Source organism: Drosophila virilis, chromosome 2 (assembly GCF_030788295.1).
Source record: "Drosophila virilis strain 15010-1051.87 chromosome 2, Dvir_AGI_RSII-ME, whole genome shotgun sequence".
Lineage (NCBI taxonomy): Eukaryota > Metazoa > Arthropoda > Insecta > Diptera > Drosophilidae > Drosophila > Drosophila virilis.
In genome coordinates, this window is record NC_091544.1 from 10,571,030 (window position 1) to 10,629,645 (window position 58,616).

Genomic DNA, 58,616 nt, shown 5'->3' on the forward strand with positions numbered 1-58,616 from the left:
CTCTTTCCTGTGAAAGCCGTCCAAAATATAATTTGTGACCCGATGTAGTTGCTCAGGGGTACCGTGTTTGAGTCGAAACCCAAACTGGAACTTCGGGATCAAGCGTTTTATTTCCGGGGTATCCAGGACCCTTCTGAGGATGCACCTTTCCAGAATCTTACCAAAGGCAGGCAGGAGGCTGATGGGGCGATAGGATCCCAGTTGATTAGGGGGCTTTCCGCTCTTGTGCAACATGATTATATGTGCCTTCTTCCAAGCCACTGGAAAGTAACCTAGCCGAAGAGCTGCATTAAAAATGGCGACGAGAAAAAGCACCGCCTTGTATGGCAGTAGCTTGATTGTCTGGTTGTCCAACCGATCTTCCCCAGGGGCTTTGCTGCTTTTTAATCTCTTCATCTCCTGCTCTACTTCTTGGAAGGTGATTGGCGATACAGGGAGTGACATTTGGAGTGGCGCCTCCAGGATTTGCGCGACTCGCTGTATCCTTGCATGCGATGCGGTCTCAAACGGCTTGAAGCGCTCCTCCAAGTTGCAGGCAAAGGCTTCGGCTCTGTCCATTGGTGATCTGGCCCAGGTGTCATCGGGAAGTCGAACGGGGAACTTTGGCGCAGCTTGCCGCTTGTATCGACTGCTAAGTTTCCACAGCGCGAATTTGGAGCTCTCGTCTGCCGTTGCTTCCTCCAGCATGGTGTCTGTGGCATTTCTTTTCGAGATAATCAGCTCCTTCCTGACCCTGTTAGCAATACGACGATAGATCCTGTCAATCGTGGGGTCCTGGGTACGGACATACTCCCTCCTCAGTCGCTTTTTTAGGGCGAGAAGACCTTCCAATATGGGGGAAAACGTCCTTGGCCGCTGGCTTGTAGGGGCTGAGTAGATATGTGCGGGCGCAGCGTTGGCGGCTGCGGCATGTACTTGGTCCAACAGGGTTTGTACTGCAGCGTCGACGTCCTCAACTGACAGAATCTGCGTGTTTAGGTTGATCAAGCTATTTAGTTCGGCCTTAAATCGTTGGATGTTCGACCCAGGGAGGACAAGCCTGCGCTTTTTTGGGATCCTTTGTGCAGCCGTGTTGATCGTTGTGAGGAGTGGCAGATGGTCGGAAGATAGATCATACTCTTCGCGAACCGATAGTACGCTGTTGGGGATGCCCTTGAATATAAAAAAGTCGATACAGGAAGGCGTACTTTGCCGGTTGTACGGAAAGTGGGTAGGTCTACCGGTGGCCAGTACCTGGGCTGAGCAGGGAGTGAGCGCCTCATGGAGCGCAGTGCCTCTGCTGTCAGCTCTGTAGTTTCCCCACAGTCTGTGCTTAGCGTTGAAGTCGCCTCCAACGATGAATTTGGGGCCAAGCTGGCCAAACAGGGAATCAAATTCCGCTCGGTTCCAGGGGATGTTTGGTGGTAGGTATGCTGCCGCAACGAGGATTTCGCCCAAGGGAGTCTCCACCATGATAGCAGCCAGCTGTGTGTCGCTGGAGGTCACTGTGTGTAGATGGTAGTGTGCTAAATCCTGCTTTGCCAGCACTACAGCACCACCTCTGGCTCGTCCTGTAGGGTGATCCGCACGGTAGCAGACGTACCCCTCCATTGTTAGGTACAAGTTTGTGTGCAGATGTGTTTCTGAGATGAGCATGATGTCTACATCATGCTTTTTCAGAAAAAGCTTGAGCTCGTTAGCATTTTGGAGGATGCCACGAGCGTTCCACGATCCGAGACGTAACTGGGTAGCCATTATTTGCGGCTTTTTGGGAATCTAAGCTGCGGGGAACCTTGCGCATCCTTTAGCTCTTTAATGCTAGCCAGAATGGTTGCAACTGCGGCATTCAGTGCTGCAATGGACTGCTGGAGGTTTTGAAGGATGCCTCCAAGGGAAGCGTCTTGCTCCTGAGGCCCTTGCAGTGGTTGTTGGAGCTGCATTGGATTGACGGTGGGCTGAAGAGTGCGCGCTGGGGGTTGGCGGACTTGTACATGATGGCCTGGCCGTAGCGCATCAGCATACGACAGGCCCTGTTGCACAATTCGGGAAGGTACGAACTGCTGAGTGGTTCTTCGTGTATTTTGAGGATGGCTATATCGTGTAGGAGGGGAGACATTGATGGCCGGCTGCCTGGCATTTAGTCTCACCTGATAGCTTTTGCATCCTTTATAGGAAGCAGCATGGTTTCCCTCGCAGTTGGAGCATCGCAGGTCTGCCACTGTTTTGGCCTGGCACTGCTCGGAGTTTGTCCAATGGGACTGACCGCACCTACCACACTTGGGCTGTTTGAGACAGTAGTTTTTGGTGTGGTCGAACTCGAAGCAGCGGAAACACTGCCTTATACTATTGTTCTTCCTCGGAAGCTCAATAGTGACCCGTTGGCGGCCAACCTTGTTGAGCCGCAGCGCTTCCCTGTTGTTAAGAGACTGCTTGAGATCGACAAACCAGAAGTTGCGACTTGGAAAGTCGTTGGTGGAGTCTGCATCACTTGTTGGCTGTCTGGCGCCCGGGTTGTAAAGGTTCGTCACAATATGGCCGTGCGATGTAAAGGCAGCTTCAATCTGGCTTCTGGGAGTGGAAGCGGCCAGATTTTTAACCACAACGCGGTATGGTCTGTCTTCCTTTAGGCAGAAGTGGGTAAATTGCACTCTCACTTCAGTGAGCTTGCGGACAATTGCTCTGTGGGTGTCGGCATCTTTGGCGTAAATTCTTAGATAGCCAGAGGGAGAGACCTTGAATTCATAGGCGTCTGCGCCCACTGCCTGATCTATGGTTCGCTCCATTGCGACAATATCGCTGACTCCAGGGACTGTTATCGGCCTGGGTTTGGAGATCTTTTTCGCTGATTGTTGTTGGTCTGTGACTGGAGGCGCTTCGTCGGCAGTGTCCATCTCGCCGTCATCGATTACAGAGGCGTCTTCCTGAGGCTCAAGGGAGGCATATCTGTTGCTAATTGCCGAAGCGGTACTGGGAGTTGCGGGCTTAGCTCCAGCGCGGCTGGTGTTGCGGTTATTTAGTTGCTTCCCTTTTTTTACGCCTTCGGATAATAATGTAGTCCCACGCCGTTTTTTTGCGGAAACCGTTTGCCAATCTACCAGTGGCTCTTCGAAGGCTGGCGTAGCACCTGCGTTCTTTATGGGAGGCAGAGGGGGGTTTGTGACACAAGAACCAGCTGCCTGGGTGCCATAAGGGGTGGACTGCAAGGTCGGATTGGCGGCTTTGGGGCGGGTCCCGATGGGCTCTAAAGCGGCGCGGCTTGTGCCTGTTGAGGCAGATGTCCTGCAGCCGCTGCTGGATGACGCTGTGGTTGTGGTGGTTGTTGCTGTCGTTGTGCTGACAGTGCCGTGCTGTTGCGGTTGCCAAGTCGAGCATTGCTGGGTACCGGCTGACAGCGAGGTGGAGGCGCCGTTCCGGTTTGCACTACTGGCGAGCACGTTGTTGTAATATTGGTAAAAATCTTCCAGTGGCCTGCTTCCGTCGAGGCGAACGACATTAGCGGCTATATTTGTAGGGGATATAATTGAGCTGTTCGGCAGCGGGTAGATTGGCGAATGAATTTCTTCGTTGTTTTGGGGTCGGTTGTTTGTAGCCATTGTTCTTTACTTTGTTATAATTTTTTCCCCACAGGGAGAAAAAAGAATAAAAAATAAAAACAAAACAAGTTTTTTACACTTAATTACAAAAATAACCCGTATTTTTGTAACAAGTGATTGATCACAAATTGTGACTTTAGTGTCAGCACTGTCACTGCAGTGACTGTTTTGCCAGCACTATCAGTGCAGCTGCAAGCTGAAAGCTCTCTCGCGAAAGCTTTGCTGCACTCGCGCACACACACACGCACTTGAGTTGCGATCAGCTGAGCGCAGCTTAAGTTTTGCAAGAACTTGTTCTCACGCACTGCACGCGGTAATTTTTTTGTTAAAATATTGTTAATTTGTATAACACTCCGGCTGCCAGAGGCAGCAGTTGCGTATAGTTTACCCACTATAAGCGGGATTTGTATGGATTGCCCTGGGGCGGGCTTTATACAGTGTCACTGTCACTTTCTTGGTTTATGCCTGCTGCCAGCGGTGCACTAACGCGCACACACACACGAGACTGCAATTTTCACGTCCGATCTCCAGAGAAACACAAACGTAAGTGGTGGGTCATTGTAGGCCAAAGCAATTTGAGCTGCTGCCGTTTCGCATAAGTTTTATGATTATTTGCATAGATCTTGACAGGCAGGTCGCGTGGAGAGCGTCAACTTTGTGCGTGAACTGGAATTTCAGGCAGCTGCGAGGAGAAACACTCTTAACCTGCTGAAAGCCCCGGGTCGAAAGCTGTATAGTAAATGACATTGCAGGGTGTTAATGATACTCTTCGATACTCTTGACTCTTCACCTGTGGTTCGTGCCACATAATTCACTAAACTGTGGACTATTATCGTCTATTAGCGGTTTCACTTTTAACAAAAGACTTGAATTGAACGTATTTGTATTCGTATTCGTATTTGTGAATTGATGGAATTCTTATCCATTTTCTAAACTTTCTGTGACTCTGTACAGCCATTGGTAATATTATACATTTTAATATAGTCGATGGAATTCGATATGTTTGACCAATATCATCGAATTTATTGCAAATGATGCATTGTCGATTCTGACAAGATTCATCTTTCATCTCTTGGCTTTCTGGTCAAAATCGTGACTTGAATGTGTAAAATCGGAACATTGGAGCCGAGCTGCCGAATGCCTAGGATGTTGCCACTGTCTCTCCTAGAAGAGATAGACCTTGAAGACCGGCTAAATGTGTTTTGATATGGGGATTTGATTTACTTGAGAGCCCCGTCTGTTTGACATTCGACATGAGTGAAATGTTTACTCGGATGGCACGCAGAATTGCCAAGTAACCATAAAGACTCCGACAGCGAGCAAGTTGAGAGATTCTACTTACATTCTCCACTTCGATTGTCATTATTTCATTAAATTCATGTGATTAGAATCACTTTCAAGTTTGCTGCGAAGTGAAAACGCACTCTCGATGGCACGTGAGACAGCGAAAGAAGCAGCGAGAGTCGGGCAGGAGGTGAGCAGATCAGACGAGATGACCAGATGACCGGAGTCACATGAGTTGCTCACTGCCCACTGAGAGAATCACTGGCGATGGCATGTGGAACATTTCATTGCCGAACAATGAAATAATATGGGAAAGGCACTCAGACAAGGGGTCGAGCTGTTGCCGGTTGGCAGTTGGCGGGCAGCAAAGTAGACAACGCAAATAAATAAAATGAAAATTGCAATAAATTTCACTCTTGTGTGAAGACGAGCGGCTCTAATCAGAGACTCTGGCCATGGTAAGGGCAACTGGCACTGGCAGAAGACAACTGGCAATAGGTAACTGCAACTGAAAACGTTGCCAAAATGCAACGTGAGCCACATGCAACATGAAAGCGAAGTGGAAACAGAAACCGACCGAGTGTGGGGCAGAGCCAAAGTGGCAACGGCCTGGGAATTGGGCTAATTGATGTTTAGTTGCACTCTTACCCAAAACCGTTTACACAATTGCCAACTGCAGCAAATGAGACTTCTGTAGATCCATATCCTATGTTTCGACGGAAACAACAACAATACGCTAATGGATATAACATGTCTTTAAGTTGAATCGAACCAGTTGTTGCGACCTCTCGTTGGCAGTCAGCGACACGGATGCATCTTAATTAACCCAGCAATCGGATCAGGATCAGGGGCGGGCAACGTGCTTTAATTGAATACAATTAATTATTGACACATTTTGTTGGGAGGAATTCTGAGCTCCTTATTCGAAGATAAGTGAAAACGTGAGGAACGTTTGGAGCAGAGCAAATTTGGTGTGCAGCTATTCCCAATGCATATGGAAATGCACTTTCTAAGGCAGCAGCTGCTCCTACAACTTTGCTAATTTTATGGAAATTGAAATTTTAACCCAATTTGTGGAATATATTCACCCACTGACACACAGAGAAAATCGAAAAACTCTTCCACTGATTTACACACGAGCTGCATTCTAGTTGGATATGAGTTGCATGAGCTAAGAGTTTTACCAGCCTCTTTGGATAGCTAATTGTGTGGGGAGATTAATCTGCTTAGTAGCTATAGTGGATCCCTCTGTTTTCTATGCAACGGTACCAGAAGTGTTTGCCTTCCCCATTCAAGCACGCATTCGCATCTGCTGACAGGTGCCATGGACATTTTTCACTCTATTCAATTGGAAACGATTGAGAAGCCGCGGAGGGGAGCTGGAGCTGGAGCGTTGACAAAGTCGCGCAAACATTTCAAACATCTGCTGCCTGGTAGCGTTGAAAGGAGAAGGAATAGATTGAGGCAGCAACAGCTCCAACTCAGACAACAGCTCAAACGGTTTACTTTTCTCACCCAACCACGACAAGAGTCGACCACAGGCATCCCGCAACATGGCCAACAATCGATTGGAATGCCAGTTGCGGGTGTCGTTCGGATCGGGCTGTAGCTACTCTTAACTTTGGCTTTGGCCAAAGCTGTGACAAAAGTGCAACAAGTGGCGGCCGCCCACTTTCCACTCCCCACCGCCCACTGCCCGCATCCTCCGCCCCCAACGGTGTCATTTGAATATCAACATTTGTCATCGTGTGTCGTGTCGCATTCCGCGAGCCGTCGCCAGTTGCGGGCCCCGAATTGTGCCCAAAAATAAACAAAATCCAATTAAAGTCAAGTGAAACATGGCTACAGAACAGCAGCAACAGTTGCTGTTGTTGTCATTGTTGTTGCTGTTGTTGTTGTCGCTGGTCTTTTAATTGAACCTCTCTCATGTACGTGAAAATGCAAATGTGTGCCAGTCAGACAGCTACTTAGAAGGATTACATAGGATCGTTCCCGTCTTGCAATTGCAATTTGTGGAGCAATTTCCAACACTTTCTCTGCCACAGACAAAGAAAACCACAAAGCTCCCATTGCGATCGCATTTTTTCTTTATCTCGTGAAGATCAGAGCGGCCCAATGAAATTCGGGCTTGTAATTGAAACGCATTACCGTCTGTTGGCTTTAATGGGCGTTGGCGGAAGATCTGCAATAGGACAACAGCTCAACATCTCAGCAGCAGCAACACGACGACAATGTAGGCGATGACAGCGCCACGAAATTGGAAACCACAGACGGAGGAGGCAGTACGCACTGGGGCATGGTGGGAGCTCTGAGCCATGGCTCCAGCGAAAAGTAGGTGAGGCAGCCGCTAACGAACTAGAGACTATCCTAGTGCAGGACGGTATCAATGAAAGCCAATCGGACAAGCGCGTCGCATTGGCAGCCAAGAAAATACAAGGCAGTCAGTGGGAGGCGGTCAGTTCACGCACTTGCCAGGGGAGGAACGAGGGAGATCTAGAGCTGGAGTCGACTTCAGCTTGGATACCTGCCTACAACTCAAGGCTTATAAGGTAGCGTGCCTCGATTTGTTTGCGATTTGGTTAACGCAAATTCACATCAGCATGTGGAGTACTGGGATGGTTTGAATTTACGCAGTCCCCTCATAATCCAACCAGGTGGTCCAGGAGACACATGGCTCGAATCGGAATGCGTTCCACACAAAGTTGACCGGTCTTTTAGCTCCTCAATGGGGTGCTTAAAGTAACTAGCTAGCTTCCCAGTAACCCCTCCTTTATAGCAAGGCAGATGAGCGAGCTATTAAGCGAAGCTGATGAAGCATTTGCAGCCTTCGCGTCCTCCTCCTTTACAGTTCTCTCGGGTCGTCCATTTGTCATCAGTATGATCATTATAATGCCCTGCCTAACGGTTTCTCTGTCATATGATATATGTACTATGGGAATAATCGCCATTAGAGAGACGGACCTCACTTATAATGGTCACGCGCATTAGAAGTGAACGACTTAACCTTGCGTGGCATTTGACAGCCAAAGCAGGAGACAAACAGATAAAAACGTGGATACATCAACGACGAACGATGAGCGATCTGTGATCATTGATCAAAGATCAGCACGGTCCCAAGGGACAGCAAAAGTCCAGAAGTGGGACATAAGCAGAAATCTTAGCTCAAAACATAAAATCAGCAGGTTGCCAAAGACGAAAAGCACACGAACAATTAGCTGACAAGGATGAGGCAGAAAATCTAACAAGAGGAGGAGCTGCAATCTGGTTAAGAGCGTGACACCCTGACTGTGGTGGTGATGGTGATGAGCACGACGGTGCCGTATTGGTAAAATAGTCAACAGAAGAAGAGTGCCACCGAATTCCTTCGATCGTGATGAGTGTCATGTTCGTCACTTGTTACCCATTTCTGGAGCGACAACAACAAATTCCTGTAATTTTCTTAAATGCCGTTAAAATTAAACGACTCTTAGGCAGTCCCACAGTTTGAAATCAGAATACGAAAAAGAATCATAAATGAAATCAGAATTTAATTCGCATTACTCTTACCCCTCTGCATCTGGTTCGCTTTGTCTTTGCTGAGAAACTAAAAACACAAAAACAAAGATCTCATCGCAGTTTTAACTAAACCGCAGAAACATAAACGTATTTCCCATCTGAGATGCTCGAGAGATGACCCAAATTCTGCATAATTGTTTCTCCGTTGGCAGCTGCTGCAGTTTTCTTAGTCCACTTCGCCTTGTTTGCCTCTTTCCCAGCAGATCCAATAGACCAACAAGACCAAACATATTGCACTGCAACTTAAAGCCACTGCAAATTCTCCCCAAAAGCGAGAAAGTTCATTAAGTCCGCCGATCATTTCATGCGGATCATTTGCGTGGCGTCGGTGGATGCCCGGCCATGGCTGCAAATTATCCTGACACCCGGCCCGGTCCAGTCCGGTCCGACCCGGTTCGGTTTCGTTGTTTGGTTCGCAGTAGACGCACAAGTGGCACTTGACCATCCGACAATGCGCTTGCGTGTGTTTCATATTTCTCGGCTCATTTCGGTTTCGTGCTGGGGCTTCCACAGGTCTCCATTTGTATCTACTGGCCGCTAACGGCCTCTACTTGAGACGATGAAGGCGAGTCGAGGCGTTATGTCGACTTTGATATTATAACCGCAATTAGTCGACATGGTCTTGAGTGCTATCACTGGCATCTGCACTCGTCAGTCCACAGTCCCAGTTCGCAAGCCCCACTCCGCCCCCGCCTAATGCAAAGACGAGTGTAGTGAGAGTTTGACTTGATTTGATTTTCTTGGATTCTGCACACTCTCGAATGTCTCTAGTGTCAGATGATTGGACACAAAATATTTGCACGTGGCAGAGTGACTCAGGCCTGCATTGAGACAAGGAAACTTTCGATTGCACTGGAGATATGTGCCGGGTTTCAAATCAACAGCCTGAAAAGTCATTGAACCCATCCAATAACCACGTAGACGAACTTTGTTGTCAAATTGCGAGCTCTTAATCGAAGCTAGCTAAAAATATCTCAAAAGAACTAAAAAGACTCTGCAAACAGTTAGATGCCGATTGGTTGGCCCCATAACAATTTCCCGTCAATCAGAGCAATAACTGAGACGACGGCCAAGCCCAATCTGAGACCCTGCCCAGGGGCCAGCCTCCACCGCGACTGGCGGCGGGACGCTTGGAGTGTGACCGAGTCAAAGCACGCAATTAATTAGTGGCCCTGGCCGACGGGCAGTCTGTGGGCTGCTGAAGCGAGGAGAAGCCACCAACTGACCCAACGAGCGGTCCACCAAACGGCAGCAGAGCTCATCAAGCCACCTACGCTTACGGTACTTCTACGGCTAAGACGAACGCTGCAAATTAATCGGCCTGTGCAGCGTTTCGGAATAATGACAGACCCGAGCCAACTACAACTGCGACTGCGACAGCGACTCAGCTGGTTGGTAGTCCCGCCGCGGGGCTGCCACACTTTTGAAGTCTCTTTCCAAATGTTTCACAATTTATCATCGCGTTCTGTTCGAGCAATTTTTCTGCTCGTCAACTAGGAGAGTAGGAAAAGTAGAAATTCAGATACAGATGTCAATGGATAGTCCTGAAAGTGGGTCAGTCGAAGCTGGATTTTAATTAATTTGGATTAAAATGTTACAAAAAGGTAAGGGAGTTGCCTGATATGCCAAAGAAGGCGTTGGCGGTTTACCGTTTTGTGGACTCACCTGAGCGCCGTTCGTAAGTTCTGTGGTTTCCGCAGCGGACCAAAGGCTAGGCGAATTTTGATATTGAAATTGCTACCTTGGCACAGCACAGAGCACAGAACACAACAAACACCAAACACCCAACTCCGAGGAAAGCTTCTGCCCGAGGCCAGGCCTTGATAACATCAGCTGAAGTGCTTGAATGACAGGGTGTGAGGGGAATTCCAGCTCCCACAACAACAGAACCAAACAAAACAAAGACAACAATTCCATTTGGTAAGCGTTTGGTTTGAACAGCTCCACAGAAGAGGGCGGGAAAATGCAACGCCAAGAAGTTTTCTGCGGAAGAAAAAATTAAACGGAATGAAAAATAATCTAAAGTTAGCGCTGGGCTTCAGTTGGTTTGTGCTTGTGTTTGGTTTTAGTTTGAGTTTGGCCAAATGTAACTACAATTTAAATGCTAATCTGGCATCTGTTGTCGGTCGGCGGTCGGCGTACAAAGCCGCGGCGCATGCGCAAACAACTCCGCCCTGACTTGACTAGCCAACTGCTCCAAGTGAGGGTGGAGACCGTGCAGCCAAACAGGCAAATGTGCAAAAAGAGAGGAGGAGGATGGAGCAGCACTTAGCGGTTAGCCCATTTGCTCATTAGTTGTACGAATATCTACCGAAAAAAGGCTGCTGAGCCCAAAGAAATGTCCAACTTGAACTGGAACTGCACCAACGTCCCTGGCCCTTCATGGGTTTTATTTATTGTGTAATGTGGCTCCTGTCCAAATTCTGGTGGGGCTCAGGCTGCCTGCCTTCGCTGTTGAGCTGTCTAATTAATGTTCACGCCTATAAAGTGCCGACTTTATTTACGGCGGTTGCCTGCTCTGAATTCCTTACCCAACACCCAGAGATTCGCCGCAAAAATGTCGGAACTGTTTCGTCTGCCAGACGGAGCTCATAAGTTCAACGGAACAAAGTACCGCTATGAACTCCCCTCCCCTTCGGGTTTGGAAAACCGCGACAGTTCAGATACGAGACATTGTAAGTGGAAATGGAAGCAAAATCAAAACCGAAAGAACATTTGTAAGCTGCCAATTATTATGAAATGAGCAGACAGCAGCAGAGACAACAACAGCGACATTCGAACTCAGGCCAGATAAAGTCTTAGTCTTGGGTAGAACCCTGGGTTCCCAGTTCTCAGGTCCCGGCTCTGAGCTCTGTGCTCTGAAATCGAAAAGCGCGTCACGCCGAAATCCATTCGCTCGTTACCATTTGGAGGTTTGAGCGCCGGCAATCCGGAGAATAGTCTCTGTCTCTTGGGCGCTGGTTTGTTAGTTTGTCTATTTGCCAGCTCGCACTTCCCAATCCCCTACTCCCAATCCCTAGTCCAGTTGTTGTGGTGGCCGCCTCGCGTGCTGCCAAACCGCCAATTACCGAACATCAAAAAGCAGTTTCCCTCAGCTACTCTGCCCGGCTTGCCTGCCTAATAATTTGCTCTCTGACTTTGTGTGGCTTTGTTTGTACTTTTGGAGATCTGCCAAGCCCCTCGGTCCCTTTTCTATAACGACCGATCGGCAGAGCCGCTGGACACCCAAAAAGGTGTTCGAAATGTTAAGAATCTTTTGCCGAATCACGCAGTGTCTCAGGTTTGTGCTCTGAGCGAAGGAAATGCAAATGCCAAATGCTCTCCAAGATCTTCGTGGCTCACGCTTCGATACAGTTTTTGGGCAAGTGTCACGCCCACAAGCAAAACTTGTTGGAAAGGTACGTTTTGAACCAAAATTAATTTAATTATATTGAGCATAATAAATAAAGAGAGTTATACAACACGCTCCCCTTTCGGGGCCACTTTGACATTGTAATCACGTCAGTCAGTGGCCTATTTACGAGGTGTTTGGGTTGGCGTCGGGTATTCTTCTTCCCGAATCAGCAGAACAACAAAGCGTGACAGCAAAGTGGTGTCGGTTCACGGAGTGTCCAATTAGAAATGAAGCAATGGAGTCAGAATATTATGTTATATGATACTAAACATTCTTGAAAATAATGTATTCGCATAAAAAATGTCTGCTGGTCATTGATCTAAGCAGAGCCGTTCTATACTAATTAATTATTATTATTATGGCACATTTGTAGTGATAACGATCAGCAAATAAATAGATAATCAATTCTAGTCAATTATCTATGCTGTTAACAATAACCCACTGATCCACAAAAACGCATCTTATGTAAATCGCAGTAGATTTCTCTCGTTAAGTCACAGCGTTTAATACTGACTAATGAGAATTAATACAACATCCTGCTCCTACTGGCGAGCTGACGAAAGTCCTTTTCTGATCACCATCTTTTGAAGTGATCCGCCTCTGCGTAGGCTCTACGCAAATCCACTTCCAATTGCAATGACAAACACGTTCCCCTAGCAACAGCTCTCAGATCTCACCATCATCTCTCACGCCTGTGGTGCATCTGCCGCTACGATCTGCGACCTAGCGAGCGGATTGCTTGCTAATGTGCGAAGCACACTCGAGGATCGCGTGGGCCGTTGAGTGTTGATGCAACAATGTTGCTGCAACAAGTCGCTGATTATCTCGCAGAGTGCTTGATTAGAGGAACCTCGAAAATGATCTTTGGCCAGAACTACTCCAAATTATGCCGCTATCCCCATTGTGCTGCATGACGCTGACGAAATCGCAAGCATTGAAAACTTTTGCAAAACGCAAAGCCAAAGTCAAAGTCGATTTTCCTGGTGCAAATTAATGGCGCTGAATGGGAATGAAATAGTCTCGTATTCGGAGCATCCTGTTTCCATTGAGGTGATCGACGGGGGCTCCGTTTTATTGCTGCCTTGATTTATGCAACATTTTCCGCAATAAAAATGCCATCGTCTTGAAGAATTATTACATCATCACGTAATAGGCCTCGTCTCCAGCCCAGGCCTCAGCTTCGGCGCCACGCCCGTCTTTGGTCAGTTGGCAGTGCCAAATTGCCCTCGGATGCATGCAGAGCTCGAGAGATCCTCAGTGGAATCTTTCGCGCTGTCATAAATCAGTCGCCAGCCTCGAGTTGCCTCAAGTTGCGAGAGGCAGAGGCATTAAATACTGGTACTCTCCTCTTAAATTGCAGGGCACGAACAGCTGGCAGAGCTATGTACAACAGCAATAGCGTCAACAAAAGAACCAACAACAACAACAACAATCCCGACTACAGCAGCAACAACAAAGCGACTATTAAGTGTCGTGTCATCCCCAGTGATCCATCATAGCATAGAAGATATCTTCACTCCACTCTATGGAATGGAAAAATGAACTTGGCACGTGTCCATCATTTTAAATGGGAGTTCTTCCTGTGGGGGAGGTGGTTGAGCGGTGCTAATGTGTGGAGAATTCAACGAATTGTTGTAATAACTTGCCAAATTAGGCTTTCGAAGGCGAGGGAGATTGCATCATACCCCGGCCAGTGACATTCCTGTTTGCCTTCGCTCCAAATGGCCCATTGTCCAGCCCGAACCAAACGCGGAAGTCGAAGCACACTCCCCAAATGCCCATTTCATATAATTTCTATTATTTCTGGCAGCTTTGCCAAGTGCCACCAGGTGACAGTTACAATGCAGAAACAATATACAACAACTGCTAATGCCGGCTCCAGCTACGATCGCACTGATCGCCACCGACTTAGACTCAGAGTCGGAGTTGGAGCTGTAGTCAAGAAATGTTCTTGAAGCATGCACTGAGTAGGCTGTGGGCAGTGGATTGTATGGGGACATTGCCACCGTCCAGAACCTGGCACTGTCGCAGCCATAATCGCTGAAATGATCATCATAATCGTGATCGTTTTCGGGCTTTGCGCTTTGCGCTTTGGTCAGTCGTCCGTCCCAGGTTCTCTTGTCCTCGGGGAGCCATTTTTGGCATGCGTTCGGCAGCGAACACTTCCTGTGGGAACTACTCGAAAACTGGTTCCATTCTAGATGTTTTTTGGCTGAGTTGCAGTCGCCATGTTCCGCGTCATGTTGCTTGACCATTTTATGGTTGCTCTCCATGAAGGCTGCACCCACCGCAAGGAACAGTGGGGACAGCCCATTGAAGTGGCCTCGCCTGAACTATCCAAATTCCATTTCGCTCAGGTTTCCACAAATATCTCATACACCATTTGACCATAAATCAATTAGTTCAGTGTAACAGTTTCCAATAGTTCGTTTATTGAATAGGGACTTGCATTCTTCTTCCTCTTTCCATTTTAGATGCATGCTGAACGCGAGGCGATCATAAATTTAAAAGTTGATACCTTTTTTATGTTGCAGCAAATTGGAGCAGCATCTTGATAAGGCTAAAATTGCTAGAAACAGAAGGGAAAAGCGTGTTAACACCTGAACAACTGATCGTTAACAGGAGCGATTAGCTCGTTGTGATGATTCACCTAGAAACAAGTTTCTTTAAAACGGCTTTGGTTAATATTTGAAAATAATAAAAATAAGATTTATCAATTATCGCACCCGTGAATCAATGCAGTTCTTTCCATCATTTCCATTCAATCTATTGGGACACTCGGACTCAAGGTCGCAGACGTCTTGCAGGGACGGAAGCAGGCGGAGCAACACATGACTAGAAACAGGTGTTGCCGCTATTGACAGTTGCCTTGATTGGTTTGTGTGGCATTCAGCAAACCGTGCGCCAGCTTTCCAAGTAGGCAGACTCTTCCACCTGGTGGCAACGTATAGTGGAGACGCCCCTTTTCTCGAGAAATACAACTGCATTTCGGGATCTAACACTACCTCTGGGACTGGCAAAGGCACCGTCGCATTGTCGATTTAGTCTGCCAACGCCCAAAGCAAACACAGCTTGATTTATCCCTGTCCCTCCCTCTGGAGATCCATTTTGAGCATAAATCGCTGCGACGATATAGTTAATAGCAGGGTATTGGCTTGCAAATTTGAAATTGGAAATACGAAAGAGTGAAAGAGTGGATGATAAAGAGATTGCATCACAATGCAATGGCACCAATTTGCGAATATGTCCGGCACTGAATTGACCAGGATGATGGTCAACTTGTGATGAGTACCAATTTGCCTGCTTGGAGGCAGATATGAATGGAAGGGGCACGTTTGAATTGATGCTCCCTAGAAGGAAAAAAGCTTTCTACTCCACGTTTGAATCAAACGACACAATCCATACACAATTGCATACGACATTTCCACGTCCTCATAACTCATAAGGTTCCTACCGGCTCGAGACGGCGAACCGGACTGAGGCAAGAACAACAAAAACAGTGGCAATTAGATGAAGAAGCTGCCGATGGCCATTGTGTGGTGATAGAGTTACAGCTCAGGTGGCTCCACTCCGCGGTCCCGGTTCTAATTGATGGCGAGACGCTCCTCTGACGCGACCAACGGGCAACAAACAGGAAAATTCATATTACGAAAAAACTGCATCGTTTAAGTGTCATTATTGGGACCAGAATCTCAACAAGTCGCTGCCGTGGTCGTGTCTTCAGATGAAGATGGAGCTGGAGCTGGAGTTGGAGTTGGGGATAACTACTTTCACCGCGCTCAGAATTCCTGCAATTCTGCAAGCGCGGTCCCAGCCAGACATCGGTCAATCTGCCGACTTTTAAGCTTCCCCTTGAACATATTCGATATCCGCTGGCCACATGCAACACCTCCGCACCGCCCACCGTCTCTCTTCCAAGGTGGGGCCATCACTCATCCTCTGCCTCACCGTCAGCTGCTACCCGAGTGCATCTTACTAGCATTGGCTTGTGGCCTTTCTTATCTACTTATTGCTCATGTGTAGCTCGTTCGACTTTTGAGCTGGCTGTGGCTTTTACACCTTGCTCGTATTTTGTTGTTCTTTGGGTTTTAGTTTTCAGCGACGGTGTCGAATAGATCGAGTACTTAAAGTTTTGTATCGAGAACTGCGAAGTGTAGCCGTCTTTGGCTAAGGGCGTTAACTGGGTTAAACGCTCGTTGACAGTTTTATGCTGAGACAAGAGACGTCAACGTGAGTGGGGGCCACAACCATCCACGTCCATGGCAGACCACGAGGCGTTGACGACAGTCAGTCAGTGGCACAAACCAAACGAGAAACTTATTAAGAGTGAAAATTCTTGTTGTCGTGGCTAGAATGAGTTTTTGTTTTGCATGGAAAGCTGAATCAAAGAAATGCCATTGCTGCAATTAGTGATGGCCCTGGGGAAAGGGGTCTCCATCGAAAAGAGAAATAAAACAAATCAAAAGCGGTGCAATCAAGCGAAAGGTTGTTACAGTTCTAGTCATCAAGTTCGTCGCCTCAGTCTTTCGTTGTTTGTTCTTCCCTCGGAAGTGGGTCGAGTCTGCGCTGCACTTTCAACTCAGCTGGCGCCTTTAATGTCAACTTTCATCATGAGTGCGATTCTTATCAGCAATTAGGCCTCGATTGGTGTCGGAGATTCCCTTCGGATGTTCCCTAAATCCAACCACGCATCCATTAAGGAGAAATCTTCTCACTTCTCCCTCACAGTGACTTATGCGAACGCGCTGATGTGGCTGCCAATTTGTTTCCTTTCTCCGAAAACTATATCCATGCATTCCGAGCGAAAGTAAATTGACGTCCGCGTGTCGAGTGTCGTCTGTCGTGTGTCGATCCACTTCTAATGAACATAGCAGCAACAATCCAGAAAAGATCCAAACGAGCCTCAAGCGAGGCAAATAAACAGACAGAGCCGATCAATTTGCAAACAATTGTAACAACGAACCAGAGTTTCAGTTGAGCCGATTGATTGCCGGAAATATAAACAGCGAACAACCTGCACATAACTCCTCCCGTCTCTGTCCTGCTCCCGCTCGACCTTCTCAGGGGCGGCAATCAGCATTAAGCCAACAGAGAATGTATGAAAATCGAAAGGAAATTTGCATGTCACTCAATTGACCAAATCGCCGAACGAGAGAACAGAGCGACACAAATCTATCTGGAGCGTTTTTGGGTCTGTTTGCACTACAAACGAAGTCGAAGATGTTGTTGTTGTCGTCACTTTCAGCACGGCGTTTGGCACAGTTCCCGAGTTTTAGAATGGAAACAAATATTTGAATACCCAAATGACACCAAAAGCTAATATTGGAGTATTGAAATAACTTATTCACTTCCTCATAACGGCCAGGGGCCTTCCATATGATAAGAAAGAGCAATAAACTCGCCACCTAACCCAAGCTACCTGGGAATTCTGTTTTGAAACATGTCCAACATAGTTCAGTAAAGATGTGAGCCGGGACTTAATTAATTCTTGGGAACATGATTATTTTGGCAACGATCGGCGAAGAAGATTACAATTAGAGCATAAATTTTGCAAGCAACAATTACACAATCACGAAAAATATGAAGCAGACACAAGCAGAGACACAGACACAGAGTTTGCCTTGTGTCTGGCTTTATGTTGCTTAATCAATCTAGAGCCATTCATTGCCCAGCCTATAATTCAGAATTCACAAGTCAGAAGTTAGAACCGGGAACCGCAACAGAGCTAGAGGAGTTTTCATTCACACGCCAAACGGATGGCGATTGCAGACTTCCTGCTCCAAAAGCTTTTCCGAAAGACAAAATTTATATAATTTTTTTTATCAGGTTCATCGCTTATTGTTGAACAAATTGTATAATTCTCTTCACAGCGTTGATTGAACGACCTAACACCCAACAGCCAACAGCTAACAGCCTAGGCGTCAATTATCCGTACAATGCGACAAAAGCTGATGACGTCGCCGTCATCTTCATGTTCGTCGTCATCGTCATCATCGATTTATCGCGAGAGAATCGAACCGTCGAATAGGAGTAGCTGAATGCAATTGCAAGTGTAACTGAAATCCATGAAATTGGGGAAGGGGTAAGTGCATCAGGTGCAGTTCGCTGTGCTTTCAGTGAGTCGTCGATAGTATTTAATTGCATCATCAGCCTGTGAGCGTGTATATGTGTGTCTGCTTAGAGTGACGAACAGATTCAGTCATATTTGACATATGCTCAAATGGGCTTTCTTTATGGCGTAAGTTTTCAGTTGCGTAAGTTGCATAAACGAAGACTCCTCCTCATCTAACGCCTCCTCCTTCGTCAATGGCCTCATTCGTAGTTTGCCTCAGATTTGTTATCTCGTATTTAATTAGGCGTGCGTTGGGTTAATGATCATCACAGTTGCTGCTTTTGTTGTTGTTGTTGCTATTGTGGTTACAGCTTTGGTCATTAGAAAGCTGCAGTGTTCTTTTTAGGTGGCTGCGAGAGAAGAGCTTGTCTGCGGCCTCCTCTGATGATCTTGAGCTTGGGCTCTCTTCGATGATCAATGCACCTGCTTGCCTCCAGACTTCAATTGGCGATTATGCAGCGCTGCTCAGTGCCATTCTCAAGCTAAGGTTGCATGCAATCGCATTAGAAAATCTTTTGCCTTATTTAATTGGTTTTTATTGCTTCCGACTTGCAACCAAAGTAATAACCAAAGCCACAGCCAAAGCTGCGTGCAGGCTGTTACAATGTTTTCTGACAGCATTTTCTCGTGTGGAAAATGCTAAGAGAAACAAGCTGCGAATGAAAAGAGCAAATTTTAAGAGTTGTCTGGGGCAATTACAGAGAGTACGATATCGCTGCTGACGCTGACTTCGGCAGCTCGGTTGCGTCGCGGTCTTTATGCCTGGGCAAACGCTGCGCGGCCTTCGCCTTCAAACATTCGGTGGTTGACGACACGAGACGTGGCTGCTTTGCCTTTTGCCACTCGACCATGGAATGGTTATACATTTTCATAAACGAGGAATGTGTAGTTCTAGCTGTATAGCTATAGCTTAAGCCAAACGAAATAGGTATTTGCATTAATAAATGCAACTATGTCACGCCCAAGTCAACGGCACATGTGACAGCGACTTCCGCTTGCCTCAGTTGGCAAGCGGCAGCCGCAATTTAAAAATGGTTCAAATATTTGGAGTCAACAGCGGCTACAGAACCGGCAACAACGTCGCTTACTTTGCCGGCAACAATTTGCGCAAAATCAAACAAACTTCACAGCATGGGGCCAGTAAATCAGAGTATTCCAATGTTTTCCTTGCTAGGCAGTTACCTTTCGGGGGTTGCCCAAGGTATTTGGCTGAGGGCGAAATTACACGAAATGATCTATATACAAAGATGTAAAGTTCTCTTTTTAACGGTATTAAGCCGGTTTTAAGGTATTAAAAGCTTAATTAAATATTCATAAGAGGTTAATAATGTTGACATCACAGGTCATCAGGTCAATTGACTACAGTAAATAAAATAATTTGAAAGAACATGTTATAAATCAGAAAAATTATATGGAACTGTTTTGTAGCCACTATAACTTTTAATCAGAGTATGAATATTAATAAAGAATCTAGAATTCTAATTCGAAAGATTGAATGAAATGATATTATTTAATAGAATATTATTATTACTTTTACTAACAGTATAAACTATTAATCAATTATTATTATTACTTTTACTAACAGTATAAACTATTAACTATTATTCAAGTTGTATCCTTGGATACGAACTCGGATCCTAGTTATTGAGTTGCTTTATTGATTGAGGTTACATACCTATTTTATTTAAGGCGATCATAAAACTCTTTATCAATAAGTAATCTTAATTTGTTATAAGACATTTAGGCGTAAGGTAATTGAATTAAATCAAATAATGTTCTAAACGTATATTTAACAAACGTTGAGTACAACTCTCGCAATAGGCATAAGGAATCGGTTATAGCCGTTCACTTGCCAGCAGCAGCATCACACAGTCACATCGGCATCTTCAACTCCCGCCTAGTTGGTTGTTTGGCTGCAAAATCATAATCATGTCAGCAAATTGGACTGACATGGAGCGTACGTGCGTCAACTAGCCGATGAGTAGGATCTGCGGTGCGGCTGTGTAACAGGCAATAGGCGGGATTGAAGATCAGCCGCTCGTCCATCACACAAAAATGGTCAGTGTTTTGGCTGTTGTTGGTTTTGCTGTTATTGTTGCTGCTGCATAGAGAAAGCTGCAGAATGCATTTAACTTTTGTCTTTGGCTATCGGTGAATGTCTTGTAGTCGAGTCAGAAACGCAATATCATCTTCCAGTTCGACAACGGATGCTAAAACCGTTGCCATTTCGTGCGACAAAACTGCGACACCTGCGAACTGCGTACGGGCAAACAGATGTTCTTAACTTCGGAAAACTGTTGTCATCTAAAAAACATTTTCAAATGCGCAGAATTGTAAGACAATTAACTTTTGCCTGCAGCCGCCGCACACGCTGCGCACAGAATGACAAAATATTTCAACAGCAAATTTATTTCTCATTCCAGAGCTGCGACCAACTCGGCTGAGTTGGCTGACCATTTGGCGGAGCAACGATTTAGGTTATCTCTCTTAGACTTGGGTCAGGCAACGGTTATGAAACAATTGCCGACATTTAGCTGGAAGATAGAGCTTTATAAGTTATCAGCGAGAGTTTTCAGCGCACTCGAAAAGACTTTAATTTAATGAATACCGTTATTTATCATAGCCAGCAGCTAGTTGGGGGAAACAGCTTTTGTTTAGGTGTCATCGCTGTCGCAATCACATGAAAAGGCCTTATAATTGAAGAGCAGGCAATGAAAATATTGCAATTGAATTGGTAAAACATGCGCCGGGGCGCATAGAAACCTTTTGTGTGCATTTTATCAGCCTGCGGTAGTCATTGAAATCCGAACCCCGCTTTGAAAGTTTTTATTTAGAGTTTCCATAATAACCTTTGGCAAAATATTTGCATCTTTTCGCCGTGTCCAAACTTTTTTATGCAATCAATTCGTTGTTTTGTCGATCTCTTTAAAATGAAGCGTATCACATTACTATACAAATTCTTTCTAGATGTTGCATCGGATTGTCTATGTTTGAAACATATATATTTTTGTTGTTGTAAATAAATCAGTAATTGAGATTTGCAGCCTATAATTCGCCATAGAATTGCATTTCCAGTTCGTTGCCTAAGTCTTTTGATTTTTTCTCGTGAACATCATTTACATATTTCAGCTGGGTCAGTGAAAATAACCTTACAATACATTAACCGCTCTGAAAATAATAAGATATGTTCAACTGATATATGGCAGGCAGTTTGGGCTGACAAAATGGGCAGTGAGGCCATAAATATGCCATGGACAGGAGCCGCAACCGCGCCAAAGTGATTTTCTCGCACTCAATTTCAATGGCGCGGCCGCCAACTTGATAAATTAACACTGTGCACATGCCATTTGTTTATTTGCCTAAATAAATCGCCATCGAATTCGAATTCAAATGCCTACAAAAGCGCCCCAAAAGCAACCGCGCTACCAATTGAAAATCGCGCACAATCAAATGGACATTCTGTGCGACCCGCAATTTATGTGGCTGGAATTTGCGACTACAACTGCGACACCCATGCCTGAGATTTAAGCGGGACTTAGTTTATTGGCCCACTAAAGCGACTGACCCACAACATTAAATTGTAATTTGAGTGGGCAAACATTTTAACTGAATTTCTGTGCCTCCAGCGACCAGCTTGTTTCCGTGCATGTAAGTCAGCTCCAAGAGAAGCAGCCAAAGTTGGCCCAAGTAACTGGGATAATTAGAATGCCATTTGCATCTGTAGCTGCGACTTTTGACGCCACAGTGCAGTATCTGACCATATTGTACCGCTATTAGAAGCCTTGGACTTGTCTACATGAAATTGGAACTGCTGTTGGTGGTTGCTCTAGGGGTTGTGGTCGTGGCTGCGGCCGTGTCACTCACCATTGCAATGCATGGAAATCAATTTGCGAGCAAACAATTGCATAATCGTTGATTATGAGCTCACACAGCAGACAGCAGGCAATAGACACTGTGCCTGCCTGGTTTGACCATCAACCATTAGCCACCAAAATGGCGCACAGCTGCTCAGACCAAGCTCGAATGTTGTGCATTTCAATTCGATTAGCGCGGAAATCAATCTGGTCGTCAGCGCATGTGGAAAACTCACTGGCAGCTGCTCTGTGATTTAACGCATATTACACGTAATGCATTTTCCATGCTGCTTTCAAAGCTGCGCCGTTAAGAACCGCAAAGCCACTAAGAATACTAGTTGAAACTACCGATGTTTGGAACACATGAGCGTCGAACCAATCAGTTTTTCTATTTCTGCCGAATGGGCTGGTAATTTGGGGCTTGGCTTTTGTGCGTGCGCTTGCAAAGTGGCGTTATTTGAGCTCTTATCAGTTGTGCCCGGGCTTGCAATTAGACCGTTGCATTGTTGCCACTCTGATTGGATGTTGAGACGTGGCTGCGTGAGAAATGATTTGCAAATGTTCAATAGGAAAGCACTTCCGTCAGTTCGGGGCAAATCAATTGACAGCAGGCGGCTGATCCCAGCCTGGTCAGATGGAACTTCAATAGCAAACAAGACATGCCGCGCCGTGTAATTCATAAAAATTATGAAAAAATACCCACCCAGATTGGTCCCCAAGGGCCCTCGCCAGTGCCGAACGGCAGCCACAGAGCGATGACATTGCCGCGGACATTGTCAAGCCAAGCACTTTATTTGCTGCGCGTTTGACATAAACATTTGCCCAGCGGACATCTGAATGGCCACGGCATCTCTGTGGCTCCATATAAGCGCCGCACGACACGCCAAGGAACAGAGTCGCGCAACAAGATGCCGCCGAGGCTTGTCCTCGTCATTGCGTTAGCAATTTTTGAAATACGCATTGCAGAATTTATGTTATGCGTGCCACAGTCGGAGGCCGTTTCTATGGTCGTGCCAATGTCAAAACTCAAACCCAAACCCGAAGCCAAAGAAAAACAAAAACGGCACCGACCGGCCCGACTCTAGCGTTGAAAGTGTCCAGTGACTTTCGCTGGGGCTCCTTAGAGCTAGTTGGCTACGGGTGGGTTGGTGGGTTGACTGGGGAGCACGCTCCTCTGGAGGCCAGCAATGAGGCTTTGTCTAAATTTGGACGGTCATGTCGCTGACAGCTTTTGACTTGCCAGCTTTTCAACTTGCTGCAAGTGGCGCGGAGTTCAAAGCAAGAGATTAGAGATAATGTTTAACATTTCCTTTCAAATTTGTGACTGAAGTTTGACGTCGTTTAAAGTCAAACGAAGCCACAAATAATTATGAAAAATATAAGTAATTTCCATTTTGATAAAATTTAATACATAGAGTAAAAGTAAAAGTAAGAAACGTTAGAGTAAATCTTTAGGATGTGCAAAGAATACCTATTAATAAAAATTATCACAATGGCTCATCATTTTGGCAAATTAAATCAATCCTTTTTTTTTCAATTCAATTTGTTTTATTTTGCGCTGAGATCGATCGTACCTTCTGATATCTAACGAGCACGTGAAACGGCTGCTGAAAAAGTTTATCTGATCCGCGACATTTGTAAGGCGGGAATCGCGTTCGATAAAAAACTTTTGAAAAAAAAAAAAAATAATAAAAAAAAAAAATATTGTGGAACACAGCAAAAGGGACAAGAAGGAAGAGTAGATTGTGAAGAATTCCTTATTTTTCTATCCGAGCCCACTCAAAAGCTCAACGAAAATAAACACTCCTTAAATTTAAAGTCTGATAGACTTATTATTCTCCGTTTACTTAATGTTGTAGCCTAAAAGCTTGGTTAAATTAATATAATACTTCAATTTTAAGCATCAAATATCCTCTGAAAAAAATCCAGTTTATCACAGATGTATAGCTCTTTTCCTCATGTGTTAGAAATATTTGCTTAAGTGCCAAGCATTCTGCGAAAAGGCCTTCAATTAAGTAAGTAGGTGAAATCAAGTAAATAAAGTTGTTTATCGGCAATTTGCAGCCCCCATTTTAGCTGGCTCAATTAGTTTGTCACTTTTACTTCTAGTCGTTTAGTTAAACCAAGCCTCGGTTCAGTTTCACTAGCTAATTTTCTACCTGGTAAGTGTTGCGCCCTGTCCTAGGCTAAATGCAGCTCTGATTGATTTGTATCAACGTTGATTAAGCCAAAACTAACAATCAGAGCGCCACGGCGGGAATGCCCACTTGAGGTTGGCCTTGTTAGATCGGACAGGCTCGATCAATTGACAGGCAAATTGGCGACCAAATAGTAGAGTAAAAGCCAAACAAAGGAGTAATTTCTAATACGTTTATTTACTTTTTACGTTTACGTTTTCATTTTTTTCGTTTATAGCATCTGAAGTTTGTCTCTTGTTACATTGCGTTATTAGGCCTAGTATTGTTTAAGTATTTAGATTTTAAGTATTTAAGACAGTCAAACCTCTTAAATGAGACAAGCGTCGTCTCAGTTGCGTAAGCTCAGTTAAGAGGTTTGAATGGTTTTTGCACTACGACTAAGGAGCTTTTAAGTCTTAAGCTGATAGTTTGCCGACATATTCAGAGTAGTCTTAGCAGTAAGTCTTATAGAGTAAGCATATATATGAGCATAAATATTAAGCTACAGTTCCAAAGCCCTTTCCATATGTGTGAGCGTGTGAGTTTCTGTCTGGCTCAGTCATTGCCACACTTTTTCAATTGGCCATTTGCTGCAGAGAAGTCCAGCTCTACGTTGCGCGCAATGACTTTGAAGTGCCACAGCTGCAGCCACATCGGAGGACCCATTTCGTACAGCTACTAACTAGATTATGAGCGTTGCTAAGTTTTTCGTTTTTCTTCTTTTTTCTTCTTTTTTTTTTGTGTTCTTGTAGTTTAGCTAAAGAGAGAGAGAAAGAATTTCATGCTAGTTTCCTCCATCCTTCATCCATGCAACTTGCGCCAGTTTATCGCTTGTGTAACGCGCGCTTTTGCATGTTGTCCCAAACGGCAATAACCGTCAGCTGTAGCAGCAAAAAGAGTGCCCCGGCAATTATGAAGCCTGCAAATAGAGTTGTAAAACGCAAGAGATATATATTTATGGGCTTATTTAATTAGCTGGTCACTCAGCCAGCAAGTGCACTGCATTTAGCTTTTTTGTTATTTATTTATTTATTATTTTTTTTTTTTGCTTTCTGCTTTGAGCCCAGTTAGATGTTGCAACGGCACGCGATTACCACAAATAAATTTGGTGCGCTTGAGTTGCAGATTAGACGAGTAGCGCCAGGCAGATCCATGTTAACTTACCATAGCCATTTATGCAAGTGTCCGTTTTGTTGGCCAATTCCAATTGCAACTTGCCCAGACCGTCGCTCGGCTCGCCGTTGCCCGCATCGGCGCCATTGAAGGCAAACTTATCGGTGATTTGTATGGACTGCACCAGCAAAATGTTCTCATCGGTTGCCTGCTGATGACTCACATCACGTTTTTGGCGTTCAGACTTAATCGCCAGCTCAACTGTGGAAAGGTAGCAACCAGAAGTTAGCAAGTGATGAGGGTTCATGGAACGTATTGTATGTATGGGAGCCATAACCAGTCAAGTGGCTAGAGATGAATGAAGCTGTGCCTTATGCGAAAAGTTCATAAACTTCTAGCTGATTAAACTAAACCCGGAACTGAGTTAGTTTTATCATTTACTTAAGGTAAAGAAAAATTGCTTAAATAGCAGCAAATTTCATTTCCCTTCACTATCACTGCCAAAATCACTGTGATGCATCATTCAGCAGTGGTTCAGTGTTTGCCAGCTCTACCGTTATGACTGGCGTTGCCAGAAAATGCGCAACTTACCGCCATCGGTGCCATTGAAGACGGAACGCTTGCGACGTCCATAGGACAGCAGAGACTTGAGCTCACCGTTCTCATCGTTGTCGCAGATAACCGGTTCGCAGCGCGGTATGCAGGGCGTGACCAAGGCGCGGAATTGCACCAGCTCCGAGGAGGGGAACTTGAAGGCGTCGAACTGTGAGAGCAGCACCTTGCGATTGCTAGCCATCTTTTGCATAGCACTCATAATGTATTGATCCGTGGGACAGCCGTTGGCATCGATCAGCGTAATCTCGGCACTGTCTGTACCATCCATGGCAACCAGTTCGCGCACAAATATCTCATATGGACTGTTGGCATCAACGATCTCGAATCGTAGTGCCAACGGATCGCCAACCTCAGCAATTCGCTTCATATCGCTACCATCGCGTGCAGTGATCTTCATGATCACATTCGGTGAGTCCACAATAATTTCTTCGCTGAGAGTGGACTCAATCTCGCCGGTGACGCCCAAATCAACATTGTTCACAACCGTCTTATTGGTCAAATCATATTGACAGCTAACGGCCAGGCCCAGATCCGAGGAGGTGACTATCATATCATGATGTTGTATGACAATATCGTTCATATAACGACCATAGGCACTTTGGCGCACATTGCACTCCAAATCATTGTAGCGCATGCGCAGATCAAACTCCAGCGAGTTGTTGACATTTACGGCACAAGACTTGGGTGCTCCCTTGGCATAGACCTTGCCATCGAACAGCTTGGAGGTGCGAATCTTGGTGATCATCTCACCGGAGCGACAATCGATGGAGACATTGTAGCAGGCAGACTGTTCATAAGTGGCCGCCTCTTCGATGTTCAGGTAGGGTTCCGAGAGATCGCTTAGCGTGGCGCGACTATGATGGGAGAGACGGCAGACATGCTCGCCCGTTTCATTGTAGTCATAGGAGTGGCACCGGAAGGGGGCGGTGAGGCAAAGGTCACGGCAATCGTCAATGCTCTGTACATTCTGGTGCACCGAGTCGACGGTCTTTAAAATGCGTCCCGCGATGCGCTTGAACTCGCACAACTTGCTAGGCTCCTCGGCGCAGTTATTCTCGAGATACTCGGCGCCATCGTAAGCCACAATGTTGGCCTCCTCCGACAGCGTAATGCGATCCATGTCCGACAGTTCACATAGGCCAGAGTGCGCATAAAAGTTGGCCGAGCTTCAGAGAGGCAGATGAATGAGCTGCGAAATGGCAACTGGAATGCTTATAACGGGACTACCACTTACCGGCAGGTGAACTCCGTTTCGCCCAGGCACAGCTCGATGCAGTCGCGTCGCGTGGCCACGCTTTGGCTGGACTTGGCATGTTCCGGTAGACGGTAGCCCTGCACACGATCAATGCACCAGGCCTTGGAGCAGGGACGCACACCAAAACAGGATTTCTGTGCGTAGACCGTGAAAACGGGATATTGCGATCGCGAAAGTGAACCTGCATTAAGTAGAAGGCGGAGCTAGAAACCGCAGGCCCACACACACCAAAATTACAAGCGTGCCCCACTCACCTGGCAACTGATCGGCGGTGCTGCGGAACATGACGCAAAGGCCCGTCTCATAGTTAACAGCGCTGCAAGATTCATTGGCCTGGCAAGCCTCCAAGCAGTCGGTCAACATCAGTGTGCCAGGCAGCGTCTCCAATTGCTTCGATGGCGCCGATAGCACGTACCTGCTGGGCGTTTCGGGTTAAGACAAAATGCGGCAAATAAATTTTTGTTTTGGTCTACAACAGGTTTTATGGAGGCTAACATAAAAGTTTCTTGAGACAATGTTTGGCTAACCAAGTCGAACTCTTGCTTATTTTTCGTACGCCCCACGCTGCCACAACAAGTGCCAATATTTTACGATCTGCGAACAGGCGTCTCGTTAATTAATGACCCTCTTGCAACATGACTATACTATGTGCCTGCTTTACACCTAATTGCCACAGATCAAGAGATGAATGTATATAGAGAAGCTATCACCTACCCAGTTATAAGCTCAAAGCCAATCATATCCGGCTCGCAGTCCTCATCGATCTGGCTGCCCAGTGGCGCAGCCGTTGCGCTGAGATCATCGATTTTGCTCTCGCCATTGACAGGTGTTGCGACAGGTTCCGCTACAGAAGCTTCCGCCGGCTGCTGTTCGGTCGCATGCGGTGTCAACGGTTTTGGTAGCTCGCTTCCGCTCGCTGGCTGTGCACCCTCCGCGGCGTTGGTTGCTGCCGCTGCTGCTCCGACTGCTGCAATTGTCGGCGTCGCATTGTTGCGCGGAAATGTCTTCAACGGTTTTGCAGGCCGCTTAGGCAGCTTGCGGGCCGACGCCGCAGTGTCCACCAACAGCAATGCCAGCAGTAACACCAGCGATGTTGTTGTCATCATGCTGACTCGCCCGTTTCTGGTTCTTGTCAATGACCGTAGCTGCATTTTGTTGTCGTTGCTGTTATTGTTGTTGTGGCTGTAAGATGGCAAAAATGATTTGGTAGCTTGGTTTTTAATTAGCATTTTAGTTTCTTTGCATGCTTATCTCATGATTAATTGTAACTGCAGTTACAGTTAAAGCTTAATAATGGGTTTAATGGGCTTAATGGCAGGCCCCGGTCCCAGCATAACAACGCCCACCAGCACGAAGTGCTTTTGATTAATTGAGCAAAAATTACGAAACCACAGCTCTGATGCAAAATCAATTTTGTTGATGATGAGTCCATGGCTGCTTCAATTGCAGCACGCACAACCAAGGGAATTAAAATAACGCCACTTGGTTAAAAGAAATGAGCAACGCACGCAAAACTCAAGCCAGTTCTGGCTAAAAAATTAAAAAAAAAAAAACAACTGATTGGCATTGCGATTGCCTCTATGATCATGTGATCGATTCCTTGGGTGCTTGAATTGATGTTAGTGGCTTTGCGGTTCTTAACGGCGCAGCTTTGAAAGCAGCATGGAAAATGCATTACGTGTAATATGCGTTAAATCACAGAGCAGCTGCCAGTGGGATTTTCACATGCGCTGACGACCAGATTGATTTCCGCGCTAATCGAATTGAAATGGACAACATTCGAGCTTGGTCTGCGCAGCTGTGCGCCATTTTGGTGGCTAATGGTTGGTGGTCAAGCCAGGCAGGCACAGTGTCTATTGCCTGCTGTCTGCTGTATGAGCTCATAATCAACGATTATGCAATTGCTTGCTTGCAAATCGATTTCCATGCATTGCAATGGTCAGTGACACGGCCGCAGCCACGACCACAACCCCTAGAGCAACCACCAACAGCAGTTCCAATTTCATGTAGACAAGTCCAAGGCTTCTAATAGCGGTACAATATGGTCAGATACTGCACTGTGGCGTCAAAAGTCGCAGCTACAGATGCAAATGGCATTCTAATTATCCCAGTTACTTGGGCCAACTCCAGCTGACTCCTTTGGACTCGTTTACAAGCACGAGCACATGCTTCTGGCTGCAGTCGAAGTAAAAAGAAATTCAGTTAAAATGTTTGCCCACTCAAATTACAATTTAATGTAGTGGGTCAGGCTTAGTGGGCCAATAAACTAAATCCGCATCGATGGACAAGACAAGCGTAGTAATCGCGGTCAGTTGCCATGCATATAAATTTCGAATTGGCATCGCAGTTGTCGCTGCTGCTGGCGATGCTCCTGTTGCTGCAGAGGATTTGTTAGGCATTTGAATTCGAGCTCGATGTCGTTTTATTTATGTATTCACATGTGTGGACGTGTATACATTTATTTGACGTGGCAATGAAGAAAATCTATTTTGCCAGGAAATGCTGTTACCCGTTTTTAAATTGATGTTTTTGCGAATTTACGTGTGTACGGTCAAATCTGACAGTTGTTTAGCTTTTGCTTTATAGACTCTTTATTGTAAGTCAATCCATTTGCAAAAGTTGAGAGTAGGCTGAACCACTCAAAACGTTGTTGGTCTATGTATTCTAATTGGGCCATATAAAAATCTTTATGAGCCATTCGTGAGCGCTGCTAATGGCCATTGGGGGAAAAGTTTTGATTATCGACCGTTATGATCATAAGCATACTAATACGCTTCAATCTGTATGGCATTTAGTCGCTGAAAATTTGGGCTAATCCAGCGGAGCAGTTCTGCCAGCAAGGCTGTCAGATGTCAGCTATCAATGTTTCTGTGCGCAGCTCTGACACCAATTCGAACATGTCGCTTAGCGTTGGGGCAGTAGCCCATGTTATTTATTAATTAAAATTGCAAGTAATCAAAAAGAAAAAGAATATTTTAGTTTCATTGACTGTCGCTTGTTGAAACTGTGCCAAGCTGCGCCCCGGAACCAGGAGAATGCCAAAGAGAATGACATAACTGCCGAGGCGGGGGCTTCTGGCAGGCGCGAGCGCTTATCTCAATTGAGGCGCGAGTCATTGTAACTGTAAGCAATGTGGAAGCCTCAGATGAAGCCAGTCAGGCAGGTAGGCACAAACATTGTTGCGGCTGCGGCTTAAGCTGTGGCGGTGGCTATGCCTGCTTCTGGTCTGGCTATCTTCATTCCACTGACTGGCAATTTGAAGTGCACCCGCAGGCCATTGGCACAGGAGCTGACCCACATCGGCTATGCCAAAGTTATTTTTATTGAAATTTTAGCAATTTGCGCCAATTCTATATGACCATACACAGTAGAAGTGTGTGTGTGTGTGTGTGTGTGTGTGTTGGGTGTATTGGGTGTGTGCAGTCATTATGTTATGCGACAAATGCTCAATTAATTGACCATGGATTAGCAGTGAAATTGTGCGCATTCTCTGGTTTCACAAACAAAAGACTTAGACGACAAACTTGTTTCGGTATCACGATCAAAAGACTTAGGCAACAAACTAGCTTTTCATTTGACAAGAAATGCCACACCAAAAATCCTAACGGCATATTAGCCGCACCATTTGAAAGCAATTCGTATATCTAATCTATGGGGCCAATGCATAAAACGAAAACATGATTTTTTCGGTTCACGCTTCGTTTGAAATGCTACCGCAGTCGAGATCTAACTGTGAACCAATTCGGATAATGAAAAATCAACATAGACGCAATGCACAAAGAGTTTGCGCTGCTTTAAGCATATAAATGAACTTTCGTTTAGCCCCAGAATTTTGTATATCTTGTGTGCGGTAATAGTCATAATATAGCAGCTTAGGTGACCAAATAATGCCCACTTATATATCACCTCTAGTACAGTTTCGGCTTTTTGGTTTTTTGGTTGGCAGCACGTAGTAAACAAATTTGTCAGTCAGTCAATATAAAAGAATAAAAGTGAGCGAAAGAATGAAAAAGGTTTTCTATATGCAAATACGCTCTATTGACTGAAAGACTTTGAACATTGTTTAGAAGGTTAAGAAAAGGAAGGTACAACCGCAGCTAACAGCTTGGAAAATGGGGAGAAAAAAAAATCGACTTTGCATGTCTATCCAAATGGCAAAAGGTTCAAATGCAGCGAAAGTTTTTTATATGATATTTAGAATCAAAACTCTAAACTGATTAAAGCTGATCAAAACTGTTGTTTAGCCAGAGGCTAACGTTGATTATCTCTGCACATAGCCACGCAGCTAATTGTCTTCAATTGTATCATAACCGTTGCCTGACCCAACCCAAGTGACCCAAATCGCCAGGCCAGACCGAATGGTCAGCAATCCCATGCGATTACTGCTCGGCCATACGCCAGTGGAATGAGCAATGAAAATTTTCGCAGCTAAATAATTTTTTGTCATTCTGCAGACTTGAATGCTGCTGGTGCTGCGTGTGCGGCAACCGGCAAAAGTTAATTGCCTCTGAATTCAGCGCATTTGGGAAATGTTTCGTCAGGCTGTCTAGATAGATGACAAAAGTTTTTCCGGGCGCACAGTGTTTGGTTTTCTTCGCTCGGTTCGGTCACACGAATTTCTAACGGTTCATCATCTCCTCGTTTCGACTTCAACTGGAGGATGACGTTGCTTGTTTACTGGCGCTACATGTTTAAGATTCGGTTTGCACAGATCGTTCACCAATCGCCTTGACATTCACCCAAGGCTTTCTCTAATGGTCTATTGACCATTTTCGTTTTAATTGATGGACATATGGACATCCTGTTGAGGTTCAGTTTAACCATTGACACCATGTCAGGCAGTCGATGGCACGAACATGATACCATTTGCAGAGCACGTTTCGCAAATTTTATGCCTGACTTGTTAAAATATATATTTTTTTTTCATTATTATAAAATGATTACCTTTGTTTAATTGATCAGTATTAGTTATTAAATCCCTTTATTGCTTTATATTCACTTTAACAAATACGATTATTTATTTGTTATGTCAACTTTTCGTTTATTTAAATAATTTTCAACACGACGCGCGCAGGACACATAAAAAATGTTTTAATTAATAACTTTTTTTGATATTCGCAAAATTTGTTTTAACTTGCACCGATGGACCGCTATGCTCGCTCGCCGTCTGCACTCTAGAAAGTGGAGCGCCTAACTGCCGCACATACACCTCGGCAATAGGTTCTTATGTGAGCTTCTCAACGCAGAATTATAGATGCTGCGCTGGGAAAATTGAATTGCTCTCAAAGTTCGTTAGCTTCTATGACTCGACGACCGCGACTGCGACTGCCAGTTCGAGCACCTTGACAATGAATGCTCGCTGCGAAGGCCACGGAAAACTCTACAAGTTGGTAGCCAACAATATCAACCAGCAGCAGCAACAGCAGCAGCAGCAGCAGCAGCAGTTACAACTAACTAACGTTGGCTCTCTCTTCAGTCCCGCAAACCGGTAAAAACAGCGGCCACAAAGCTAATAGGACGCGCTCTTTGATAGCTCTCTTCTTGCGCTGCTCTTTGCTGCCACTTTCTTCGGCCGAAGCTTTTCTCTGTTAGCATTGTAACGGGCAACCTGTCGGAAGCAATAAAATGCAATTATACCAGTCGAGCTAAATGATTTTCTAATGCGATTCCATAGCTGCGCTGTCTACACGCTGCTTCAGCGCTGCTCGAGAATGGCACTGAACAGCGCTGCATAATCGCCAATTTAAGTCTGGAGGCAAGCAGGTGCATTGATCATCGAAGAGAGCCCAAGCTCAAGATCATCAGAGGAGGCCGCAGACAAGCTCTTCTCTCGCAGCCACCTAAAAAGAACATTGCAGCTTTCTAATGACCAAAGCTGTAACCACAATAGCAACAACAAAAACAACAACAACAACAAAAGCAGCAACTGTGATGATCATTAACCCAACGCACGCCTAATTAAATACAAGATAACAAATCTGAGGCAAACTACGAATGAGGCCACTGATTGTAGCATTGATGGAGGAGGAGGCGGTAGATGAGGAGGAGTCTTCGTTTATGCAACTTACGCAACTGGCAACTGAAAACTTACGCCATAAAGAAAGCCCATATGAGCATATGTCAAATATGACTGAATCTGTTCGTCACTCTAAGCAGACACACATATACAAGCTCACAAGCTGATGATGCAATTAAATACTATCGACGACTCACTGAAAGCACAGCGAACTGCACTCGATGCACTTTCCCCTTCCCCAATTTCATGGATTTCAGTTACACTTGCAATTGCATTCAGCTACTCCCATTCGACGGTTCGACGGTTCGACGCTTCGATTCTCTCGCGATAAATCGATGATGACGATGACGACGAACATGAAGATGACGGCGACGTCATCAGCTTTTGTCGCATTGTACGGATAATTGACGCCTAGGCTGTTAGCTGTTGGCTGTTGGGTGTTAGGTCGTTCAATCAACGCTGTGAAGAGAATTATACAATTTGTTCAACAATAAGCGATGAACCTGATAAAAAAAATTATATAAATTTTGTCTTTCGGAAAAGCTTTTGGAGCAGGAAGTCTGCAATCGCCATCCGTTTGGCGTGTGAATGAAAACTCCTCTAGCTCTGTGGCGGTTCCCGGTTCTAACTTCTGACTTGTGAATTCTGAATTATAGGCTGGGCAATGAATGGCTCTAGATTGATTAAGCAACATAAAGCCAGACACAAGGCAAACTGTGTGTCTGTGTCTCTGCTTGTGTCTGCTTTATATTTTTCGTGATTGAGTAATTGTTGCTTGCAAAATTTATGCTCTAATTGTAATCTTCTTCGCCGATCGTTGCCAAAATAATCATGTTCCCAAGAATTAATTAAGTCCCGGCTCACATCTTTACTGAACTATGTTGGACATGTTTCAAAACAGAATTCCCAGGTAGCTTGGGTTAGGTGGCGAGTTTATTGCTCTTTCTTATCATATGGAAGGCCCCTTGCCGTTATGAGGAAGTGAATAAGTTATTTCAATACTCCAATATTAGCTTTTGGTGTCATTTGGGTATTCAAATATTTGTTTCCATTCTAAAACTCGGGAACTGTGCCAAACGCCGTGCTGAAAGTGACGACAACAACAACATCTTCGACTTCGTTTGTAGTGCAAACAGACCCAAAAACGCTCCAGATAGATTTGTGTCGCTCTGTTCTCTCGTTCGGCGATTTGGTCAATTGAGTGACATGCAAATTTCCTTTCGATTTTCATACATTCTCTGTTGGCTTAATGCTGATTGCCGCCCCTGAGAAGGTCGAGCGGGAGCAGGACAGAGACGGGAGGAGTTATGTGCAGGTTGTTCGCTGTTTATATTTCCGGCAATCAATCGGCTCAACTGAAACTCTGGTTCGTTGTTACAATTGTTTGCAAATTGATCGGCTCTGTCTGTTTATTTGCCTCGCTTGAGGCTCGTTTGGATCTTTTCTGGATTGTTGCTGCTATGTTCATTAGAAGTGGAGCGACACACGACAGACGACACTCGACACGCGGACGTCAATGTACTTTCGCCCGGAATGCATCGATATTGTTTTCGGAGAAAGGAAACAAATTGGCAGCCACATCAGCGCGTTCGCATAAGTCACTGTGAGGGAGAAGAGAGAAGATTTCTCCATAATGGATGCGTGGTTGGATTTAGGGAACATCCAAAGGGAATCTCCGACACCAATCGAGGCCTAATTGCTGATAAGAATCGCACTCATGATGAAAGTTGACATTAAAGGCGCCAGCTGAGTTGAAAGTGCAGCGCAGACTCGACCCACTTCCGAGGGAAGAACAAACAACGAAAGACTGAGGCGACGAACTTGATGACTAGAACTGTAACAACCTTTCGCTTGATTGCACCGCTTTTGATTTGTTTTATTTCACTTTTCGATGGAGACCCCTTTCCCCAGGGCCATCACTAATTGCAGCAATGGCATTTCTTTGATTCAGCTTTCCATGCAAAACAAAAACTCATTCTAGCCACGACAACAAGAATTTTCACTCTTAATAAGTTTCTCGTTTGGTTTGTGCCACTGACTGACTGTCGTCAACGCCTCGTGGTCTGCCATGGACGTGGATGGTTGTGGCCCCCTCTCACGTTGACGTCTCTTGTCTCAGCATAAAACTGTCAACGAGCGTTTAACCCAGTTAACGCCCTTAGCCAAAGACGACTACACTTCGCAGTTCTCGATACAAAGCTTTAAGTACTCGATCTATTCGACACCGTCGCTGAAAACTAAAACCCAAAGAACAACAAAATACGAGCAAGGTGTAAAAACCACAGCCAGCTCAAAAGTCGAACGAGCTACACATGAGCAATAAGTAGATAAGAAAGGCCACAAGCCAAAATGCCAGTGTGGTGCACTCGGGCAGCAGCTGACGGCGAGGCCGAGGCTGAGTGATGGCCCCACCTTAGAGGAGAGACGCTGGGCGGTGCGGAGGTGTTGCATGTGGCCAGCGGATATCGAATATGTTCAAGGGGAAGCTTAAAAGTCAGCAGATTGACCGATGTCTGGCTGGGACCGCGCTTGCAGAAAGGAATTCTGAGCGCGGTGAAAGTAGTCATCCCCAACTCCAACTCCAGCTCCAGCTCCATCTTCATCTGAAGACACGACCACGGCAGCGAGTTGTTGAGATTCTGGTCCCAATAATGACACTTAAACGATGCAGTTTTTTCGTAATATGAATTTTCCTGTTTGTTGCCCGTTGGTCGCGTCAGAGGAGCGTCTCGCCATCAATTAGAACCGGGACCGCGAAGTGAAGCCACCTGAGCTGCAACTCAATCACCAGCCAACGGCCATCGGCAGCTTCTTCTAATTGCCGCTATTTTTGTTTTTCTTGTATCTTGCCTTAGTCCGGTTCGCCGTCTCAAGCCAATAGGAACCTTATGAGTTATGAGGACGTGGAAGTGTCGTATGCAATTGTGTATGGATTGTGTCGTTTGATCCAAACGTGGAGTAGAAAGCTTCTTTCCTTCTAGGGAGCATCAATTCAAACGTGCCCCTTCCATTCATATCTGCCTCCAAGCAGGCAAATTGGTACTCATCATCAGTTGACCATCATCCTGGTCAATTCAATGCCGGACATATTCGCAAATTGGTGCCATAGCATTGTCAGCATCAGTGATGCAATCTCTTTATCATCCACTCTTTCACTCTTTCGTATTTCCAATTTCAAATTTGCAAGCCGATACCCTGCTATTAGCTATATCGTCGCAGCGATTTATGCTCAAAATGGATCTCCAGAGGGAGGGACAGGGATAAATCAAGCTGTGTTTGCTTTGGGCGTTGGCAGACTAAATCGACAATGCGACGGTGCCTTTGCCAGTCCCAGAGGTAGTGTTAGATCCCGAAATGCAGTTGTATTTCTCGAGAAAAGGGGCGTCTCCACTATACGTTGCCACCAGGTGGAAGAGTCTGCCTACTTGGAAAGCTGGCGCACGGTTTGCTGAATGCCACACAAACCAATCAAGGCAACTGTCAATAGCGGCAACACCTGTTTCTAGTCATGTGTTGCTCCGCCTGCTTCCGTCCCTGCAAGACGTCTGCGACCTTGAGTCCGAGTGTCCCAATAGATTGAATGGAAATGATGGAAAGAACTGCATTGATTCACGGGTGCGATAATTGATAAATCTTATTTTTATTATTTTCAAATATTAACCAAAGCCGTTTTAAAGAAACTTGTTTCTAGGTGAATCATCACAACGAGCTAATCGCTCCTGTTAACGATCAGTTGTTCAGGTGTTAACACGCTTTTCCCTTCTGTTTCTAGCAATTTTAGCCTTATCAAGATGCTGCTCCAATTTGCTGCAACATAAAAAAGGTATCAACTTTTAAATTTATGATCGCCTCGCGTTCAGCATGCATCTAAAATGGAAAGAGGAAGAAGAATGCAAGTCCCTATTCAATAAACGAACTATTGGAAACTGTTACACTGAACTAATTGATTTATGGTCAAATGGTGTATGAGATATTTGTGGAAACCTGAGCGAAATGGAATTTGGATAGTTCAGGCGAGGCCACTTCAATGGGCTGTCCCCACTGTTCCTTGCGGTGGGTGCAGCCTTCATGGAGAGCAACCATAAAATGGTCAAGCAACATGACGCGGAACATGGCGACTGCAACTCAGCCAAAAAACATCTAGAATGGAACCAGTTTTCGAGTAGTTCCCACAGGAAGTGTTCGCTGCCGAACGCATGCCAAAAATGGCTCCCCGAGGACAAGAGAACCTGGGACGGACGACTGACCAAAGCGCAAAGCGCAAAGCCCGAAAACGATCACGATTATGATGATCATTTCAGCGATTATGGCTGCGACAGTGCCAGGTTCTGGACGGTGGCAATGTCCCCATACAATCCACTGCCCACAGCCTACTCAGTGCATGCTTCAAGAACATTTCTTGACTACAGCTCCAACTCCGACTCTGAGTCTAAGTCGGTGGCGATCAGTGCGATCGTAGCTGGAGCCGGCATTAGCAGTTGTTGTATATTGTTTCTGCATTGTAACTGTCACCTGGTGGCACTTGGCAAAGCTGCCAGAAATAATAGAAATTATATGAAATGGGCATTTGGGGAGTGTGCTTCGACTTCCGCGTTTGGTTCGGGCTGGACAATGGGCCATTTGGAGCGAAGGCAAACAGGAATGTCACTGGCCGGGGTATGATGCAATCTCCCTCGCCTTCGAAAGCCTAATTTGGCAAGTTATTACAACAATTCGTTGAATTCTCCACACATTAGCACCGCTCAACCACCTCCCCCACAGGAAGAACTCCCATTTAAAATGATGGACACGTGCCAAGTTCATTTTTCCATTCCATAGAGTGGAGTGAAGATATCTTCTATGCTATGATGGATCACTGGGGATGACACGACACTTAATAGTCGCTTTGTTGTTGCTGCTGTAGTCGGGATTGTTGTTGTTGTTGTTGGTTCTTTTGTTGACGCTATTGCTGTTGTACATAGCTCTGCCAGCTGTTCGTGCCCTGCAATTTAAGAGGAGAGTACCAGTATTTAATGCCTCTGCCTCTCGCAACTTGAGGCAACTCGAGGCTGGCGACTGATTTATGACAGCGCGAAAGATTCCACTGAGGATCTCTCGAGCTCTGCATGCATCCGAGGGCAATTTGGCACTGCCAACTGACCAAAGACGGGCGTGGCGCCGAAGCTGAGGCCTGGGCTGGAGACGAGGCCTATTACGTGATGATGTAATAATTCTTCAAGACGATGGCATTTTTATTGCGGAAAATGTTGCATAAATCAAGGCAGCAATAAAACGGAGCCCCCGTCGATCACCCCAATGGAAACAGGATGCTCCGAATACGAGACTATTTCATTCCCATTCAGCGCCATTAATTTGCACCAGGAAAATCGACTTTGACTTTGGCTTTGCGTTTTGCAAAAGTTTTCAATGCTTGCGATTTCGTCAGCGTCATGCAGCACAATGGGGATAGCGGCATAATTTGGAGTAGTTCTGGCCAAAGATCATTTTCGAGGTTCCTCTAATCAAGCACTCTGCGAGATAATCAGCGACTTGTTGCAGCAACATTGTTGCATCAACACTCAACGGCCCACGCGATCCTCGAGTGTGCTTCGCACATTAGCAAGCAAACCGCTCGCTAGGTCGCAGATCGTAGCGGCAGATGCACCACAGGCGTGAGAGATGATGGTGAGATCTGAGAGCTGTTGCTAGGGGAACGTGTTTGTCATTGCAATTGGAAGTGGATTTGCGTAGAGCCTACGCAGAGGCGGATCACTTCAAAAGATGGTGATCATAAAAGGACTTTCGTCAGCTCGCCAGTAGGAGCAGGATGTTGTATTAATTCTCATTAGTCAGTATTAAACGCTGTGACTTAACGAGAGAAATCTACTGCGATTTACATAAGATGCGTTTTTGTGGATCAGTGGGTTATTGTTAACAGCATAGATAATTGACTAGAATTGATTATCTATTTATTTGCTGATCGTTATCACTACAAATGTGCCATAATAATAATAATTAATTAGCATAGAACGGCTCTGCTTAGATCAATGACATTCTTTATGCGAATACATTATTTTCAAGAATGTTTAGTATCATATAACATAATATTCTGACTCCATTGCTTCATTTCTAATTGGACACTCCGTGCACCGACACCACTTTGCTGTCACGCTTTGTTGTTCTGCTGATTCGGGAAGAAGAATACCCGACGCCAACCCAAACACCTCGTAAATAGGCCACTGACTGACGTGATTACAATGTCAAAGTGGCCCCGAAAGGGGAGCGTGTTGTATAACTCTCTTTATTTATTATGCTCAATATAATTAAATTAATTTTGGTTCAAAACGTACCTTTCCAACAAGTTTTGCTTGTGGGCGTGACACTTGCCCAAAAACTGTATCAAAGCGTGAGCCACGAAGATCTTGGAGAGCATTTGGTATTTGCATTTCCTTCGCTCAGAGCACAAACCTGAGACATTGCGTGATTCGGCAAAAGATTCTTAACATTTCGAACACCTTTTTGGGTGTCCAGCGGGTCTGCCGATCGGTCGTTATAGAAAAGGGACCGAGGGGCTTGGCAGATCTCCAAAAGTACAAACAAAGCCACACAAAGTCAGAGAGCAAATTATTAGGCAGGCAAGCCGGGCAGAGCAGCTGAGGGAAACTACTTTTTGATGTTCGGTAATTGGCGGTTTGGCAGCACGCGAGGCGGCCACCACAACAACTGGACTAGGGATTGGGAGTAGGGGATTGGGAAGTGGGAGCTGGCAAATAGACAAACTAACAAACCAGCGCCCAAGAGACAGAGACTATTCTCCGGATTGCCGGCGCTCAAACCTCCAAATGGTAACGAGCGAGTGGATTTCGGCGTGACGCGCTTTTCGATTTCAGAGCACAGAGCTCAGAGCCGGGACCTGAGAACTGGGAACCCAGGGTTCTACCCAAGACTAAGACTTTATCTGGCCTGAGTTCGAATGTCGCTGTTGTTGTCTCTGCTGCTGTCTGCTCATTTCATAATAATTGGCAGCTTACAAATGTTCTTTCGGTTTTGATTTTGCTTCCATTTCCACTTACAATGTCTCGTATCTGAACTGTCGCGGTTTTCCAAACCCGAAGGGGAGGGGAGTTCATAGCGGTACTTTGTTCCGTTGAACTTATGAGCTCCGTCTGGCAGACGAAACAGTTCCGACATTTTTGCGGCGAATCTCTGGGTGTTGGGTAAGGAATTCAGAGCAGGCAACCGCCGTAAATAAAGTCGGCACTTTATAGGCGTGAACATTAATTAGACAGCTCAACAGCGAAGGCAGGCAGCCTGAGCCCCACCAGAATTTGGACAGGAGCCACATTACACAATAAATAAAACCCATGAAGGGCCAGGGACGTTGGTGCAGTTCCAGTTCAAGTTGGACATTTCTTTGGGCTCAGCAACCTTTTTTCGGTAGATATTCGTACAACTAATGAGCAAATGGGCTAACCGCTAAGTGCTGCTCCATCCTCCTCCTCTCTTTTTGCACACTTGCCTGTTTGGCTGCACGGTCTCCACCCTCACTTGGAGCAGTTGGCTAGTCAAGTCAGGGCGGAGTTGTTTGCGCATGCGCCGCGGCTTTGTACGCCGACCGCCGACCGCCAACAGATGCCAGATTAGCATTTAAATTGTAGTTACATTTGGCCAAACTCAAACTAAAACCAAACACAAGCACAAACTAACTGAAGCCCAGCGCTAACTTTAGATTATTTTTCATTCCGTTTAATTTTTTCTTCCGCAGAAAACTTCTTGGCGTTGCATTTTCCCGCCCTCTTCTGTGGAGCTGTTCAAACCAAACGCTTACCAAATGGAATTGTTGTCTTTGTTTTGTTTGGTTCTGTTGTTGTGGGAGCTGGAATTCCCCTCACACCCTGTCATTCAAGCACTTCAGCTGATGTTATCAAGGCCTGGCCTCGGGCAGAAGCTTTCCTCGGAGTTGGGTGTTCGGTGTTTGTTGTGTTCTGTGCTCTGTGCTGTGCCAAGGTAGCAATTTCAATATCAAAATTCGCCTAGCCTTTGGTCCGCTGCGGAAACCACAGAACGTACGAACGGCGCTCAGGTGAGTCCACAAAACGGTAAACCGCCAACGCCTTCTTTGGCATATCAGGCAACTCCCTTACCTTTTTTTAACATTTTAATCCAAATTAATTAAAATCCAGCTTCGACTGACCCACTTTCAGGACTATCCATTGACATCTGTATCTGAATTTCTACTTTTCCTACACTCCTAGTTGACGAGCAGAAAAATTGCTCGAATAGAACGCGATGATAAATTGTGAAACATTTGGAAAGAGACTTCAAAAGTGTGGCAGCCCCGCGGCGGGACTGCCAACCAGCTGAGTCGCTGTCGCAGTCGCAGTTGTAGTTGGCTCGGGTCTGTCATTATTCCGAAACGCTGCACAGGCCGATTAATTTGCAGCGTTCGTCTTAGCCGTAGAAGTACCGTAAGCGTAGGTGGCTTGATGAGCTCTGCTGCCGTTTGGTGGACCGCTCGTTGGGTCAGTTGGTGGCTTCTCCTCGCTTCAGCAGCCCACAGACTGCCCGTCGGCCAGGGCCACTAATTAATTGCGTGCTTTGACTCGGTCACACTCCAAGCGTCCCGCCGCCAGTCTGGTCCCTGGCAGGCCCCTGGGCAGGGTCTCAGATTGGGCTTGGCCGTCGTCTCAGTTATTGCTCTGATTGACGGGAAATTGTTATGGGGCCAACCAATCGGCATCTAACTGTTTGCAGAGTCTTTTTAGTTCTTTTGAGATATTTTTAGCTAGCTTCGATTAAGAGCTCGCAATTTGACAACAAAGTTCGTCTACGTGGTTATTGGATGGGTTCAATGACTTTTCAGGCTGTTGATTTGAAACCCGGCACATATCTCCAGTGTAATCGAAAGTTTCCTTGTCTCAATGCAGGCCTGAGTCACTCTGCCACGTGCAAATATTTTGTGTCCAATCATCTGACACTAGAGACATTCGAGAGTGTGCAGAATCCAAGAAAATCAAATCAAGTCAAACTCTCACTACACTCGTCTTTGCATTAGGCGGGGGCGGAGTGGGGCTTGCGAACTGGGACTGTGGACTGACGAGTGCAGATGCCAGTGATAGCACTCAAGACCATGTCGACTAATTGCGGTTATAATATCAAAGTCGACATAACGCCTCGACTCGCCTTCATCGTCTCAAGTGGAGGCCGTTAGCGGCCAGTAGATACAAATGGAGACCTGTAGAAGCCCCAGCACGAAACCGAAATGAGCCGAGAAATATGAAACACACGCAAGCGCATTGTCGGATGGTCAAGTGCCACTTGTGCGTCTACTGCGAACCAAACAACGAAACCGAACCGGGTCGGACCGGACTGGACCGGGCCGGGTGTCAGGATAATTTGCAGCCATGGCCGGGCATCCACCGACGCCACGCAAATGATCCGCATGAAATGATCGGCGGACTTAATGAACTTTCTCGCTTTTGGGGAGAATTTGCAATGGCTTTAAGTTGCAGTGCAATATGTTTGGTCTTGTTGGTCTATTGGATCTGCTGGGAAAGAGGCAAACAAGGTGAAGTGGACTAAGAAAACTGCAGCAGCTGCCAACGGAGAAACAATTATGCAGAATTTGGGTCATCTCTCGAGCATCTCAGATGGGAAATACGTTTATGTTTCTGCGGTTTAGTTAAAACTGCGATGAGATCTTTGTTTTTGTGTTTTTAGTTTCTCAGCAAAGACAAGGCGAACCAGATGCAGAGGGGTAAGAGTAATTGCGAATTAAATTCTGATTTCATTTATGATTCTTTTTCGTATTCTGATTTCAAACTGTGGGACTGCCTTAGAGTCGTTTAATTTTAACGGCATTTAAGAAAATTACAGGAATTTGTTGTTGTCGCTCCAGAAATGGGTAACAAGTGACGAACATGACACTCATCACGATCGAAGGAATTCGGTGGCACTCTTCTTCTGTTGACTATTTTACCAATAAGGCACCGTCGTGCTCATCACCATCACCACCACAGTCAGGGTGTCACGCTCTTAACCAGATTTCAGCTCCTCCTCTTGTTAGATTTTCTGCCTCATCCTTGTCAGCTAATTGTTCGTGGGCTTTTCGTCTTTGGCAACCTGCTGATTTTATGTTTTGAGCAAAGATTTCTGCTTATGTCCCACTTCTGGACTTTTGCTGTCCCTTGGGACCGTGCTGATCTTTGATCAATGATCACAGATCGCTCATCGTTCGTCGTTGATGTATCCACGTTTTTATCTGTTTGTCTCCTGCTTTGGCTGTCAAATGCCACGCAAGGTTAAGTCGTTCACTTCTAATGCGCGTGACCATTATAAGTGAGGTCCGTCTCTCTAATGGCGATTATTCCCATAGTACATATATCATATGACAGAGAAACCGTTAGGCAGGGCATTATAATGATCATACTGATGACAAATGGACGACCCGAGAGAACTGTAAAGGAGAAGGACGCGAAGGCTGCAAATGCTTCATCAGCTTCGCTTAATAGCTCGCTCATCTGCCTTGCTATAAAGGAGGGGTTACTGGGAAGCTAGCTAGTTACTTTAAGCACCCCATTGAGGAGCTAAAAGACCGGTCAACTTTGTGTGGAACGCATTCCGATTCGAGCCATGTGTCTCCTGGACCACCTGGTTGGATTATGAGGGGACTGCGTAAATTCAAACCATCCCAGTACTCCACATGCTGATGTGAATTTGCGTTAACCAAATCGCAAACAAATCGAGGCACGCTACCTTATAAGCCTTGAGTTGTAGGCAGGTATCCAAGCTGAAGTCGACTCCAGCTCTAGATCTCCCTCGTTCCTCCCCTGGCAAGTGCGTGAACTGACCGCCTCCCACTGACTGCCTTGTATTTTCTTGGCTGCCAATGCGACGCGCTTGTCCGATTGGCTTTCATTGATACCGTCCTGCACTAGGATAGTCTCTAGTTCGTTAGCGGCTGCCTCACCTACTTTTCGCTGGAGCCATGGCTCAGAGCTCCCACCATGCCCCAGTGCGTACTGCCTCCTCCGTCTGTGGTTTCCAATTTCGTGGCGCTGTCATCGCCTACATTGTCGTCGTGTTGCTGCTGCTGAGATGTTGAGCTGTTGTCCTATTGCAGATCTTTCGCCAACGCCCATTAAAGCCAACAGACGGTAATGCGTTTCAATTACAAGCCCGAATTTCATTGGGCCGCTCTGATCTTCACGAGATAAAGAAAAAATGCGATCGCAATGGGAGCTTTGTGGTTTTCTTTGTCTGTGGCAGAGAAAGTGTTGGAAATTGCTCCACAAATTGCAATTGCAAGACGGGAACGATCCTATGTAATCCTTCTAAGTAGCTGTCTGACTGGCACACATTTGCATTTTCACGTACATGAGAGAGGTTCAATTAAAAGACCAGCGACAACAACAATAGCAACAACAATGACAACAACAGCAACTGTTGCTGCTGTTCTGTAGCCATGTTTCACTTGACTTTAATTGGATTTTGTTTATTTTTGGGCACAATTCGGGGCCCACAACTGGCGACGGCTCGCGGAATGCGACACGACACACGATGACAAATGTTGATATTCAAATGACACCGTTGGGGGCGGAGGATGCGGGCAGTGGGCGGTGGGGAGTGGAAAGTGGGCGGCCGCCACTTGTTGCACTTTTGTCACAGCTTTGGCCAAAGCCAAAGTCAAGAGTAGCTACAGCCCGATCCGAACGACACCCGCAACTGGCATTCCAATCGATTGTTGGCCATGTTGCGGGATGCCTGTGGTCGACTCTTGTCGTGGTTGGGTGAGAAAAGTAAACCGTTTGAGCTGTTGTCTGAGTTGGAGCTGTTGCTGCCTCAATCTATTCCTTCTCCTTTCAACGCTACCAGGCAGCAGATGTTTGAAATGTTTGCGCGACTTTGTCAACGCTCCAGCTCCAGCTCCCCTCCGCGGCTTCTCAATCGTTTCCAATTGAATAGAGTGAAAAATGTCCATGGCACCTGTCAGCAGATGCGAATGCGTGCTTGAATGGGGAAGGCAAACACTTCTGGTACCGTTGCATAGAAAACAGAGGGATCCACTATAGCTACTAAGCAGATTAATCTCCCCACACAATTAGCTATCCAAAGAGGCTGGTAAAACTCTTAGCTCATGCAACTCATATCCAACTAGAATGCAGCTCGTGTGTAAATCAGTGGAAGAGTTTTTCGATTTTCTCTGTGTGTCAGTGGGTGAATATATTCCACAAATTGGGTTAAAATTTCAATTTCCATAAAATTAGCAAAGTTGTAGGAGCAGCTGCTGCCTTAGAAAGTGCATTTCCATATGCATTGGGAATAGCTGCACACCAAATTTGCTCTGCTCCAAACGTTCCTCACGTTTTCACTTATCTTCGAATAAGGAGCTCAGAATTCCTCCCAACAAAATGTGTCAATAATTAATTGTATTCAATTAAAGCACGTTGCCCGCCCCTGATCCTGATCCGATTGCTGGGTTAATTAAGATGCATCCGTGTCGCTGACTGCCAACGAGAGGTCGCAACAACTGGTTCGATTCAACTTAAAGATATGTTATATCCATTAGCGTATTGTTGTTGTTTCCGTCGAAACATAGGATATGGATCTACAGAAGTCTCATTTGCTGCAGTTGGCAATTGTGTAAACGGTTTTGGGTAAGAGTGCAACTAAACATCAATTAGCCCAATTCCCAGGCCGTTGCCACTTTGGCTCTGCCCCACACTCGGTCGGTTTCTGTTTCCACTTCGCTTTCATGTTGCATGTGGCTCACGTTGCATTTTGGCAACGTTTTCAGTTGCAGTTACCTATTGCCAGTTGTCTTCTGCCAGTGCCAGTTGCCCTTACCATAGCCAGAGTCTCTGATTAGAGCCGCTCGTCTTCACACAAGAGTGAAATTTATTGCAATTTTCATTTTATTTATTTGCGTTGTCTACTTTGCTGCCCGCCAACTGCCAACCGGCAACAGCTCGACCCCTTGTCCGAGTGCCTTTCCCATATTATTTCATTGTTCGGCAATGAAATGTTCCACATGCCATCGCCAGTGATTCTCTCAGTGGGCAGTGAGCAACTCATGTGACTCCGGTCATCTGGTCATCTCGTCTGATCTGCTCACCTCCTGCCCGACTCTCGCTGCTTCTTTCGCTGTCTCACGTGCCATCGAGAGTGCGTTTTCACTTCGCAGCAAACTTGAAAGTGATTCTAATCACATGAATTTAATGAAATAATGACAATCGAAATGGAGAATGTAAGTAGAATCTCTCAACTTGCTCGCTGTCGGAGTCTTTATGGTTACTTGGCAATTCTGCGTGCCACCCGAGTAAACATTTCACTCATGTCGAATGTCAAACAGACGGGGCTCGCAGTAAATCAAATCCCCACATCGAAACACATTAAGCCAGTCTTCAAGGTCTATCTCTTCTAGAAGAGACAGTGGCAACATCCTAGGCATTCGGGAGCTCGGGTCCAATGTTCCGATTTTACACATTCAAGTCACGATTTTGACCAGAAAGCCAAGAGATGAAAGATGAATCTTGTCAGAATCGACAATGCATCATTTGCAATAAATTCGATGATATTGGTCAAACATATCGAATTCCATCGACTATATTAAAATGTATAATATTACCAATGGCTGTACAGAGTCACAGAAAGTTTAGCAAATGGATAAGAATTCCATCAATTCACAAATACGAATACGAATACAAATACGTTCAATTCAAGTCTTTTGTTAAAAGTGAAACCGCTAAAAGACGATAATAGTCCACAGTTTAGTGAATTATGTGGCACGAACCACAGGTGAAGAGTCAAGAGTATCGAAGAGTATCATTAACACCCTGCAATGTCATTTACTATACAGCTTTCGACCCGGGGCTTTCAGCAGGTTAAGAGTGTTTCTCCTCGCAGCTGCCTGAAATTCCAGTTCACGCACAAAGTTGACGCTCTCCACGCGACCTGCCTGTCAAGATCTATGCAAATAATCATAAAACTTATGCGAAACGGCAGCAGCTCAAATTGCTTTGGCCTACAATGACCCACAGACGGGGTGAAAGATGAATTTTGGCTGAGAACTTTTGCTTTCTTTTTGCAAAAATCGGTCGCTTCAATTAGCTGTCTAATGATTTATGATAAATGAAGCAAATTATATGTGAGCAGAAAAAATCGAATCCAAACTCACGTGGATGAAAGTGGAACTCTGTCAAAGCGAATGCCTGCAGACGGGGCGTATGCGCCACGCAGCATCGAATTTGCTTTCGAGGGGGCTTTTACTGGATTGGGAAATAATTAAATAAACGAAAGGTCTCGTTGGTTGGCTGCAAGATTAATGATGTGTACCCGGGAATGCTCACAATCAGCTTACACAAATTTGCTAATCTTGCATCTTCCTCCAAGAGAACATCATCCAAACACAATTTACAACAAAGTTGCTTCAGCCGGTGACAGAGACGGAGACATCGGGACGGCTGAACAAAAAAGTGTCGTGAACTTTGTGCCCCGTTGGGATCTGGCTGGTTGGCTGGCTGGCTGGCTGGCTGGCTGACTGGCCGGTTGCACAATGTCAATACCGCTGACGCTGCATGACCCAACCACAGAATCCAGAATCCCGGCAAGAATCGCCTATCAGCGCTGACATCGTCTAAACAGCAACAGGCAACAACATGCAACAAATGATGGAGAGCACTAACAAGACTTGATCCTGGTGCTCCTGTTAGATGTGCCCATGCCCCATCGCTGCTTTACACTACTGGCACAATTTCCAAGCAACAGACAGCGGACAGATGTTAGCGGCGAGCTTCCCGTTGCTTTTGCTGTTTTTATTGCTGTTGTCTTCATTGTTGAGCATTTTGTCAGCGACATGTAAAGGTTTAAATAGACATGCAAGCCAGGCCACAAGGAGGAGCTGCTTTGAAGCCTGGACTACTAGATTTGCCATAGTTCTAACGTGGGTGAACCGTGAGCTCGTAACTTTAGCTCGTACAAACTATTTACAACTGGCGTAAGATGCACACTTTTGATAGCATTTAGGAAATTTATGCAAGAAATGCCGAAACGCGAAACAGTGGGGTCCAGCAGCAACATCAACAGCACCAGCAGAAACAGCAGCAGCAGCAACAGCAGCAGCAACAACAATAGCAGCGGCTGCAACAGTTGAGCTGGAGGGAACAACATCATTTAAAGCACGAGCTGACTGTCTCCTGGTACATTATTTGTGGGTGTCATGCATGAGAGCTGAGCGAGTTGTCATAAATAAATGGAGGTTGGACTCAGTGGCTACAGATGAAAGTGGGTTAAGGGCGCATTCGGGTGAGACGTTGCCGTCATGTGACCGGCATCTAACTCAATTGAATTGTACTCCTACTATGTAAATCGACATAATCAACTTTTCAATTTGGCATGCAATCTGCGGACATTTCTCAGGCGCATTTTCATTTGGACGTGCGGCTAGCTAGACATAACTCTTCTGCCTGGCTAACCTTCTACCCGGGCCCCGCCGCTGCCAACTGGTTTGAGCATGTGATTTATGCTTGGGGCAGTATCTTGGCCATATCATATTACCTACTCCTACAAGTCGAGGCAATATATCTTCGCTTATGACTGACATCCTTTTCGCTTTTCACTGCATTGTTTTTGGGCCGCAAATGCGGTCAATTGGCCAGCCGCGCGTCTCTCCTTCCCTGCCTCTCCCTCTCTCTTAATCTCTATCTCTCTCTGTCTCTCATTCTACACATATGTGAAGCATATGCGCTAGCCCTGGTTGGCCTGGCCTAGTGTGGCCCAAACCTGGCCAGCTTCTTGGCTGCTGCTCATTCGCATTTTATGCTTGCATTGTTCGATGCGCCATGCAAGCGGCAGATTTCGGCTTTTATTTGTTCATTATTGGCCAAGATATACGTCGCTTTTAAATGAGTTATTGAGCAAATGGATGTACGAGTCGTATGCTTGCTTGCCGACATACACACGTACTCAATACCATGACATACACTACGATACCAAAAGAACTTGCTGGCACCCAGTCTGTTTTCCTGCTAATCGTGGCCAAAGCCGTTTGCGGCAGTTGCCGTTGTTTTCTGGCTGTGCCAGTTAACTTTAACAAACTAACTAACTCGCCTATGTCAGCAGCAATCTATACAATGGCTTAACCTAACTGCTATTCTTGATTTCAAAACCACTTGCAATTAGCTGATAAAATACAAATAAAAAGAGAGAAGAGTCCTCCTACAAAGTTCCGAAGATTAAATACCCTTGTTGACATTTGGAAGTGCACTATATATTATTCTTATATGAGTTACGTAATGCTGGTTTGAATATAGTCTGGTAAAGATTTCGAGTCTAACAGATATCGCTTGATACCGATCAGGAATATATTTAAGTTAAAGCTTTCAAGCCTTAAAACCAATTAAACAGCTGCCAATATGGGAAAATGAGTAGTATACAGTCTAGTTCCCTTTAATCGCATTCAATTAAAATACCATGTGATGTAGGTAACTTCGTGAGCATCAAAAGTCAATTTTCCACTTAAATTGTCGTTACTCAGATGTCCAAATAGTTGAACATAAGACGAGTTCAACAACACATCTGCCGTGTCTAATGTCTTGACAAAGAATCAAATTGTTGTGGCACCTTAAATAGCTTACAGGATTTGAATCGAATCGTTAAGAGAGTTGACCGATACGTGTTGAAAGACCATTAAATGGCAAGAGATTCTAATTTTTGCGCATTTTAAGACCTCAAATACAGGTTTAATTAAAAACACGTTTAAGGAAATAAAATATTGAGACAGCTTAACGCTATCTAATTGAAATGACCGCAAGTTTGGGTCAACGTCTGTACGATTTATTTAATTTGAACAACTAATAATACCTTAAGCGCATTATGCATACATTTTCATTCTGTAGCCGATCTAAATGAGCCTTAAATAGTACACAGAATGATTATAATTAAAGGCCCTTGGGAGGTCTTCAAAACAAAACAAACACGATTAGCTAATGTGATCGTTCAAGCTGGTAAAAGAAAAATTTCTGTTGTTTTTACGGTTTGTGAATAGAACAGACCGAATATATGAATAAATTTTGTACAAAACAAACAATTCAACTTAGTAACCGTTAGAGCTAATGGACAACATAGATATATAAGATAACCGATATATTAAAGAGTGCTACTGTGTGACTAGCTAAGTTGTAAAAGAGAGAGAGAAAAAGTGACACCCATTGATCAGGGCCAAGAGATTTCTGTTTATCACACAAACTTTTATAATATTAATAGCCCTATTAGCTTCGTACCGTACCCGGAACGCAACTTTCTTTCCGACTTTCAATCAAGACTTTCAGATTTTACAAAACCACACCTATTCTTACAGGTTCTAAAGCCTTACATTGGCCAGTAACTGTCTCATTAAAGCGTTTACGAATGTCACACGAGAACTGGCTGTCGCCAAAACTGACCTTAGGGCCAGTCTGCCGTCTATTAGTCGCTCTCAACTTAAGTCGCTTTTTATGGTGCCTAATATGAGGGCTTATGTCAGGCCTACGGGAATTATATTTCATACAAACGTTAGGCTAAGATTATGCACTAAGCTTTGGACAAATATTTACAAATACATAGATGAATCGTTTAAAAATATGCACTTCTTGCATAAAATAATAATAATAATAGATTATAGAAAAAAATATTTTTTGTTTTTAGGTGTATATAATTCCGAAAAACGAAATGTATTGAAAATATGTTTTGCGGTGATTTTTAGCGGCAATAAAGTATATTGCCGTCTGAGTGAAGTCTTGACTATCGCAAATTAATTATTTTGAACTTAACTAATAATAATTGACCTACTTCAAGATAAAGTCTTGTTGGTTGGGGCACACTAATTTTTGATAAGTATATATTTAAATAGTAAAAATTATATTATACTTGCATTTATTTAATATGCTCAAAAGCTGGCCGACACATGGTATCTGCTAGCCTTGCACTCTCTCAACAAGCGCATGCCAACTTGTTTTCAAATAGAGGCTTTAGCCAAACATATTGAACAAATAGAAAAACTCTATGTTTGATTTATGCATTTGACCGCGTCTTGCCACAAATAGATGCCTGCACTTGTGTAACTTCGCCCACTTTGAAGCCCACCCACTTGTCTAGCCGCCAAATTTTTACATAATTTAGCTGCTGCCGCAGCTACTACTGGCAACAGCTTTCAACCATTTACACCCACTCCTATTAGCTAGCATTCAAGTGCAACACACGACTCTTGTTTCGCAGGAAAGCTCAGACTTTGCTGTGGCATCAACTGCCACTTGGTGCAGAATGTGCAACACACTAGTACCGTTAGACGCCCACGGGACCGCCGGTGCCGGTGCCAGTGCCGGTACTGATGCTGATGCTGGGACTGGTGCCAGCGCAGCCGACACAATAAATAATATGTAACAAAATCGATACCGCCGTCTGTGAGTTATGAAGTCGATTTGGTGGCGCGTGCGCGGCAGCAATAGCAGTTGCCACAAAACTGTTGAGTCGCCGTTTACTGTTCTACTCGTATCTTTGGCTCAGTTAATTTCCGCTTTGGCCCAGAGCGCAGCGATTTGCAGATTATTGTGGGTCAGAATGGGCAACTGGTAATTGCGCAGGAGTCCTAAATTAATCAAATCCCCTTTCATAGGCCATATTCGTTACCAGTCGAATTGCATCTGCGTTCAAATACTTTCTCACACGCTTGGCCAGCGACCAATGAAAGTGAACCGAACCTTGTCAGCTTTGGAGGCGGCTACACAAAAATTCACATGATTCTTTCAATGACTATGCACACAGATACATAAATCATTTGTTTGCTCAAAAATTCAAATCGTTTCATCTGCCACGGCCAACGGCGACTCTCACTTTCCGGCGGCGGCCGCATCAAACCAGATGCCCAGCCGACCCGCAGAATTCCACTACCCAATGATCCGCTGCCTTTCAGCGGCTTTCAATGCCTGATTATTAATAGGCATGGACATGCATATACTTGTACAATGGCCATTCGAGGCTTTAACGTGACTATCCATAGCCAGATGCACTTTTGATACACATTTATGGTTGACCAGCAACTAGCCCATTTTAGTACCAGTTTCCGCTGCAAAACAGATCCGTATAACGTATTTTTCTACTTCATTAAAAGTACTACGTATACATTTGCAGGTTCATTATAAATACTTTGTCAAATCTTAACTTATATATAATAATAATATAAATAGCCGAGTAGATATAGCTACGTCCACTTCACTTCGCACGTCCACTTCACATATCATATAGCTGCCATAGAAATGATCGGTCAATAATAAAAATCTTGTATGAACATGTATCTGTTTTTCAAGATCTGTGCCTTTTAGGTACGGGCAAAAGGTTGGGTCTTCGGCGTCCCGAAGATAGCCTTGAACATATTTTCATAATTTAAAAATTAAAATTATTTTTGAAGTAGTTTTAATTGAAGATTTTCGTTAGCTTTTGCTTTTCTCTCAAATATAAATATATTTATTGCAAATTGTCTCACTCTTAAAACTGCTATACAATAATTAAATTTTTTCATGTGAGAACGAGAAAATTGTAATTACCGCAAACAATTTCTTTGAAATCGATTCTTGTTTGACTTGTCGCTGGTCTTATATGTTTTCCTCTCCAAAATAATAAAATTAAGACATGCGTCGTTGTGGAAGTGATGGCAAGAAAAGTGCGACGCTTGATATTTATTATGTAAATGACGGCTAGTCTGGCTTGCACGCCAAATGATACCTGGACACATAGAGCGCAGCATCCGCTGGTTGTTCAAGTTCTTAGCGCTTGGTTCTTGTTATAGTCGTAAAATCAAAATGAACAACATCAAAATGTTCCGCTGGATAGATGACTGGCAGCCGAAGGCTCATAAGCAACAGGTGCAACCAGTTGGGCTTTACAGATACCCGCTCTCGGAAATAGCCTTTGCTCGTCTCCTAGAACAGTTATATGTACGCTAAATTTATTTACGCGCCGCCTGATGAAGAAAAAGGTTTTTGGTGGGTGGCAGTTTATGGCATTGCCATCTATCATGTGAAAAGGCACCGAATTACTTATTCTCTTATGGACAGAATCCCACCTAGTTGTCAATTAGGCGCTACTCAACTTGACGTGTTTGAATATCTATTTTTAATTTATCTTCTACTACCATCCTAAAACTGCCAAACAGTCAATCAAAACTATAGTTCAGCAATTAAAATGTATATTTACTTAAAGTAATAAAATGAGTAATGAATGTCAGTCAAACCACCTTTGACTCGGCTATTAAAATACTGTTGTGGCTTAAGTCCATGGTCTCAACTGAAACATGTTTAGGCGTGGAAGTCTCTTCCGTGAATTGATTGAAAATCACCTAGGCTAGGCCCTAAATTGCTGTTGGCTCTTTTGGGACCAATCGCAGCAAATCAAACAATTTCGCTTTCATTGTACGCAGCTCAATTTGTACGATTTATACAATATAATTTACGATATTAAGTTTTCATTAATGCAATTACCGCACGTTAAATAAAAGGCGCTGCGGTTACGTGCAACGTGACCAGATCGAGCAAACATTACATCAGCTTCGCCGAGCAGCACTCATCATTGCATCAAAGCATCAAAGAAAGCGACCGCCAGGGATTAGACATGGCTCAAGTCCATTGCATCCATTGCATTCATGGCACACATTTTAGTTTATTCACTACACTTAAGTGTAATAAAATTTGTAATAGAATAAGAATAAACTCCCGGTCCCGACCAACGACTCCTACATAGAAATCATTTCATCTTTGGCCATTGGCCAATGTATCTACAACTGGATTTAAGACCATTAATAAAATATGGATAACCTCTAGCAGCGCTTCCGCTTGCTGATGCACTTTTGCTGTCCTGATCTCTAAACTGACCTACTTGCTGTAGATATGCAGAACGAAATCTGTGGGCGGGCTGTGCCTGTAAATATGACAAACATCCGTTAATATGGTAGCGATCTTGCGCCATATAAGCAGGAGCACAAGGTGACAGAGCCCAGTCAGACTATGGAAATTTTCCTTTTTCCTTTTAACTGACCACGTTCAATTTTAGCCAAAAGAAGATTTGCAACGTCTAAAATGGTTGGGCGGCTTGACCAGAAAGGCAAAAACAGGCACGAAATTCAAATGACAAACCAAATGGCAGCAACTCAAGCGATCGGAGCTGGAACGAGGATTAGAGGTTGTGGCTGGAACTGGAACTGGGGTTACGGCTGCGACTGCGACTCGTGGCCATTTAGACACTGGGCGATCTCACCCAAATACGCGACAGCTCAATCAGTTGGCCATGACTGCGTGCTGGATCTAGGAGCATTTTGGCCAATTTGATTTATGGCCGGCAAGTTTTCTTCCTTGTTGCATTTTCATGTTGGAATTCATGCATAAACATAAAAGCAGCCGAAATTTTTCCAGCCATAGTCATTGAACAATAGAACAGCGACATTTGTTGGCCTGCCTCAAGTCGCAACGCTCCATTGTGTTTTATGGTACCCAGAACGTGAGGTTCAACTTGAGAAGATCTTCTCGCTCAGCGCACGGGCTAGTAAATATATTGTAATAAACATAGATACTTATGTATGTCCTATCGATTCTTCAAGTTGTCACTCGCTGATTATCGTACAAGCCCTGGCAAACAAATCGAATTCATTTGGCGCAGTTCGTAATCTCTTCAACCCATGAAATTCTTGGCGATTCTTCGGCTTTCATTTTAACTGCCTTAAAATATATTGTTTAGTACTTTGCTGTGCGTAGAACAATTTTGAAATGTTTGTATTTTGCCAGACTATTGTGAAAGCTGCCACAGCAAAAGCGAAAAATTTTATTTATTGACAATGTGGATGACTGGGAGGGGGATTGATGGACTGACAGACTGGCATGGGTTTGATTAGTTAAGGTTTCGCATTGACCCAGAGAACTACATTTCTTCTACAATGGGCAGAAGTGTGGGGCTGACATTTAATAGCACTTTGAGTGTGGGATCAGCTAAATGAGTAATTAAAGTGGAGGAGGCAGCCAGCCCTAGAGTCGGGATGCTGTGCAGTCCGTTAGTCAGTTAGTCAGTCAATCAGTCAGGAAACGGTTAACATGCCCAGAGACGAGACACGAGCAGCTCGCGTTCGTCTACTTGATAAATGGCTCTTTGTCATCGTCTTGGCCCCTTCTCGTAACTAGCTCCCAGGTACGACTAATCGCCGCTATTTGGCCACAGATTCAGACTCGGACTTGTATTATGTCTAAGCCAGAGTCTTAGTTGGCTAAATAGTCTCACACCTCGACAATGCGGCTGCTAATATTTTGGCCTTTTAGCTGCCAGCTGCCAGCCGCAGTCAACTCAATTAGGATGCTTGGAAATGATTCATTCTAATCTAAAGTCGAGTATCTGCAGTCATGAGCGGGCCTCAACCCGTCGAAGTCTAGGTCTGAGCCAGAGTCTGGGCTTTAGTTCGATTTACCGTTGTGCCGTGCAGAGGCATTCCCCGCGGCGGCTGTTAACCGTTTGTTGTGTCTAGAATTTTGCATGGCCATTTCATTATTGATTCGCATCTGACTGCCTCGCAAATGTCTTCATTTAGTTGCCGTTTCGGACACGTTTACACTTTTAACATTCGCTTTGAAATTTATGACTTTTTAATGTGTCGGGCATGTAAAACTTTTAAATTATGCTTTAAGAGAACCATATAATTCGCGTATAGTTACGAACTCCCGTAACTTTTTGAAAAGTGAGAGCTATCCCGTATAAAAGTTTGTTGTTCCGCGCATATGAATCATCGAACGAATGACTCTAATGAACGAATTCCATGAGCCACCTGTATGCGTATGGAATGCCATCATTAGGCTTACCCCACATCGGGTCAGCTAGCTGCAATGAAAGTGAAAATCTAAATAGGCAATGGAAAAATAAATATACCCCGACGACGCACTTTCATTTTATTCGCCACTACTCCTAATGAGTTCCACAAATGTGTCACACGGCTGGACAATTACTTGAACTTGTCATTGCTCGTTGATTGAGTTTTTATTGCAAATTAGTGCAGAAAACTGCTTTAGGATCATTTGGCGTTGTAATTAATTTAACGAAGCCAAAAGTGGCAGTTCAGTCAACCGGAAAAGGCCATCGTTAGGAGTATATTGCTCTTAATTGCTCAGAAGACTGTTGAAGAACTGCTTCACTTACTGGTTTAGATTCCTTGGTGCCTCAAGCTGTGGCAACTGGCAAAGTTTAGTTCCAAACGTCTCGAAACTTTATTAAGAGTTGGTCAATCAGGTACTCAAATGTCTCTTGCTCATCACTGGAACTCAGCTATTTCCACATCCTCTGTCAAGAGCCCAAATACAGTTGGACATCGCGGTAATGAGATTTTGAACTATATTGTGGATTCCGCTTTAATTGCCTGACAACATTGGGTTGTTTCGGATTGTTGGATACCTCGCTTCTTAACTCTGTTGCACTTTAAACTCAACCCCTACTAGCTTTGTGGCACGCCTCACGACTCGTAACGTTAACAGGCCACTATATGAAATCCGGGTCTGCAGCAGGTGTCTGCGTGGAGTGGGTGTCTTGTGTGAATTGCGTCGCCTTGTGACCCAATAAAAATCCCATTAGTCGGCCTCATGTGTGCCCGCTATTCTCGTGCTCCTCTAACTGGCACAAAGGTCGGCGCTCAGGTGCAATTCGATCTGCCCGTGGCAAGCCTCAGGCCGAACCTCGTTCATGTGTTGATTAATTTGTAAGACGATGAACGCTGAATAACACGCCCACTTTAGACAACTTATTGTGCTGCTCAGGTAGCTGGGAAGCTGACTAAATTGGGAGGCAAGCCTCACAGTTCTCGAAGAGCAAAATTAAAATGTTAATGATATACAAAGCGAGTCGCTTAACGCCAACGACATTGTCTTTTATTCATATGTATGTTGTTTTTTGATTAATTTTTATTATGCTTAGAAATTGATAATAGAATATGCTTATCGTCGCAGGTACCGTTATTCATTGAATGGTTTTGTTTGAAAGTGAAAGGACTGAGAGCAGCTACCGATGTGGAACCTACGCATTAGATCTAAAAACGGTAAGTTGATAAGAAACCCATAACTACAATCACTTTGGAAGTCGGCTTTCGCTATATGAAGGGCCTCAAAATGAAAGTGTCGCATCATGTAGAGAAGACGCCCAAAAATAACCTTGAAACGAACAGACACAAAGTCCAAAAGTTGAGTTTCGGAAAAGCACTCGAAAAGAATGCGCAGTGTACACATTAAGAACATGAAAAGAGAAATTTGTCAACAATTTTATTTTCGACAATGTGTCGTACAATTTATCACGGCCCAGAAGTATTAAGGTAGCTTTAGGTACGCTTTAGGGCTTTAAAACCTGCTGATTCACCTCAATTTGCATAGCACACAAATGAAAAGTAAAAGGCCTACACAACTTGTGCATGAGGTGACAGCCTTCTTGATAATACACAAAGTCTTAATTGTGTGTTTGAATCTATGCTAATATGTTGGCATTTACATCAAACGCTTTCATTTTTGGACTAGCGAAATCTTTGCCCAATAATCACATTCTTAAAGCTAATCCTTCTCTTAAAAAAGAGGGGTTTGTCACAAATGCGCAGAGCAATCACTTCCATTTCACTGGCGCAAAACGTACGCAAATCTTAACCACGCACTTGATTGACCTTAATGATTTTAGGCTAATGATTTTCGTATGCCCGTGATGAAATGGCAGCAATAAAAAAGGCTTTTGCCAAAAGCGGTGTAATGTCTTTTGAAAGTAAAAACAAGAAAAATTCGTGTAGCTACAACAAGCCGATGGCAACTGTTGCTATTTTGACCACTGTTGCTGCCGCTGCTGCTGTTGCGGTTGGCATATCAAACAACTGGAGGCCCCACAGTTGACCGTTGACAGGAGTCTCTGTTTAAAGTGCATTTATTTTCATTTTCGTTGGCATCGGTTAACCTGCTGGCGCAGCATGTGTGCGAATTGTAAATTGTTCGCTTGGCAAAATAAACAGCGGGAAAATTTATTTCTATTTGCATTGCCTTGGCCCCACTCGTAGCTCGTACTCTGAAAATCATAACCATGCAACGGCCAAGTGTATTCCAGGCCTTGGCCATGGTCAAATTCGTATATTTTATGTGTATGATATTTATTTATGCAAGCACATGCGCATACGGCTCTTGTCCGGCAATAGTTTTACAAGAAAATTTGCCTGGCATAAATTTCCCAACTGACCTACTTGGGGACGCAGCCAAAACTAAAGACTTAGGCAACAAACTTGCTTGGTTTTGGTTTTTCTTTCTGCTCCCGCTGCAGTTTCAAAAGCACACGAAGGATGTAAAACAAAAACTTGACGTAGGTGCTTAATTAAGAGCTTATTTAGTTAGCTCCCGTTGTGCTGCTGCCCACAAAAAAGTGAATGTACTTATGGCGCATGTCAACAATTTCACATAATGAACTGTCCATTAAGATGGTACAAAACCTCTCGAGTACATGTCAAGTGTGAAATATGCATGTAGCTAGAAAGGTATATTGATATTTTCTGCCGCTTAAAATGCTAAGTTTCGTGTCCTATTTAAATGATTGAGTGCAAACATGCATTCATCTTTATGAGGCCTAAGGAACTCAAGTACAAGGTCCGTTAAATTTACATTCTTAAACTATTTGTTAA

At 44.8% G+C, this 58,616-nt stretch overlaps 1 protein-coding gene across 2 annotated transcripts; it reads right to left on the reverse strand.

Moving 5' to 3' along the window:
• Window positions 1-24,127: 24,127 nt before the first annotated feature.
• On the reverse strand, window positions 24,128-32,288 carry mey (morpheyus). Of its 2 annotated transcripts, none has more exons than XM_002054192.4 (7): window positions 31,876-32,288; window positions 27,646-28,113; window positions 27,186-27,346; window positions 26,911-27,112; window positions 25,653-26,842; window positions 25,113-25,322; window positions 24,128-24,867 (listed from the first exon to the last, which is right to left on the reverse strand). In XM_002054192.4, exons 2-7 carry the CDS (start codon window positions 28,080-28,082, stop codon window positions 24,773-24,775), a joined length of 2,295 nt encoding a protein of 764 aa, XP_002054228.2. In that variant the 5' UTR covers window positions 28,083-28,113; window positions 31,876-32,288; the 3' UTR covers window positions 24,128-24,772. The 2 variants fall into 2 exon arrangements, with proteins under 2 accessions (XP_002054228.2, XP_070063312.1); XM_070207211.1 differs by having other exon boundaries at window positions 27,646-28,141.
• Between the last annotated feature and the right edge of the window lie 26,328 nt (window positions 32,289-58,616).

What these genes read in the sequence shown, in the direction of transcription:
- mey (XM_002054192.4), bottom strand. Translation starts at nt 28,082, where the DNA reads ATGCAGCTACGGTCATTGACAAGAACCAGAAACGGGCGAGTCAGCATG. An exon ending in CTTCAATGGCACCGATGGCG is followed by an intron (nt 25,323 to 25,652) that starts GTAAGTTGCGCA and finishes ACCTTTCCACAG; the next exon opens with TTGAGCTGGCGATTAAGTCT. An exon ending in CACTTGCATAAATGGCTATG is followed by an intron (nt 24,868 to 25,112) that starts GTAAGTTAACAT and finishes CTCTATTTGCAG; the next exon opens with GCTTCATAATTGCCGGGGCA.